The following is a 72,089-nucleotide window of genomic DNA, read 5'->3' as shown; positions in this document are numbered from 1 at the left end:
TCAAGATCAAAACTTTTCTAGTGATAATCAAGAACGCGTAATGAGATGAGATTAGAAGATCTTAAGAATAATAACTTGAAAGATCAAACCTCAATACTAGATTGAAGTATAGTTGAATGAATGAATGCCCTTTGATTTTTCAGAATAGATTTGCCTAAAGACAATGAGAGTAGAATGAAGTGCAGACAATCAGCTCACGTTTCTCTACAATCTTGCAATACGATGTGCTCTTCTCTTGTTGTGTGTCTTAGCTTTTTTTGTTTAGGGTTTAGATATTCAGTATATATAGTGTCTTACCCTTAGAATTGATCTCAACCCTTGGATCAAAGTAATAGCTCGCGAGTCCTTTTAATAAAAATCTGATTTTTAAACTTTCCCGCGACTTTAGGCAACCGAAGTGGGGTTTAGGCTCCTGAAGTGACAAGTTCAGGCACCTGAGGTCCTCAGTTCAGGCGACCGAAGTGCCTCTGCTAGGTTTTGCGTTTCCCATTAATTTTTCAGGCTACCGAACTTAATCTTCAGGTAACTGAAGAAATTCTTCAGGCAACTGAAGTTGAGTTCAGGCTACCGAAGTGCCCTTTTTCTCAATTTTTCCTTTCTAACTTAAAAACCTGCTTTGCTTTATTTCTTGGCTCTTTTATAAAAACTTTTTCCAAGATTTTAACAACATTTCTAAGTCCATGAATGTCCCCGAAAGATATATATATATATATATATATATATATATGAATGTCCCCTAAAGATATATATATATATATGTATATATATATATATATATATATATATATATATATATGAAATGCATGAATCCTAAAGTCTTTCTAAGTTATGTTGAGCCTCAAATTAAATAATATGACAATGTAGGTACATGAGTTCTAAATACCCATTTCCTAGATGTTCTTGAATTTTGCTGCTTGCATCTTGATTCTCGTACTCTTTGAGTTCCATGGATCTTGCTAAGATTTGTTAGCTTTACTTGAAGGCTTCCATGGCTCATTATGCTTCCATGCATGCTTAATATAGTTCTTGTAGTTCCTGTTCACAAACTCCATGCACAAATCAAATACCAAGTGATTTGTCATTATCAAAAAACGGATTGGACTCATAGAGTCAATAATCTCCCGCTTTTTTATGATGACAAATGCACAAGCAAAAATATATTATGGGCTACACCTAACAAGGCTCCCCCTCAATTAATGCATCAAATAATTAATGAATGACAATATCCTTATGTTCATACACAGAGTGTTTAGCCTAAATTCAAATGAATTATGAAATATGCTCATAATAAATATGCTCATGATGTTTCAACCATGACATCAACCAATTGTTTTTCCCCCTTTAGTTCCATTGTATTATTTTTGCTTCCAAATTTTCTTCCCCTTTTGACATCAACAAAAAGGTGTAAACAAATAAAAACATGAGTAGTCGCACCCTTATATTCTCCTCCCCTTAGAGATCTTGAGGTTTTTAATGTGTCCAATTGTTGATACCAAATGTTGATTAATGTAATACCAAGTGATTATATTGTAAATGATGTTGCTCCCTTTGAATTATATCATCTAACATGATTCTAAGCAACCTCTTGACTATGAATGAGACCTAATTCATGCCTAATTTGGATAAACCTATCCTCCGCAGGTGGTTTTGTGAATATATCTGCCCATTGTTCATCCATGCATACAAACTCTAATGTTACATCCCCTTTTTGCACATGGTCACAAAGAAAGTGATGTCGTGTTTATATGTGCTTAGTTCGTGAATGTAATATGAGATTCTTTGAGATATTTATTGCACTCGTATTATCGCATCTTGTAAGGATTGTTTCATAATTTAATCCAAAATCCTTTAGTTGTTGCTTCATGTAAAGTGTTTGAGCACAACAACTACCTGCCGCTATGTATTCAGCCTCAGCTATGGAAAGAACAACTGAATTTTGTTTCTTGGAAAACCAAGAGACGAAGGAGTGTCCTAAGAAATGACAAGTATCACTAGTGCTTTTCCTATCAACTTTGCTACCCGCAAAATCAGCATCTGAATAACTAAGAATCTCAAAGGATGTGGACTTAGGATACCATAACCCAATGTCCATGGCTCCTATCAGATATCTAAGTATCTGTTTAATAGCTAGCAAATGAGACTCTTTTGGAGTAGACTGAAATCTTGCACACAAACATATGCTAAACATTATATCTGGTCTACTGGAAGTCAGGTATAACAAGCTACCTATCATTCCACGATATAGCTTGACGTCTACACGTATACCTAGTTCATCTTTGTCTAATTTCAATGAAGAGCTCATAGGTGTACCTAGTATCTTTCCGTCTTCTATATTAAACTTTTTGAGTAAGTCTCTAATATACTTTGATTGATTTATGAATATTCCATGATTTTCTTGTTTGATCTGAAGTCCTAGAAAGAAGTTTAGTTCACCCATCATGCTCATCCCAAATTCATTTTGCATTGTATTGGCAAATTCATTACACAATTCTTTATCTGTAGCGCCAAATATGATGTCATCTACATATACTTGCACTAGGAGAATATCATCTTTCTTAGACTTTATGAATAGGGTTATATCTATCTTTCCTCTTATAAATCCATTTTCTAATAGAAAACTGCTAAGCCTTTCATACCAAGCTCTAGGAGCTTGCTTTAATCCGTACAAGGCTTTTGTCAGTCTATACACGTGATCTGGATTCTTATGGTTTTCAAAACCTGGGGGTTGTTCTACATACACTTCTTCATTTATATAGCCATTTAAAAATGCACTTTTGACGTCTATTTGATATAGTTTAAAATCCTTAAAGGCTGCATATGTTAAAAGCATTTGTATAGCTTCCATCCTAGCTATAGGGGCAAATGTTTCTTCAAAATCTATACCTTATTCTTGATTATATCCTTGAGTTACTAATCTAGCCTTATTTCTCACAACTACTCCATGTTCATCTTTCTTATTCTTATATATCCATTTGGTCCCTATGATTGACTTATCCTCTGGTCTGGGAACTAAAGTTCATACTTTGTTTCTTTCAAATTGATTTAATTCTTCTTGCATGGATAGCACCCAAGATTCATCCTCTATAGCTTCACTCACATTCTTAGCTTCTTCTTGAGATAGAAATGCAAAATGACTAACCATGTTCCTAAGAGAGGAGCGAGTGGCAATTCCACATAATTGGTTCACCTATTATTTGATCTATGAGATGATTCTTTATGTATTTCCATTATTTAGGTGGTTCATTAACTTCATTTGTAGTTTCATCAATTTCAATGGATGGTTCTTTAAGTTCATTTTTCTTTTTTGAATCATTTTCAATTGATAGTTCTTCTAGTTCCTCGTTTAATTCAACTTCATCTTCATCAATTATTTTGGAGAAGGGATTTGAATCATCGAACACTACATGAATAGATTCTATGACCATCAATGTTCATTTGTTATATACTCTATAGGCTTTACTATCTAAAGCATACCCTAGGAAGATGCCTTCATCTAATTTCACATCAAACTTTCCTAGATGCTCATTGTCTCTAAGCACAAAACACTTACAGCCAAAGACATGAAAATATAATATGTTTCTCTATGACCATTCTAGAATTCGTAAGGAGTCTTATTAAGTGATGGTCTAATCAGAACTCTATTTAGCACATAGCAGGCGGTATTCACTGCCTCGGCCCAGAAGTATTTAGGTAATTTATGTTCGTTAAGCATAATTCTAGCCATTTCTTGTATAGATCTATTCTTCCTTTCAACTACGCCATTTTATTGTGGTGTTCTAGGAGCTGAAAAATTATGGCAATTCCTAATGAATTACAATAGTCTTCCATGCCTTGATTTTTAAATTCTCTACCCCTATCACTTTGAATTTTAGTAATTGTGTATCCCTTTTCATTTTGGACTTTCTTGCACAGGTTTATAAATTTTTCACATGCTTCATCTTTATGACCTAAGAATAGTACCTATGTGTATCTTGAAAAATCATCAACTATGACAAAAGCGTATGATTTTCCTTCTAAACTCTGAATTGGGTTTGGTCCAAATTCAATAAATTTACAGATAATTTCAAATTTATCTTTCAAGTCCTTTTCTAACTCTTCAATTTTCAAATTTTTATCTTTTATGAAAGATGCATGGGATTCATTTTGGTGTTCAACTAGATTTGAAAGTTCTTTGACTTTGCTTCTCAACTCAAAAATTTTCTTTGTTTTCTTCTCAAGTATTTTAATAGTGTACAGTATTCTTATTTCAGTTCATCATATGAAATCATATCATTTTCATTTTCAGATTCACTAGAGTAGTATGAAGATGATGAACAAGATGATTGTACCTCAAGGTCATCATGTGCCATTAGACACAGATTGGCAACCTTGTTGTCACTGGATTCAAATTCTAAACCACTAGTGTTGTGTTTATCCCAGTCGACTTTCAACGCCTTCTTCTTTTTCTTTAAAGCTTTTATGAGCTTGGGGCACTCAGGCTTGATGTGTCCAACTTCTCGGTAGTTGTCGCATATTGGTGGATCCTCTTTTTTTTTCTTCATGCTTTGCTCTCCTCTTTCCGATTTAGAGTTTCGGAATTTTCTGTTGAACTTCTTGTTCTTCTTCAAGAACTTCCTGAACTTCTTTGTTAGCAAGGTCATGTCATCATCCATTTCGGAATCGCTTCCTTCACTAGAATAGCTTAATGATGCCTTAAGTGCAGTGACCTTCTTAGCTTTGCTTTGCTCGTTTTTCCTCTCGCTTATTGTTAGCTCATAGGTGATGAGTGATCCAATGAGTACGTCCAATGACATCTCCTTGAGATTTCTCCCTTCTGCTATTGTCGTAGCTTTCGCTTCCCACACTGGAGGTAATCCCTTGAGTATTTCCTGATCAACTCATAAATAGGGTAAGTTTTTCCAATAGCATTTAAAGAGTTAATGATGTGTGTGAATCTAGTGTACATGGATTGTATAGATTCATCAACCATCATTTTAAATGCTTCATATTCACTAGTCAGCATGTCAATCCTGCTATTCTCAAATTCCTTAGTGCCTTCATATGTAACTTCTAATTTTTCCATAATTTCTTTAGCTGAGTTACAAGCCATTAACCTATTAAATTCATTTACATCTAATGCACAGAAAAGTAAGTTCATGGCAATGGCATTGGTTTGAATTGACTTCCAATCCTCTTCAGTATATTCATCTTTAGTTTTAGGTACATTAATCTTATGAATTACTTTCATGGGAAAGTGATTTCCCTTAGTCACTATTACAGTAAGATATTATAATATTTTCAGATCAGATTTATAATGTTATAGTTATTTTGGAATCATGATGAAAACAGTAGGATATATATAGAAATAGTATATACAATATCAGACCCTGATGAAACAAGTTATGTTTAGTTAGCAAAGCACGGTACCGTTACTATTTTCATATCATAGTGCAACCACATATCTCAAATAGTATGTGTATTCCGTCAACCGTGCCTGTGGAGAGATTACAGTCTCCCCAGTATTTTGGGTTGACGAAGCCAATTTGATGAGATAGTTACCAGTTCCATGCCTAGGAGAGGACACAGTTTGGTTGGGTGAGGATTGGTAGAGTTACAGTTGACTTACTTGGTGGGCCAACCAGGATTAAGTCCCGCCTACAGGCCGCACAACCCTATTATGAGGGGTTAAATCATGACGTGCAGTTTTCCAGGGTAAACATCTTAGTTATATATTTGTATACAGATTTACAGAATATCAGAAATATAGTATGATACTAGAAGTATGAAAAAGTAGAAAACTCAGATATTACAGTTATACTATAAGCTATGATAAATGCAAGTTATACCGTATATTAAGTTATCAGCTTTTACAGTTCTAGATATTGTCATTATAATATTTATGAAACTAAGCTACCACACACTAGTAATAGCATATTTCCTGTTACTGAGCGTTGTCTCATCCTAGTAGTTTAACATTTTTCAGGTTGTTGAATCAGGTGTAATCCCGAGGGGGGGGGGATGAATTGGGTATTTAAAAAATCTTTGACACTTATTTACCGCTTAAACCCTTCTTATATATTTACCAATAAATTCTTGTTACTTAATTACTTAAGTGTAAGACTATCCAACCTGTAGACACCCTATTTTTGCCCTAACCAAATAGAACAAGGGGTTCCCTTTTATTATTTTATTATTTTTATTTTTATTATTATTATTTTTATTATCGTTATTATTACTTTCTTATAATTATTTTTATTATTTATTATTATTATTATTAATTTATTATAATTATTCTGGATTATTATTACTATTATTTTTATTTTTTTACCTTATTATTATTATTATTATTAGCATTAGTATCTTATTTTGGCTATTATTATTTTTATTATTTTTAGTAATGTTATCATTATTATTATTATTATTATTATTATTATTATTATTATTATTTATTACTTTTAATATTAGTATTATTACTTTATTAATATTATTATTATTATTATTTTACCAATAGGGTCTTAATTTTTATTTTTACTATAATTATTTATTATTATTTACTATTAGTAGTAGTATTATTATTATTATTATTATTACCTTATTGATACTAATATTATTATGATAATTATTATTATTATTATTTCCTTTTTCATCATTACCACAAGAATAAAAGCATAAAAAAAAAAGAGAAAAAGAAAATGAAAATCAAAGAAAGGAAGTTTTTTATTAGGGTTTTCAATTTTTTTTTTTTGATAAAAGGTGAGGGGCACGGAGCCAACGAAGAGGCAGCGCAAAACAGCCGAGGGGCAGCGCACAGCTAAAAATCTTTTTCTCCTTCTCCTTCTTCTTCTTCTTCTTCTTCTTCTGCTTCCCGAGCACAGAACTCTGGCCCACATTCTTCTCTCCCACGTTCTCCCATCTCTCTTGTCTCTCCCTATCTTGCGCCACTAGCCCCCACGATACTCAAGCCTCCATATAGCCACGGCCAACCCTGCCCCAGCCATCCTCACGGCCAGCCTCTCCCATACATCCGTCATCACACCACAGCACCTCCTTCTCCGGGGTTTTCTTGGCAGACTGCAACCTAGCGTCTGCGCCCTCCTCTGCCACTGTCGTAGCCGGCCAAGCCTACGGCAGCACCCCAGCAGACCCAAAGACCTCCTCCTCCAGATCACCCACACGGCAGCAGCCCCCCTCGTTGCCAACTCCTGATCTCCTCGGCCATCACAGCCCCGGACGCCCCTCTTCAACAGATCGCCGCCGTCGAAACGGCACCACCCTCCGCACACGGGCCGCAGCTCCCAGCTTCTCTGAATCTTTGGCGCCACCCCATCTCACTTGGTTTCCTCGGGCCTCACCATCAACATCACCACCCACTCGTCCCGTAAGCCTCCTTGCTCCCATACACACGCACACACATTCACGTGTCATTTTTATTTTTATTTTTATTTTGTGTTTCTTTTCTTTTTCTGTTTCTTTACTGGTTTTTATTCGTTCTAAATATCTAATTTTTTTTCTTTGTATATGCAGGTATGTTGGTTTTATGATTTTTATAGTTAGTTTAATATTAGTTTTTATGGTAAGTTTTGGTTGTATTATTTAGATAAATTAATTGCCTTTATTGTGGAATTTTTATAGTTGAGATTTATTTAGATATTTAAAGTTTAATTTCGTTTTATTCGTGGAATTATTAATATTATTATTGCATACGTAGTTAGAATAGGTATCGTAATTATTTACTTAAGGGTGTCTTTAATATCCATATGTTTAGGGCTATTTAGAGTTTTCATCATTAATGTATGTCCAGTTTTAATTATTTAGGGTTTTCTTTATTATATATGTTATGTATACTCATATTAATATTTTAGGATAGTTAGTATTAGTATTCTAATATTTTATCATGTTTACATATAAAGGTATTAATCATTATGGCAAGTTTAGAGTTTTGGTATACGTTTTGCTACTATATTTAGTATGATATTGTATGGAATATTATGGCATAATTATTATTTAGTTTCACTTATTAAGGCATTTTTTATAGATAGTATTACCTTGTATAGTATCTTGAGTGTTTTAATATATATATATATATATGGTATTTTATTGCCTATTTTGACAGTTATAATATTTTAAAAGATATGTTTATTATTATTATTATTATTATTATTATTATTATTATTATTATTATTATTATGTATTGTGATAATTTAATATTTTAACTTATTATCTTAATAATATATATTAAAACCTTCCATACTAGTACTTTCCTATAAAAATTTTATATAGAATTTAAAAATTTGGGAGTGTATTTTCTTAAATATTTTTTATTTTAATCCCTATGATTTTATTACGGGGGTATGAGCCTTCGGGTATCACGTACCCTAAGCTATGGGGGAATATATATATATATATATATATATATGTATATATTGTATTTATTTATTTATTTATTTATTATGTGTATTTATAAATTCATAAAAAGGAGTAATTTAAAGACTTATTAGATTAACTTAGGGATAATTTCAAATTAATTAGGTACCGTTCGTAAGAACGGGCGCGTAGGGGGTGCTTGTACCTTCCCCTCGAGTAACCGAACTCCCGAGCCTAACTCTGGTAACATAGACCCATTCTACCCCTAACGGGGTAGTAATCATATGTTCTAACCACACTAAAAGGTTAGTGGCGACTTCGACATTCAAATCTTTAATTGAAAATTTAAAATTCATTTTAATTTCACCGCCCGGGGCACACGCGCTCCCGGGACGTCGCGACACAACCTATGCACGCAATATACATAATTTAAATACAATGCTGAAAATAAAGAGTAAAGGGAAGAGAGAAGACAAACACAGTTTTATGAGGTTCAGCCGACTTGGCCTACGTCCTCGCCTTGAGCAACCACTCAAGGATTCACTAACTCCCTGCTCCTTAAATTGTAATGAAGCTTCCCTTACAATCCGCTGCTTACAAGAGATACAACTCTCTCTCCACACACCGGTACACACATCGAACCGTATATACAATAGAATCTGAAAAATAACACTCAAAACAATGTTTCTAACAAAAGCTTGTGAGTACAATTCAATTTCCTAGCACATTAACATATGATATAACTTGAAGCTCATGAATGTATGAAAACGATACAATTGTTTTATGTATGATATGCTTCAACACAAAAATCCCTATTTAACCAAAACTCCTAAGTAAAGATATATTAAAAATGTTTTAGAGTATACTAGGGTTCCTAGTTCACTTTGCAAAAATGCACAAATATATTTGAAGTGAACTTGTTAACAAAAAATTTCATCTTGAATATTAAATCAATCAAAATCAAATAGTTTTATTTCAAGTATTTAATCACAAACCGAGTATATTATTTTTCAGAAAATATCCCTCAATAAAAGTATAGTTATAAGTACCAAGGATATTTAATCAAGAGTTAATATAACTAAAATATAGTTCCTTTAGAAAACGCACGCTTGAATCAAACCTTTCAATCAACCACACAATTTAAATCAAGTAATGATCTTGTTTAGAATAACTATGTAAATGAATAGGTACTTTCAAGATCAACCTTTTAATCAAAATAGGTTTTTCAATAATAAGCTCAATGAATGATATATATGTATATTTATATACTCTTGAATCAAAAATCAATCAACCAAGTTAATTAAGCTCTCTCAAGTAATGATCTTTTCAAAAAATCAATTTTTATACGAATATGCACACTCAAGATCAAAACTTTTCTAATGATAATCAAGAACGCGTAATGAGATGAGATTAGAAGATCTTAAGAATAATAACTTGAAAGATCAAACCTTAATACTAGATCGAAGTACAGTTGAATGAATGAATGCCCTTTGATTTTTCAGAATAGATTTGCCTAAAGATGATGAGAGTAGAATGAAATGCAGACAATCAGCACAAGTTTCTCTACAATCTTTCAATACAATGTGTTCTTCTCTTATTGTGTGTCTTAGCTTTTTTTGTTTAGGGTTTAGATATTCAGTATATATAGTGTCTTATCCTTAGAATTGATCTCAGCCATTGGATCAAAGAAATAGCTCATAAGTCCTTTTAATAAAAATCTGATTTTAAACTTTCCTGCAACTTTAGGCAACCGAAGTGGGGTTCAGGCTCCTGAAGTGACAAGTTCAAGCGCCTGAGGTCCTTAGTTCAGGCGACCGAAGTTCCTCTGCTAGGTTCTATGTTTCCCATTAATTCTTCAGGCTACCAAACTTAATCTTCAGGCAACCAAAGAAATTCTTCAGGCGATTGAAGTTGAGTTCAGGCTACTAAAGTGCCCTTTTTCTTAATTTTTCCTTTCTAACTTAAAAATCTACTTTGCTTTCTTTCTTAGCTCTTTTATAAAAACTTTTTCCAAGATTTTAACAACATTTCTAAGACCATGAATGTCCCCTAAAGATATATATATATATATATATATATATATATATATATATATGAAATGCATGAATCCTAAAGTCTTTCTAAGTTATGTTGAGCCTCAAATTAAATCATATGACAATGTAGGTACATGAGTTCTAAATACCCATTCCCAAGATGTTCTTGAACTTTGCCGCTTGCATCTTGATTCTTGTATTCTTTGAGTTCGATGGATCTTGCCAAGATTTGTTAGCTTTACTCAAAGGCTTCCATGACTCGTTATGCTTTCGTGCATGCTTAATATAGTTCCTGTAGTTCCTATTTACAAACTCTATGCACAAATCAAATACCAAGTGATTTATCATTATCAAAAAAGGGATTGGACTCATAGAGTCAACACAGGTGATCCAGCGAGGCGAGCAGATCAGGCGCGCAGATAGAGAGATCTTTTGTACTGCCCTATTTTAAAGGGTAAGTGTGTTCAGGGGAATATATTTTTGGAGTAGATGAAACTTGGGTGTTGTTTATATATGTATATATGGTTTGGAAACACTGAATTTTGGTATTGTGAATATGGATATATGACTTTATGTTTTCCGCTATATAAGTGTGTTGATTTATGTACAAAGATGCCTTAGTGGCATCTGAGCCCTGAGATGTTATAGCAGGTATTACAGGGGTATCGGAGTAATTTATGTATAAAAAATGGTGTAATTTTTGGGTCGTTACAATACTCACATGAAGTTAACTAGCAGTACTACTCAGAGTTAATGTAGCCACATAAATTCAAGTATAAACAGGCGAAGTCTCGAGGTATGTGTAATGTGTATGACTCGTTACGCCCAGGATACCAGTGGACACCTACAGAACGGTCATTTTGACTCACCGTAACTGGTATACCCTAAAAAACACTCAAAAAGGACAGGTTCACTCATCATATGCGAGGAGGAGTGTCGCGATCAAACATCCCACATATTGCAAGGAACAAACACTTGATGTAGGGAGTAGACTAGTCTGAAAAGGATCCAGCCTATTTTGTGAGCTATTGGGTCCTTCACCCTAGCATCTTCTCACCTACTCGCCATATCCAACCAAGACCACCCTAGATCAACTTATTCACAAACCAAGCATGATTACATCTGAGGCATTAAGCGGTTGAAGAGTCTTCATATGTGGATAACATGTGTTGTGTCCCTGACTTTTTGTTGTACTTGTATTGAGTATGTATTAATCTTTAACTTCATTCATGTGCATTACTATTTCTTTTGAATTTTTTTTCTGCTCATTCTTCAGTTTCTTTCTTTTCTTCGTCAATTAGGACAATCATTACACTTATTTTATTGTCTTCATACCAGCAATGGGAATTAAGCTCGAATAAAAGTCCATGAAATAAGTTTTTCTCTAGGGGTAGTCCAACCTTCACATCTTGACTAGGTTACAAGACCTAGGTTTCTATCTCCCCACTTGATGTCACCTTATGGTTAGCAAGTCAAAAATAAAGACTAGTGTACAAAGAGTATCTAAGAAAAAAGGAAGGAAAGTTGAGTTTCATGAACTCTGAGCTGACGTCAAAAACTCAAAAGAATGATAAATGGCTTAACAATAACTCACAAGGTGTCATAGTCGTCATGGGCGCTCTCTCAGTGCTCACAAGGAACCCAAAGTGCTACAAGTCACGTGAACGTGTATTTTCAGTCGCATAAGATACCATGTAAATATAAGAGTTTATACAACTAGATTAACACGAATGAACTACTAGTCAACCTACATAGAGTTACAATTCCTAGATTAGTCATATAAAGAGAAACTACACATAAATAACCCACTATCTAGATTAAGTGTGTAACTCTAGGTTATATGCAAGTATGTAAAGGGTATCAGTCGGTGTTAATCATGGCCTAATCCTAGATATTCAAATTTTTTTTCAATGTAATTTATCATCCTCCCCAACTAAAGTGGAACATTGTTCTCAATGTAAAGGCATGGGGGAAATGGAAAAGATGTGCATGGGGGAAGTGGAGTGTACCTGGGTGGGGAAGTAAGGGGAAAGAAAAATTGAAACTAAGGACAAATGTACCTGAAAATTAAAAAAAAAAAAAAAAAAAGGTAAAACAAAATGAAAATAAAGAAAAGAAAAATGTCACAGTCTATCTGGTGGAGGCTCTAGAGGAATTTCATCTGGTGGGTGCAGGTCTATAAATTGAACCGGTGAGTATCCAAATTTGAGTCATCACAATGAATCTTTCTTGTTACCTGCAAAAAAGTTAGCCTTAAATAAATCAATACATTCTAAGGTACCAGACAAATCATATGCATGCTGCCTTCCTTGTTTTAATAAGAAAGGATCTTTATTTAGCATATTTTTCAGGAAATTCACTTCTTTAAGATTCGGTTTTTGAGGCAAAGTTGTCAGAGCAGTTACCTTTGGTTCTTCAGAAGCATCAACATTAAAATTTTTACCTGGTTCCTTTAAATGTTCACCATTCTGCTTACCCTCTTTATCGGGTGTACCCATCACCTTACCACTACTGGGATTTGCTTCGACATTGCACTCCTTGACATTTACTCCAGTAGGGAATGATGGTTCCACAACTGTCAATCTCTAAAGGTAAGTTACCATAGGTTGGGACTCTTTATTGGTCTCGGTCTCCACGTTAACCGAATTTTTCAATTCTAGGCTCGCTTCCTCTAATTTTTCTTTGACCTCATCTATCTCAATTGTAAATTCAAGTTTCAAGATAACTGTTGGTCTGTCGATGAGTATTTTAGGCTGGGAAACTTTTTTTCCACTTCTCGAAGTAATAATGGCCTTTGCTGTCTCAAAAGAAACATTATGTATTTGTTGTTATTGGTGCAGGTATTCTTGAGGATTAGACTGAGGTTCTACCAGAAATTTCCCTTCTTCTATGATATTCAACTGCGTGCTCATCTTATTAATGGTGTCCCACAATTCATGTAGAGCATGAGTATACTGATTGTTAGTTGTGATGTGAATCTACATGAATTGTTGAAACATATTCACCATGTAACGACCTGCTTAATAAACTGTTTTTTTTATTTTATACTATGATATTCTACATGCTCTGATACCATACTGGGGGTAAACCCAATTGTTAACCTAAGCAGCAAGAAGCAAAAATCACATAACATTCATAACCATACGTAAATATATACAATACCATGCAATACCAGAGTACTAACATGTTTCCCAAAATATACACATATCACTACTCCCAAAATATCCCCAACTATGCTGGGATATACAAAAATCCTCCACAATATTCACTTCACTGACAGGGCACTACTGAAGCCCCTCTATTTGTGAGCATGGTTTGCTCGCCTACCTGGATCACCTAAAAATGATACAACACTGGGATGAGCCAACGCTCAGTAAGACGAAATATGCTATTACTAGTGTGTGGCAAATGAGCTACAATATCATGAAAATATGTTTCATATAATCTTGTATAACTGAATATGTAAATACAGTATAAGTAATAAAATTCACCCCCTTTCCATGTTGCTTAACATAACAGTATTGTAGGTTACTATTCAAAATACTTCTATTATACATAATGTTCCCAGTTTCTGTAAATCTGTACATATGTAATAGTAACTGAAAACTTTCCTTGTGGATAACTGTGTGTAATGATTTAACCCCTCATGACAGGGTTGTACGGCCCGTAGGCAGGATTTTCCCTGGCTGGCCAACCACGAATAAATCATTATACTCCATTGGTCTGATCTACCCATCTCAACCTATATCTGATGGGGAGTCTGTCCACGTCAAGGGCCTAGGTGATCGACCTATTACCACGTATTATCTAAATAGGTGGTTGCACTCATAACATAACATAATATCTGTAGCAATGGTACCATGCTCTGTAACTGCATAGTCCAACAGGGTCTGATACTATATAATATATCTCTATATACAACTATCTGATTTACCATGATTCTGAAATAAATGTAATAATCATGATACTGCATAAACTGTACTGTAATTTATACGTCATAATCCTAAGAACTGTATAATCATATCACTGAAACTGCATAATCATTATACTGGAATTCGTATAATCATGGTACTAAAATTCATAAAATCATGATACTGAAATTCATTAAATCATGGTACTGAAAATCATAAAACATATCTCCGTGCTATATTCATATTCTCAAGCCACATCATACTTTAATACATAATTTTCATAATTAAATATACTGTATAATATTTTAGAAATACCTAACATATCATATTTCCCTTACCTGACTACTCGAAAGCCCTTATGGTATACTGGCCTAACACCCACAGGGCCTTCTACATAACACCCTGAAAACAACATTTTCCAGAACAAAATATCAATATTTCTTCACCTACATCATTTCCTATAATTGTTAGAAGGCCAAAAATGGGCTAAAAGGCCTTATCTTGAATTTGGGATGAATTCCAATTCGATCCCACCGATGATCCGTCTTAGCAAACTTGAAGAGAATTTCATCAGGAACGTCATGGTGGCTTTAGATTGTCAATCCGACGACTGGAGGGGCCTAAATAGAAGAGAGAAGAGCGAGAGTCCATGTAAGAGAGAGAGGAGAGAGAGAGAGAGAGAGAGAGAGGACTGAAAATGGGTTTAAAATCTAGTTTTTAGCTATTTATAGGGCCAGATTCGTCGATGAGACACGTCACTTCATCGACGAATCCTTCAGTAATTTCGTCAACGAATCCCTATTTTCGTCGATGAAATTCAAAGTGGCTTAAATCTGCCTCTCAGTATTTTCTCATCGACGAGCCCTTGTATTCTTTATGTGCTCGTCGACGAACACCTATATTTGTCAAAAAATTTCCTTATGCGCTCGTCGACGAACCCCTGTATTTATCCACAAATCCTGGCAATTCCTTAGAATTATTATTATCTCCAAAATGCGACGTCATTGATGAACACGGAGCGTTCGTCGACGAAGTTTACGGCCTCCTTTTGATTCATGTTTCCATTTTCTCTCCCTCTTTATCATTAAAATACTATTATTCTTCTATTCATTACACACCATCTACGTCATGCTATTGTGAGGAGATTTCTTTCCTAAAATAGGAGCTAAATTTGGTTGAAATAACAAAGGTGCGTAACTTTGAGAGACCTATTGTGGTTGATATTGCAACTGGTGTGGAGGGGCTGCATAAGAATGATGAACTTGCTGACACCATGAGGAAGATGGACCAGACTAATCATTCCTCTATGAGAGGTTCGGGTGATTTCTCCATCTATGATTATAAGTGTTCGAGAATGGCTGATTTTGGGATTTGTTGACCCAATTTACTGATTGTACCCGATCAGATCTACTATCCTGTCAAACTGGTAGTAAATGACAATCCTAAATTATGTGGTCTGAGTTCTCACAGATAGATCAATCCTCAGCTTTCACTTTTTCTAATTCCATAACCTTTAGTTTCTTAGAAAACGCAACAACAAGAGCCCATAGACTAGTTTCCTCTTCTACCTCGTACCTGCCTCCACCACTGATCGCTCTGAGAGGTTGTGCTGCCATTGGTGCCCATTCATGTCTTGTGTTCCATTATTGGGCACTCTCGGCTAAATAATCGAAGAATGATAAAGTCTCATCTGGTTCCTTGCTGAAAACTCCCCGTTGCACATTGTCTGGACAAATTGTTTACATTCAGGGGTTAAAGCAGTATAAAAATAATTCATTAACCTCCAAGATTCGAATCCATGATGTGGACATAAATTTATCAAGTCCTTGAATCTCTTCTAGCAAGCTTGGAATGTCTCATCACCTTTTTGCATGAATCGACTGATCTGTTCCAACAAAAATTGTGTTTTCTGTAACGTAAAAAATTTATGTAGAAATTCATTTTGCATATCACCAAACTAGAGATAAAATTAGGCCTAAGAGAATTAAACCAGGTCTTAGCCCTGTCTTTCAATTAAAAAGGAAATAGACGCAATCTAATTTCCTGATTAGTAGCGGTCTCATCTATGAATGTAACACATGCAAGCTCAAAATCAGTTAAATGTTGATATGGATTTTCACACTCAATCCCATAAAATTAAGGTATCACATATATCATTCCAGAATTAATGTTAAAGTTCTGTGTATTTTCAGGCAATATGATGCAAGATGGTTGTGTGATTCGTGTGGGCTGCAAATAATCCATAAGCGTGCGTGGTGGAGATGCGAACATACTTTCTTCAAAACTCAAAAAAAAAAAAATTTCTTTTTTTTTTTTCCTTTTTCATGAGAAAAATTAAAATGACGGGAAAAACATTAGTTTGAAACTAAAACTAACATACCTCGACAAAGGCATCAAAAACGTGACTCACTCGAAAAATGAGCAGATCGGAAGCTATCTTAAGTATAGGAGTTCAGTCGTGTAATAATTAGCCCAAGGGTCGGATCGTCTCCTTAGGGAATGCAGTTTAATTCCAAACTTAGTGTAATTCCAAAAGAAAATAAGAAAAGAAAGTTTTAATGAACATAGTTCAGATTCAGTTTCTTAGGATGTTTGAGATTTTGTGACGAAATTAAAACAACGTGAACTTTTAATTATGAATTTAAAATTAAAACATAAAATAAGAACCTAATACGCTTAGAATAACAAGAAATGAATGACAGTAATTAAATCTTGGTTAGACAATATATAAATCCTACGTATGAAATTCTGGACAAAAGCCTAAAGATCAAAACTTTATTAATTAACTAAAGCATTCAACCACAAAATTAAACACCAACTAAACCATTAAACTTAACCCGGTTAATTAACGTAAACAAAATTAAATTTAATCCTAGAATAAATTCAAACAAAAATAAATTAACCTAAACTTAAATAACGGATTAACAAAACTTATCGAACTTAATAAACTAAAACACAATATAAACTCAGAATTTAATTAAATGGAACTTAAAATAAATAGAACCAAACAAAATTTAAATCCTAAAGAAGAAACTTTTTTTTTAAGAGACCAAACCGAACTTTAACAATAAAAAATAACTCAACCTAAATTAATTCTAATAATAATATTAAGTAAGAAGAGAAAAAAAAAATTGAATCTAATAATAAGAACACAACAAAAATTCAAAAGTTCAAAAATTTAATTGAAATTTAATTTAAAATTAACAATGATCAACCAAATATTTAAATGCAAGAAAAAAAAAACTAGAGAACAAGAGGAGAAGGAAAAAGAATGGAAGAGAGAGAGAGAGAGAGAGAGAGGGAGAGGGGCTGGCCATGAGAGAGCTGCCTCATCCAACCCCAGCCGTGTCTTGTGCATGAACAAAAAACAAAAAGAAAAAAACACTACCCCAAAACTTATATCCTACTTCTCCCCCTTAACTTTTCAACCTTATTCTTTCTTTATTTTCTTGTCTCTTTCTTTCTTTCCTTTCTTCCTTCACCTAGCGTATCACCCACGCCCCTAAGAGGACCTGGCTACATGGCCGAGTCACATCACCTTTTATATTTTTTTTTCTTTTTTCAAAAGCACCCGGTCTGCCCTCCACTTTCATGTCCGATTTCCACCATAATTAAGCCAGTATCTATCAAAGGTAAACACATGAAAGTTGTAGAGTTCTTCCTCAGATTTCCCTAAAATTTTGAATCGTATCGATCAGAGCTTGGATGAGAATGTTACGCCCAAATTACGGAGTAATGCCAAAATAATTCATAAAAAACAGCGTATGGTAACTTCACGTCTAATTTCGACCTTGATGCAACTAGTATTTCTAAAAAAGAAAAACATGAAAATTTTAGAGCGTTTTCTTAGCTTTCTACAACATCTCGAATCATTTGAGTCTAAGGCTAGATGAAACAGTTACACACATATTACAAAGTACCATCGGTTTTTAGCTTCCAATAGTTGTCTTGCAATAAAAAATACCAAAAATTCATAAATGGGAGACAATGTTAAAATATTTAGAGTAATTAGGTATTTAATTAAAAATATAAACCTCAATGCATGAATTAAAATACCTAATTATGTTGTTTGAGTGCGTTATTAGATAGTAAACATTTTCTCCCCTTTTACATTCACCTGGATGCCTCCGACCACATTCAGGACAGATAGGAAAGGTCTGCCCACTCTAAAAAAACCATTGTGCCTCATCATCTATCCCTGACCTCCTCATACCGATCTCCTCTCTATGGGCCCCGGATGGAACCTGCTTGGAAACCCTGAGGCGTGGGGCTCTTCCTCGAACTTCGAGTTGCGGTGCCTTTTTGCATATGACTATTGATTACTGCAGCTCTATCCACAATCCATGCGAATGTTTGAGCCCGAAAATTGATAACCAGCACAAACAAATTCTGCCTCAGGCCTTCCTCAAACCTTACCTTCTTCCCCTCATCTGGTGCCAAATGTGGGGCAAATCGAGAAACCTCCATGAAACGGGCTGCATATTGTTGTACTGTCAATTTTGCCTTAGTCAGGTGTAGAAATTCTACTACCTTTGGTCTCTTAATGGTGGCAGGGAAGTACCGATCGAAAAACAATTCTTGAAAATGGATCCACGTCACTGTTATCAGATCTGGCCTCTATTCTTCAATCAACCTCACTGATCTCCTTAGCATTTTTCCTCCCCAATAAGCTTAAATGTCGTAAACAATACCTCTTGCTCGTCAGTACATAGGAAGACCCTCATCATATCCTCAATATCCTAAATCTAGTTCTAAGCCGCTAAAAGGTATGCTCCTCCAGAAAAATGAGAGAGGTCTCCTCTACGTAAACTGCTCGATCGTGTAGCTATGCTCCCCTGAGCTTCTGGTCATCTTATCCATCACCTGCTAGGTGATGCTGCACAATACTACATCAAAATCTCTACCCCCCATACTGCAAGCTCATGCTCCATCACCCCCAGCATTCGTACCACTGCTTCCTGGGTCTATCCTGAAATGACAATGAACATAATTTAATGACCCTATCTGCCATACAGATTTAATTTATTTCATCTAACTAAAATCTCATATTCACAACTAACTACCCTCCTTGATCTTAATTCAAAATTCAATCATGCAACGTAGACACCCAACCTGACAATAGTTTACTGTGACTTTCCTGAAATCGTCACCCCAGAAAAGATACAGAAACCACCACGGAAATCATGTACCAAGACCACAAAACAAAGCCTTAAATCGTTTTCCTATACTCTGGTATTGTTTCCACTGCAACCTAGAGTCTACAGAATCTAGCAACCTAGGCTCTGATACCAAACTATAACGACCCAAAAATTATAAATAGCAAACTGTAATGGCCCAAAAATTATACCATTTTTTTAAAAAAAATAAACTACAAAACATAACATTATGATACTCCCGAATTATCTGCTATAACCTCCCAAGCCCTAAGTGAGCACTAAAGAAAACCTGATTATATTACACACCATGCAACTGAAAAACAAAACTGTTTGTTCATATAAACAATACCAGAATTTAATAAATCTTACCAAACCATTCACACATAAATACACATCACCCCAGAATCATCTACTGAAAAATACTATCTCCTGTATACACTTACCAAACAAATAGGGTAGTGTACTCGCCCTCTCTATTTGCGAGCCTGATCCGCTCGCCTAATTGGATCTATTATATAACTAGGATGAGACAACACTCAATAAGAGAAAATATGCTATTACTAGTGTGTGTCATATGAGCTACAAAATTACTATACTGATAAATATCTGAAATTGTAAAAACTGATAGAACAACATACAGTAAAACTTGCATCTTTTTAATTCAAAATGCAACTGTAATGTCTAAGTTTTCTACTTTTTCATACTTCTAGTACTATAATATATCTGCCTATGTTTTGTAAATTTTTATACATAGATATGACTGTGATAATACCTTGGAAAACTGTACATCATGATTTAACCCCTCATGACAAGGTTGTGCGGAACGTAAGCAGCACTTAACATTGTTTGGCTTACTAGGATAAGTCAATCTATACTCCACCAATCCTCAGCCCGACCTTACTACAACCACTTCATGGCATGGTAGCTAGTATCTACATCATCAAACCATCCTCCTCAACCTAGAATTTTGGGGAGACGACAATCTCCAGGCACGGTAGATGGAAACCTCCTATATACTATCTGAGTTATGTGGTTGCACACTAATCTGGAATAGCAATGGTTCCGTGCATTGCTGATAACTGATCTAATTCATCAGGATCTAATACTGTACATACTATACGTGTGAAATTAGGAATAATATCCCAAGAGGGGGGTGAATTGGATTCCTTTTAATTTTAATAAACTTTTAAGCTTTCCTTATGACACCAAGAAAAAGACAATTATTAACTGATAATCACACTTGAAAATACTGAAATTTAAATTCACAAGTCAATCAATTAAACCAAAATAATTCGACCACTCAACCAAGAATATTAGTTCTTTTGTCAAATTTCCTGTTAATATTTTCCACCTTCTTTGAAAAATCTTTTCGTATGCACTTCTCTTGATCAAGATTTTAGCAGATTAGCCAATGTACTCCCTTTTGGGTTTCCGAAAACAGTTAATCAAAACATACTTTCTAAATATCAAAAGTCTTTGTTTCTTTCTCACTTTAGAACCTGCAACCTGCACTTTAAATCACACAACCACAATTTGTACAAAAAATAGAAAGTAAAGAAGAGAGAAAGACACAAGGTTTTTTACGAGGTTCGACTTCAACACAACCTACATTCTCGTCCTTGGAAAAATACCGAAGGGTTCCACTATAGCAATTTCGTCACCGGGTGGAACAACGCCTATTTACAATCACTCCTTGGCCAAGGATAGAGCCCATTTTCTCCAAACAATATACCCTTGTTTGGTCAACGATCCAATAGCCTGAAATCGTCCAAAATCTACAAGAAAGATAATAAGAAGTTGGTGTACAAGAGATGCTCACACAAAGAGCAGGTTAGTACAAATTGAAACTATGTACTTCAAAAGATAAATATCAAGAAAGAAATACACTTTTGAAGCTTAACAAGAATTTCAGCAAATTCCTTTTCTCCAGATGAGAAATCAGCAATCTATCTTCAGGAATTAATGAATATGAATATCAGAATCACAATACTTTCAGCTTGTAGCAGATTGATCAAGATGAGAATTTGAGAGCAAGAGAGCTTGAGAGATTTTCAATGCTTGGTGTAATTTTGATTTACAAAAACCATGTATTTATAGGATTGCAAAAAAGTTTCCTTGTTGCAAAAGTTTCCTTAGAGAGTTTCCAAAGTTGTTAGAAAATTTGGGGCTTAAACGGTTATATTTTAAAATATTAGATTTTAAAAAATATTCCCGTTGAATAGTGTTCAGATGTCTGAAGATTTGAATTCAGTCATCTGAAGTTCCTAAACCCCTTTAAAAATGTACTGAACACAGGGTCAGATGTTTGAAGAGAGGGTTCAGTCGTCTGAGGTGTAAGGTTTAGATGTCTGAAGTATCGAGTTTTGACGTCTGAACTGCTACTGTCTGTTTCTGTTTTGTCCTAGAAAATCTTTAGACGTCTGCACTTATTATTCAGACGTCTGAAGTAATTCTTCAAATGTCTAAGCATGAAGTTTAGCCATCTAAATTTACCACTTCAGACATCTGAATTTAAAAGTTCAGTCATTTGAACAGATAACAACATGTTTTAAAAAAAATATTATTTAAAAAAAAAAATAATTTTCTCTTATTATGATTCTTCCAAAACTTATTTCAATATTCTTAGATCCTCATAATCTCTTGGGAAAGCTTCAAAACATATTTCAAATGATGTTTAACTATTAAAATACTTACAATATGTTTCCTAAGACTTTGTATGCCAAACTTGATATCTTTCTCAATCTTTGCTTTTGAAGTTCTTTGCTTGAGCTGCAAATGTCTTAGTTTCTCTTTTGATTCATTTGTTAGATTATCTTCCTTGGTGACCCACACTTGATCCATACTTGATCTTCACTTTGTTCTATACTTGATCCTTATTTCCTAAAACACAAAAACTCAACATTTCCAAGTTAAATTGTCCTTTGTTTGTTATCACCAAAATCAATTGAAAAGACCTTAATAGACCAACAATCTCTCCCTTTTTGATGATGACAAACAAGGAGTAAAGATAAAGGTTTTATGTGAAATGAAGTACTCCCACTTACTATAAGCATTAATAAGCAAGCCATGTAAAATGAAGTACTCCCCCTTACTATAAGCATTAATAAGCAAGCCATAGAAAGGTCATCATATATCCATGTCAGTTTAAGTTCACATGTGTCCATATATGTTAAGTTAAGTTTAAGTCCATCCATTCATTTAATGTTTCCATATAAGTTCACATGAGTTCACATGTGAAAATTCAGTTATTCTTATTTATTTTATCTTTACTAAACACTTTCTCCCCCTTTGTCATTAGTCAAAAAGAGTAACAAGATTATAAAAAACCATCGAAAAGTCATTCTTATAACAAGATGTAATCAGTACAAAGAAGCAATATATAGAAGTTTCATATGTACCCTTACAAAAACATAAATGTAACACAAAAAGCTGCATTGCATTATGATTACAGACATCTGAGGTACATAAGTCTTGATACTTTATGACAAACAAAAGGTTTCATAGTGACCTAATCTAGTTAGTTTCTAACTCTCCTAATCTTCTTCTTCAGAGCCATCTCCTTGCTCTTCTTCTTCTTCTTCTTCTTCTCCTTCTTCTTGGGTTCCTTTTTCTTCAGTATTGGCTTCAACACCTTCTTCTTCAGAATCTCCTTTTTTTTTTTTCTGTAGAGTCATCATCATCATCTCCACTTTGAGGAGTGGAGCTAATATCCATGGGATCACTTCTCTTAGAATATTTTGCCTGATATTGTTCTATATGAGTGACCCGCTTATCAAGTGATGTGACTTTTTCTTTAATATTCCGAAGTCCAGTGCGTACCTCAGATGAAAAGTTGGAGAAATCCCTTTGAAAGGATAAGAACCATGAAGGTGTGTCTTCAGATGAACCAAGGTCCTGTGTAGAAGAAGATTGTGCTGCTTTTGATACTGGGGCTAAGGCTGAGGCTGCTACTGAGGCTGGTGTTGTATATTAAGTCCTTCCTATCTTCAAGTACCACCTTGAACTCCCCTTGTCATACCCCATTTGCTTTAGGGAAGTCTCATTGAAAAGATCACATCGAGTTTTTTTTATGAAGAATTCAGAACTATTGGTAATATGAAGATGATTAAAGAGAAGAGTAAGAATTCCTCCTTAAGGAAGAGCGACTCAAGAAGATTCCAGTTTGGTCCACATCCACCTAATGATCAAACTAGCTAAGTCTAGTTTCTTTCCTTTACAAAGACACCAGAGAACAAAACATTCGATATAGGAAAGATGATCAAAAGAACCTTGTTTAGGCAGGATATTGTTTGAAACAAATTTGTGTAAAATCTGGCCTCTTAAGCTTAATTGTTTGTGTAGTGGAGGATGACCAAAATAGATAGGTTCATTTTCCATGATCATTGGAAGAAAAGCTTCAAGAGTGAATCCTTGATCTAGGGTCCAAGATTGAGCAAACATAGGACAGTTAAAATGTCCTTGAGTAATTTTGAAAATGGGAGACAATATTTTAGAATTCAGAAAAATTTTCTTTCCTTTAACTTCTGAAGAAAAAATCCCATTTTCATATGTCATATTAGCACAAAAAATTTTGACAAGATGGGGAAAACAACCTTGGGGTTGTTAAGTGATGAAATCAAGCCAACCAATGTCATGAAATAATGAAAGGATATATGGAAACTTAGTATTGAAGAATGAAACATCCAGAATTTTACCTAAGATTGGTTCTACAGTACTTAGTGAAGTACAATAACAAATTCGAGCTCGAGGAGCAACCAACCACTTGTCAATATTTTGAGCATCTTTCCCCGATGAAGAACCCTTGTTGGTAGTTTGCTTGATTCTAGGCATGGAGATACGTGATTTTGGATGCCCTAGGTTTCGTGGGATGAATCTTTGAAGAGTAGAAGCTTTAGAATGAAGTGAGGATGAGAAAAGATGAAGAGGGAGGTGTTCGGATGAGTGAAGCAAGCAACTTCGGAAGTCTGAAATTAGGGTTTTGTCCATTAGTAATATATATACCCCGCGACTTCAGATGTCTGAAGATTTTAAAGCCCATAATTTGAAAGGTCAATAGGCTCCCAGACGTCTAAAGTCCCAGGTTCAATCATCTGAACCTATTTGCTATAGTGTTCAGACATCTGGGGTATGAAGTTCAGACATCTGAAGTGCAGAAGAGTGTTGAAATTTCATTTCTGACATACTTCTCTGCTATGAATTAGTCCAAGTTCTCTCCTAATATGTATAAATCTTTCTTCACTTAAGGGTTTTGTAAATATGTCAGCCCATTGATCACTTGTATTTATAAATTCAAGAATTATATCCTATTTTTGAACATGATCTCTCAAAAAATGATGTCTTATGTCTATATGTTTAGTTCTTGAGTGTGAGATTGGGTTTTTAGATATATTTATGGCACTTGTGTTGTCACACTTTATTGGCATTAATCTATATTCTAGATTGAAATCTTTTAATTGCTATTTCATGTATAAGATTTTTGCACAACAACTTCCCGCTGCCACATATTCAGCTTTGGCGGTTGATAAAGCTATAGAATTTTGTTTCTTTGAGAACCATGATACTAAGGATTGTCCTTGAAAGTGACATGTACCACTTGTACTTTTTCTATCAATTTTACATCTGGCATAATCAGCATCGGAGTAACTCATCATATTAAAATCAGTGTCCTTTGGATACCATAAACCTAGATCAAGTGATCCTACCAAGTACCTAAGAATTCTCTTAACGGCTGGTAGATGGGATTCCTTAGGTGCTGATTGAAATGTAGCACACATACACACACTAAACATAATATCGGGCCTACTAGTAGTTAAATATAGTAAACTACCAATAATTCCTCTATAGTGTGTTATGTCTACTTGCTTTCCTTTTTCATCTCTATCAAGGCTTGTAGTTGTACTCATAGGAGTTCCTATGGGTTTACTTTGATCCATATCAAACTTTTTTAGCATTTCCTTGATGTATTTAGTTTGATTTATAAATGTTCCATTCTTAGCTTGTTTAATTTGTAATCCTAGAAAATAATTTAGCTCCCCCATCATACTCATTTCAAATTCTTTTTGCATACATGTGGCAAAATCTTTGCATAGATCTTCATTTGTAGCTCCAAATATAATATCATCCACATATATTTGAACTATTAGCGTATCTTTGTTTTTAGATTTAATGAATAACATACTATCAACCAATCCTCTTGTAAATTCATTTTTAAGTAAAAATTTACTTAACCTCTCATACCAAGCTTTTGGAGCTTGTTTCAAACCATAAAGAGCTTTCGTTAATTTGAATACATGGTTTGGATTTTTAGAATTTTCAAAACCTGGAGGTTGTTTGATGTACACTTCTTCAATTATATATCCATTTAAGAATGCACTTTTTACATCCATTTGATATAACTTAAAATCCTTATGGGCTGCATAGGCTAGAAGCATCCTAATTGCTTCCATTCTTACCACAGGGGCAAATGTGTCATCGTAATCAATTCCTTCTTCTTAATTATATCCTTGTGCTACTAGCCTAACTTTATTTCTTATAACAACTCCATTTTCATCCTTTTTATTTCTGAACACCCATTTGGTTCCTATAATTGATTTATCTTTGGGTTTAGGTATAAGTTCCCCATACTTGACTTCTTTCAAATTGATTTAGTTCCTCCTGCATTGCTATAATCCAAGAATCATCATTTAAAACTTCTTCAATGTTTTTGGGTTCATCTTGGGATAAAAAGGCATAATGGTTGCAAATATTTTTTAGTGAGGCTCTAGTGGTTATTCCTTTTGATGTTTCACCAAGAATTTGTTCTTTTGGGTGATTTTTATCATATTTCCATTCTTTAGGAAGTTTCATATTTTCTATAAGGTTTTTATTTGGAGCATTATCATTATTTTCTTCTTTTATTTCAAGGTCTTCTTCTTTTTGTGAAGTATTTTCTTTTTCATCATTCTTATCTTTAATGTCTTGATTATTTGATTCATCAAAAGTTATGTGAATTGATTCCATAATAGTAGAAGTTCTTTAATTATAAATCCTATAAGCTTTACTATTTGTAGAGTAACCTAGAAAGATGCCTTCATCCGACTTTGCATCAAACTTTCCTAAATCATCTTTAGTATTAAGGATAAAACATTTACATCCGAATACATGTAAGTAGGAAATATTAGGTTTTCTACCTTTCCAAAGTTCGTATGGTGTTTTATCTATTTTTTATCTTATAGATACCCTATTTACAATATAACATGCTGCATTTACAGCTTCTGCCCAAAAGTATTTGGGTAGATTATTTTCATTAAACATTGTTCTTGCCATTTCTTGTAGAGTTCTATTTTTCCTTTCTACAACTCCATTTTGTTGTGGAGTTCTCGGTGCTGAAAAATTATGAGTCATTCCATGTTCATTATAGAATTTATCAATTTCTTTTTTTTTTTTTAACTCTCTACCTTGGTCACTTCTAAAGCTTGTTACATTATAGCCTTTCTCATTTTGTAATTTCTTGCATAAGGTTATTAATAGATTACAAGCTTCATCTTTGTTTGCTAAAAATATTACCTAAGTAAATCTTGAATAATCATCTACTATTACAAAAGCATATTATTTGCCTCCTAAGCTTAAGGTTCTAGTTGGACCAAATAAGTCTAGGTGCAAGAGTACTAGGATTCTTTTGGTGCATATGTATTTTTTATTTTTGAAGCTTGTTTTTACTTGCTTTCTCTTTTGGCATGCATCACACATCTTATCTTTTATAAATTTAGTATTTGGTAGTCCTTTTACAAGATTTTTCTTAGATAATTTGGATAGTAGATCCATGCTTGCATGTCCTAGTTTCCTATGCCATAACCAACTTACTTCATTCATAACTATCAAACAAGTTATATTTTGATTTGCTAATTTCTCAAGATTTATGCAATAGACGTTGTTTATTCTATGAGCTATAAACAGAGTTTCCTTGTTCTTAGGATTTTGGATAACACATTTTTCTTTCATAAAGATTATTTCGAACCCTTTGTCACTCAATTGACTAATACTTAAAAGATTATGTTTTAATCCTTCTACTAATAGCACATTATCTATAGTAAGTGAAGGTTTTTTACCAATTTTTTCGATGCCAATAATTTTACCTTTGGCATTGTCGCCGAAGGTGACATATCCCCCATCCTTTTGTTTTAATGTAGTGAACTTGGTCTTGGCACCGGTCATGTGCCTTGAGCACTCGTTGTCCAAGTACCATTTTTCCGTTATCGTTGTTGTCCTAAGGCAACCTACAGTAAGGGATACTATGTGTTAGTTTTTGGAACCCAAATTCTTTTGACTTTCTTTGTTTTGTTATTAGTTCCACTATTGGCTTTCCATTCTCCTTGAACATTGACATATTTTCTTTTTAATGGGCAATTAAACATCACATGACCTTTAGTCTTGCACATATAGTATATGGTGTGTTCATATTTGTTGTTTGATGAAAAGCTAGCATAGTATTTAACTTCCTTAACAAAGTATCCCATGTATAGCTTTTTATTCCTTTTATTTGCTTTACCATTGTAGCCTTTTCCTTCTTTGTTCCCATGAAGCCTTTGCTGTCCTATCATCTTTTCAAAGTTTTCTTTACCTTTGGTAAAGTTATAGATAGTTTTTTCTTTATCCTCAACTACCTTTTTGAATTCATTTATTTCTAGATCCTTTTTATTCAACCTATCTTTATGTGTTTTATCTAACTCTTGTTTTGCTATATTTTTTTCTTTTTCCAACTTCTTAATATGAGATTTTTTTTTTCTTCTTCAATAGCTTTGAATGATTCAAATTGCTTTACAAGTTCTTTATTTTGATCTTTCAAAGTTATATTTCTCTTAGAAACTTTTATGAATCTTTTATGTAGTGAGAATAATTCAGTTTGTAATTCCTTATAAGAAGGCAAACTGTCACACGACTCATCACAAGACTTATTTTGAGATTCGGTTGAAGAGTAGTAAGAATTTTCCTCTTCGTCATTCGCCATGAAACACATATTTGCCATCTCTTGTCCACTTGTTTCATTTTCTGTTTCGTTGGAGCTAGACTCATCCCAAGTAGCCTTCATAGCTTCCTTATTTTTCTTCTTGTCCTTCTTAAGCAATGGACAGTCCAGTTTGATATGCCCTGGTTTCTTGCAATGATAGCATATAGGTGGTTCATTCTTGCCTTTATTTTCTTTCCTACTTGTCTCTCCTTTATCAGGTTTCTTTTTATTAAACTTTCTAGGAAATCTTTTATTTCTTCTGTAGAATTTTCCTAGTCTCTTAGTAATTAATGCTAATTCATCTTGATCTAAGTCAATTGCTTCACTTTCTTCTTCACTAATGCTGTGACTAGATGCTTTTAGTGCTATGGATCTTTTATGCTTTGGTTCAGGATTCCTTTCTTTTAAGGCCATTTCATAGGTGAGAAGTGAGCCTATTAGTTCATCTAAAGAGGTAGTCTTAAGGTTTCTACCTTCCATGATAGCGGTAGCCTTTGGTTCCCATATGGAGGGAAGGCCTCTTAGAATTTTTCTGATCCTTTCATACGTAGTATAGGTTTTTCCTAAGGCGCTTAAGGAGTTTATTATGTGGGTAAATCTGGTGTACATGCTTGATATCGTTTCATCAGAATTCATCTTAAATGCTTCATATTCGCTTGTTTACATGTCTATCCTATTGTCTCTAATATCAACTGTTCCTTCATAAGTTACTTCTAATTTGTCCCAAATTTCCTTAGATATTTTGCAAACCATGACTCTGTGAAATTCATTAGCATCTAGTGCATAGTATAACACATTTATAGCACTTGCATTTATTTGAAGCATTTTATAGTCTAAGTCGGTCATATCTTCCTTTTCTTTTGGAATTTTTTTTCCATCAACTATCTTAGTCAGAATAAGGTTTCCATCCATAACAACTTCCCATGATTTCCAATCCATGTGTTGGAGATATATTTCCATTCTCTTTTTCCAAAAGGTATAGTTGTGTCCACAAAAGATTGGTGAACGGGTTGAGGATTGGCCTTCACCGAAGGGTGCTACTCCAATGTTTGCCATTAGATCTTTTTATAGTTTCTTATTAGGAATTTCTATATATAGGTTATGATACCAATTAAAATTAGGAATAGCTTTTTAAAAAGGGGGGGTGAATTAAATTGTTTTTAATTTTAATAAACTTTTAAGCTTTGCTTATGACACCAAGAAAAAGACAATTAACTGATAATCACACTTGAAAATACTGAAATTTAAATTCACAAGTCAATCAATTAAACCAAAATAATTCAACCACTCAACCAAGAATATTAGTTCTTTTGTCCAATTTCCTGTAAATGTTTTCCACATTCTTTGAAAAATCTCTTCGTATGCACTTCTCTTGATCAAGATTTCCACAGATTAACCAACATACTCCCTTTTGGGTTTCCGCAAATGGTTAATCAAAATGTACTTTCTAAATATCAAGAGTCTTTGTTTTTTTCTCACTTTAGAACCTGCAACCTGCACTTTAAATCACACAACCACAATTTGTGCAGAAAATAGAAAGTAAAGAAGAGAGAAAGACACAAGGTTTTTTACGAGGTTCGGCTTCAACACAGCCTATGTCCTCCCCCTTGGCAAAATGCCGAAGGGTTCCACTATAGCAGTTCCGTTACCGGGTGGAACAATGCCTGTTTACAATCACTCATTGGCCAAGGCTAGAGCCCGCCTTCTCCAAACAATATACCCTTGTTTGGTCAATGTTCCAACAACTTGGAATCGTCCAAAATATACAAGAAAGATAATAAGAAGTTGGTGTACAAGAGTTGCTCACACAAAGAGCAGGTTAGTACAAATTGAAACTATGTACTTCAAAAGATAAATATCAAGAAAGAAATACACTTTTGAAGCTTAACAAGAATTTCCCCAAATTCCTTTTCCCCAGATGAGAAATCAACAATCTATCTTTAGGAATTGATGAATAAGAATATCAGAATCATAATACTTTCAGCTTGCAACAGATTGATCAAGATGAGACTTTGAGAGCAAGAGAGCTTGAGAGATTTTCAATGCTTGGTGTAATTTTGATTTACAAAAACCATGTATTTGTAGGCTTTCAAACAAGTTTCCTTGTTACAAAAGTTTCCTTAGAGAGTTTCCCAAATTGTTAGAAATTTGGTGCTCAAACGGCTATGTTTTAAAATATTAGATTTTAAAAAAATTTCCTGTTGAACAATGTTCAGATGTCTGAAGATTCGAGTTCAGTCATTTGAAGTTTCGGAAACCTCTTTAAAAATGTACTGGACACAGGATCAGATGCCTGAAGAGAGGGTTTAGACATCTGAGGTGTAAGGTTCAGATGTCTGAAGTATCAAGTTCATACGTCTCTACTGCTTGTTTCTGTTTTGTCCTAGAAAATCTTCAGACGTCTGCACTTGTTCTTCAGACGTCTAAAGTAATTCTTCAAATGTTTGAACATGAAGTTCAGCCATCTGAAGTTACCACTTCAAACATCTGAACTTAAAAGTTCAGTCATCTGAACAGTTGTTTGTTTTAAAAAAATTTTCATTTAAAAGAAAAATAATTTGCTCTTATTGTGATTCTTCCAAAACTTGTTTGAATATTCTTAGATCCTCATAATCTCTTGGACAAGCTTCAAAACATATTGTAAATGATATTTAACTTTTAAAATACTTACAATATGTTTCCTAAGACTTTGTATGCCAAACTTGATATCTTTCTCAATCTTTGCTTTTGAAGTTCTTTGCTTGAGCTGCAAATGTCTTAGCTTCTCTTTGGATTCATTTGTTAGATTATCTTCCTTGGTGACCCACACTTGATCCATACTTGAATTAAACAGCGAGAAATGGAAATCCTACGTTAACAACTGAACAAGAATTGAAACACACGTTGAACTTCTGAACAAAAATTTAAGACGCTAATTTTCCTACGTACATTAAAACATGCAATTCTGAGAATGCAACCAATCACAAATTTAAATAACAACTCATTTAAGTGCAATCAAGAACTTAAATAGGAATCCTAGTCTTCAAGAACAAAACCATAAACGGAACACAAAAAAATGGACTTTAATAAAACTTAAACTAAACCGAACTCAACAAAATTTAAATTTTAAAGAAGATAATTAATATATATCCTAGAGAAAGTATTTTTATTATTATTTTTTGTATTTATTCTACTTTTTTTTTTCAAGAAATAAAAACGAACATAATCAAACCAAAAACTAATTCAAGAAAAAAAAAAAACAAATGTAATCTAATGATAATACTAAATAAGAAAAAGAAAGAATTTAAATTGACTTAAACAATAGCATCTCAATATAAAATCAAAAGTTGAACTTCAATTGAAATTAAAAAAAAACAATTAACTATATTTAAAGAAAGAATAAAAGAGAAAGTGAAAAAATAAAGAGATAGAGAGAAAGAGATTAGCCGCAGAGCAGCAGTTGTGGAGGATCAGCAATGGTGGCTGGCTGTGGAGTAGCAGCTATAGGTCTCTGTTGCTGCAGCAACTCAAGGAGAAGAAAGAGAGCAGGCAACAGGAGGCATGAACAGGGGAGCTTGGGATCTCCTCGGATGGTTGTGGCAGCAGTAATGGAATAACACACAGTAGCAGGGGCTCCTCTAGTGCATTCGGAACACAACAAGCACAATAGCAAGAGCACCTCGAGTTGGTGTAAATCCAACACAGTAGTTGGTTGTTGTGCTCATGGGCTAGCAACAGAAGAAAAAGGAAGAAAAAGAAGAAAGACAGCAACAACTGGTTCGAGTTGCAACAGGGAGGCAAGGAGAAAGGAAAGGAAAGATGGTTCACCTATTATTTGATCAATGGGGTGATCCTTTATGAACTTCCATTCTTTAGGTAGTTCATTAACTTCATTTTCTAATTCATTGTTTTCAACAGATGGTTCCTTAATTTCATTTCTCTTATCTGGATCACTTTCAGTTGACATTTTTTCAAATTCCTTATTAATATAAATTTCATCCTCATCAATATTTTGAGCAAATGGATTGGATTCATCGAATACAACGTGAATGGATTCTACAACTATTCATGTTTGTTTATTATATATCCTGTAGGCTTTACTATTTAAGGCATATCCTAGAAAAATACCTTCATCTGATTTCACATCAAGCTTTCCTTAGTGTCCATTGTCTCTAAGCACAAAGCATTTGTAGCCAAAGACATCAAAATACGAGATGTTTGGTCTATGGCCATTTCACAATTCGTAAGGAGTCTTATTTAGAGACGGTCTAATCAAAATTCTATTTAGAATATCGCAGCGAGTATTCACTGCCTCAGTCCAGAAGTGCTTAGGTATCTTATGTTCCTTAAGCATAGTTCTGACCATTTCTTGTATAGACCTATTCTTTCTTTCAACTACGCCATTTTGTTGATTCTAGGAGCTGAAAAGTTATGGGATATTTCTAATGAATTACAATATTCTTCCATATCTTGATTTTTAAATTCTCTACCCCTATCACTCCAAATAATTTTTGATTGTATATCCTTTTTCATTTTCAATTTTCTTGCATAGTTTAATGAATTGTTCATACGCTTCATCTTTGTGACCTAAAAATAGCACCCATGTATATCTAAAATAATCGTTAACTATAACTAATGCATATGATTTTCCTCTTAAACTCTAAATTGGGTTTGGACCAAATAAATCTAAGTGTGACATTTGAAGTGGCCTAGTAGTAGAGATTACTTTCTTCTTCTTAAAACTAGATCTTACTTGTTTTCCTAGTTGACATGCATCACAAATTTTATCTTTCATGAATTTTGTCTTAGGCAATCTCTTAACTAAGTCTTCCTTAACTAGTTTAGATATTAAGTCCATGTTTGCGTGTCCTAGTCTCCTATGCCAAATCCAACTAATCTCATTCATAACCGAAAACAAACTACGCATTGAGAAGCAAGATTGTCAAAGCTGGTGGTATATACATTTTCATGACGCTCAACAGTGAATAGAATTTTGTTATCAGTTTTATGTTTAACAATGCACTTGACATGTTCAAAAGACACTTTATAACCCTTATCGCACAATTGGCTTTTACTTAATAAGTTATGTTTTAAACCATCAACCAGTAAAACATCATCTATAATAAGTGATGAATCATTACCAACTTTACCTACACCTGTGATCCTTCCTTTTGCATTATCCATAAAAGTGACAAATCCTCCATCCTTTGGAGTGTTGGATGTGAATTTAGCTTTATCCCCAATCATATATGTGGGCATCTGCTGTCCATATACCATCTATCTTTCGTAGTGGACAGTCTCAAGCACATCTGCAAGACATAATCAGATAACTACTTTTGGCACCCAGATTTTCTTGGATCTACAGAGGTTAGTGCTTGACTCTCCTTTAACTCTCCATCCCTTATTCATCTTTACATCTCTGTTCTTAAAAGGACAATCAAATTTTATATGACCCATCCTTTTACATTTAAAGCATGTGGTATATTTATAAGAATCTTTTGATGGAACATAAGTCTTTGTTTCTTTTACAAAATAACCTATGTAAAGATATTTTTGTTTCAAATTTTCTTTTCCATTAAAAGAAAGTCATTCTTTATCTAGGGAATTTCTTTAAGCTCCAAGGAGTTTTTCAAAATTAGTTTGACCTTTTGTAAATTTACAAATAATCTTAGATTTATCTTTTAAATTCTTTTCTAACTCCTCAATTTTCAAATCCTTGTCTCTCATTAAGGATGCATGAGATTCATTTTGACTTTCTACTAACTTTGAAAGTTCCTTTAATTTTAACTTCAAAAAAAAAATTTATTCATTTTCTCAAGCATTTAAGACTATACAAATATTCTTGTTGCAGTTCCATCATAAGAGAGCATGCTGTTTTCATTTTCTGAATCGCTGGAATAATAAGATGAAGTAGAACAAAAGGTTTGTACCTTATAGTCTTTGTGAGCCATTAGACACAGATTTGCAATCTCGTCATTACTGGATTCAGATTCTTAACTACTGGTACTGTAAGTATACCAACCAACCTTTAGTGCCTTCTTCTTCTTCTTAGACGCTTTCTTCAGCTGGGGGTAGTCTAGCTTGATATGCCCGACTTCTTTACAGTTATAGAACATAGGAAGATCCTCTTTTTGCTTCTTTCTACTTGTCTCTCCCTTTTCTATTTTTGAGCCCTTGATTTATCTGGTGTCTTTCTTATTCTTTCTCATGAACTTTCCAAATTTCTTAGTGAGAAAGGCCATGTTATCATCCAATTCTGAATCACTTCCTTCACTGGAGCTGTTAGATAATGCCATAAGTGCTATAACTTTCCTTGCTTTATTTTTCTCATTCTTCCTCTCATTTATCACTAGCTCATAAGTGATGAGTGATTCGATCAGTTCATCAACCGACATCTCCTTCAGATTCCTTCCCTCAACTATTGCAGTAGCCTTAGCTTCCCAAACTGGTGGTAGTCCCCTAAGTATTTTCCTGATCAACTCATAAATAGGGTAAGATTTACCAAGTGTATTAAAAGAATTCGTGATGTGTGTGAATCTAGTGTACATGGATTGAATAGATTCACCAGCAGTCATTTTAAATGCCTCATATTCACTAGTAAGCATGTCTATCCTACTATCTTTTACTTCTTAGTGTCTTCATGTGTAATTTCTAATTTTTCCCAAATCTCTTTAGCAGTGTTATAGGCCATCACCCTATTAAACTCATTTACATCTAGTGCACAGGATAGAAGGTTCATTGCATTGGCATTTATTTGAACAGATTTCCTATCATCTTCTATATATTCATCTTCAGTCTTAGGTACGTTTACGTTACCAACTACTTTCATAGAAATGGTTTCCCTAGAAACTATTTTCTATACTTTCCAATCTACATTTAAAAGATATATACTCATTCTTCTTTTCCAGCAAGTATAATTTACACCGCAAAAAAAAGGTGGTCTAGTGGACGAGTGTCCCTCACTGAATGTGGTTATACTGGTGTGTGTTATGTGATCTTTATACAACAATAACAGTTAAGTTTATGTAAATCTGTTCTGATACCAAATGTGAATTATGATGTTATCTCAAGAGGGAGTGAATTGGGTATTTCAAAAATATTTAAGTTTATTTTACCACTTAATCCCTATTTCAATATTTAACAAAATAATTGCACGGACTTGAAATTAATTCAAATTTTTATCTCAATAAATTCAATTATACCCCATTAATTATCAAGTGCATGCAATATTAATCAACATAAAAACATGCAAAAGCTGATAATGAAATACAAGCGAAAATTTAAAAGTTAAGGGAAGAGAGAAGGCAAACGAGATTTTACGAGGTTCAGCCAACCTGGCCTACATACTCGCCTTGAGCAACCCACTCAAGGGTTCCACTAAATCCCTGCTCCTTTAGCCAGGATAAAGCTTCCCTTACAATCCACTACTTACAAGAGGCATAGTTTCCTCCTACTCCGCTGCTTACAAGAGGCACAACTTCCTCCTCACCTGATTCACAACCCGAACTATGATTACAATATAGAATTATAATTCTGCAAAACTCAATATTGCTTCTAACCAAGCTAGTGAGTACAAATGAAATTCTAACACATATTCATATGATAAAACTTGAAGGTCAGTATGTATGTAATAATGATGTCATTATATAAATGATATGCTTCACAAATCAATCCTTTAAATCGATATCTCCAAAAAATGATTTTATAAATAAATGCTTTCGAGAAACATATGGTTTGATTTTAGAATACTTTGTGCAAGATTATAAAATAAAATCCTTTCAAAAATAATCTTGAATAATGCACAAATCTATATTCTTGTGATAAATAATCATTAAAATTGAATCTTTGAATAAATATATGACTTTGAATACTGCAAAGATTTAAACACTATGTTTCAAAAATAATATCCCTCAAGAATATGTATTTATAACTTCTTAGTATTTGCAATCAAATAATTCTTACACTAACGAAATAAGAAATCTTTGAATGATGATATATTTAAAACTTTCTTCAAGATTTTAGTTGTAAACAAAAACTTTTCTCAAGTAGTGATCTTTCACAAAAGTATATATAAATAATAACTCAAGATAAATCTCTCAAAGAGAATATTCAAGAATAAGTTTGTGAGATGAAAAAGTCTTTGAGAATAAGCAAGCAATTAGTTTGATCACCAAACCTTAATACCCAAGTTGTTTGCACAATATTTGCTAGAACTCCTTTTGAAAATCAACATAGCCCAAGCTTAGATATGTAGTAAATCCTTTGAAATCATAGGTAAGAGCTTAGCAATGAGTTCAATGATTTCTAGAGTTGTGTATACGTTCAAGGCTCCCAATTATATGCCAACAGTGAGGCACTAGGGTTTATAGGTTATTTATATAAGTAATCTCAACCTGAAGATAAATCTTGACCGTTGGATCAATTTGATCAAGTGAATAACCCACGTTTTTTCTCGCTAAAGTTTAGATTTTTAATTTTATCGTAGGTTCACACGACTAAGCATTCGGGTTTACATGTTTGATGTTCCTTAAAGCACTAAAAAATATAATCTGGACACAAGGTTAGACGACTGAACTGAAATTTCAAATGTCTGAAGGTGTACATTTTTCGTGTTTTGTGTTTCAGCAATTAAATCTTCAGATGACTGAAATAATTCTTTAGTTTTCTGAGGAAATTGAAGTCTGAAGGAAAACTTTGGTTGTATGAGGTTGTATCTTCAGACTTCTGAGGGTACTCCTCAATCGTCTAAGCAGATCAACTTCAAAATTTTCAGTTTAGTTTTCAAAATCATTTGATCTCTCTTGTTTTAATTTCTCATAAAACATTTTCCGGGATTCAAAATAAGTTCTCTAAGTCCATGTTTAACCCTAGAAGGTTTTCACGAGATGCATGTGTAGGGTATATTTTGAGCTTCTAGTTATATCATATAAAATATGCACATACATCAATTCTAAATACTCATTCCCATGACGATCTTGAACTTGACGCTTGCATCTTCATTCTTATACTCTTTTAGTTCCATAGATTGTGTCATATATATATGCTTTAATCCTCATGGATTTCATGACTTCATCACTTTTCGTGCATCCTAAGTAATGTTTCTGCTCACATTCTAAATGCACAGATCAAATACCAAGTGATTTTTCATTATCAAAACAGGATTAGACTCATAGAGTCAACAATTCTCAACTCGAAATATCTTAGTGTCTTCTTTCTGGATATAGGGTAATTACAATGTCTATTTTAAAATTTATGCATTTTGCTCTTGTGCTTGTCATTATCAAAAAAAGGAGATTGTTGATTTTTTGAGTCTGAACCCGTTTTGATAATGACAAAACACAATTATCTCATCTGTGCGTTGAGCTTTTTTAGCAGGATCATTATTTAGCACGGACGGATGATACAAATGCTATGGGAGCAATGAAAAACTTGAAACACATACGACCTGACATATTCCATGAAATTAAAAGAGCAAAAAGATGAAGATACCTAAGATTTTCAGTTGTAATGTGTGTTTAGTCCCACTTGTATTTACATATTTCATAAGATATAATTGGGAGCTCAAATGTTACTATAGATTGACCATAAGACCTCCAAGTAACATGAAAAACCTTTTTAATAAAATGCCTAACTTATATAAATGTTTTAAAATGGTTTTGAAGTTAAACGAAGGCAAAAACTAATTTTTACAATGGGGTTAGTTGACCGGCCAGCCGACCAGACAGTATAAATGAGCATTGTTCTCAATCCATAACTTCTTATCCTAACAAGTGTTCAACATGAATGTTGTGGTATTTTCCCTTATATTTCTGTTGATGCTAGGAATGTCCAATTTGGAATCAAACAGAAAAAGTTATGGCCAAAACATTAAAAGGTGTACATAGCATAAAAATTCCTTTCATGTTTCTTACATCACATTGATGGGCATTTTTCTTAATCCATAACTTCTTATCTTAAAATATGTTCAACATAAAGATTGTGGTATTTTCTCTTAGCTTTCTGTTGATACTAAGAACATCTAATTTTGAGTTCTCTATTAAATGTTCAAAAAAGTAAAGGTCACTTGCGCAAAACGACGATTCAACGCGGATACGCGTGAAATTTTCTTGCTTAAATTGATCCAGCGGCTAGAACTTAACCTAAGGCCGAGAATACCTTTATATATGATTAAATTTTCTTGATTAAATTTGGAGTTTTTACCTACCTTTTGAGAGTTTTGAACAGATTTCCAAACTTTTGCAGACTTTGCCTACACTCTATCAAGTTCAAACATCTTTTGGGCATTCTCTCAGCTTCACAAAGGGCATTCACGCACACATCTTGCTAGCACGTTTGATATTGAGGTTTGGTATACAAGGTTTTATATTTGGGCATTTAATCTTCATTGTAAAAGTTTTTCTTTTCTCATATTTTTATTTAATATTTTATTGAGAGAGCAAGAACCTTAAGTTTCATATTTTTGTTTGAAAAATCTCGTGGGAAAAGTTCATTCTAGGACTTTAAAATCTTTGAAGCATTCTTGATAGTATTTTTATTCAAAGATTTAATATTATTTTTATTCATGCCAAATTTATTTGAGAAAACCTTAGATCTCCAACACGTATTATTTGAAAAATAAATTTTTGGAGATATTTGCATTAGGTGTAGATCTTTGAGAAAACTCATCATACATATTTTTATATACGAAGATCACACATTTGATTGTTATTAAAATCATCACATACATTCATTAAGCTTCAAGTTATATCCTATGAATGTGTTTTAAGAATTTTATTGTACTCATTAGCTTATTCAGAAGCCTAAGTGTTCAAGAATTCTATCAATCTATTGTACTAACGGTTCAGGTTGTGAATCGGGGTGGAGGAAGTTGTGCCTCTTGTAAGCAGCAGAGTAGAAGAAAGATGTGCCTCTTGTAAATAGCGGAGTAGGAGGAAGATACGCCTCTTGTAAGCAATGGTTTGTAATAGGAAGCTCCATCCAGGTTTAAGGAGTAGATTAGTGGAATCCTTGGGTGTTTTGCCCAAGGCGAGGATGTAGGCCGAGTTTCTCCGAACATCGCTAAAAATTTGGTGCGTGCGCTCTCTCTCTATCCCTCTTTATATTTTTGCACTTATATTCATATTATATCTGCTGTGCATGTTTTAAATATTGGTATATATTAATATTTAAAATACGTGAGAATAGTTGGGTAATACTGAATTAATTGAGATGTCCATTGAATAAATTAATTAAGTTGTATAATACTGAAATCGGTGCATATTCAAGTTTGTGCTTGTATATTTGGGTTTTCAATTAAGGATTGAAGTACCAAAATATGTTTAGTCCTTTCAGGATACACCGAATTGGAAGAAATATGAATCGCAGCTTGACTATTGCAATATATCAAAGCCGGATGATGAAATGTAACTTCACAAACAGTAGCTATCATAGCCCTATATTCTGATTCAGCTGAAGATCTAGAAATAGTATGTTGTTTCTTGGACTTCCAACTAATCAAATTATCACCTAGAAAAATAGCAAAACTAGTAATGGTCCTCCTAGTATCTGGACAAGCTACCCAATCTGAATCTGTACAAACTTTCAACTGAAAACTATCTGAAACGCCAGAGAAAAACAAACCCAATCCCACTGTACCTTTTGTTGACCGCATTGGTCACCCCCGGTTTTGATAGTGACAAATACTCTTGTATTTAATGAATATCTAGTTCATGTGCAGGTCTATAGTAGTAGATACATTGACGGCACAAAGAGAAAGTAAAGTTGAAGACCAAATCTCTTTTTGAAATGCATTTCATATCTATTTGGTCTGTAATAGTAATTAGGACATTTGGTTTGTAATAAGCACACACATCACATGTATGATCTATTTTGTAAGCTCAAACCAGATGCAAATTAAAAGTGACCTTAGAAAGACTTTAGGGTTTTTCCTTCGGTCGATCGACACCGGACTATTTTGGTGTCTTCAAAATTGTACCTCAAGTGACCCTAGGACACACACACTTTCACATATACCTGTTAGGCACTTCAATAGGGCTTGTATACTTCAAGACGAGACCGAAATGCACACGTGGTGCACTTTCGATCGACCGAACCAGGCAATTCATTCTGTCCGGGTCGACCGAACCAGGCCTGGGTCAACAGTTGATCAAGGCCCTGGTTGACCGAGCCAGGTAGTTCAAAAAGTCCCAGTCGACCAAAACCCTCTTTGGTCAACATTTTGACCATCTGGTTGACCGAGCCAATTTTGTACTCTAACTACTTGGTCAACCGAGGGTCCTCAGGAGAAATCCTAGCTGTCTAGTCGACTGAACCAGCCTATTCAAAATGGCCTGGTCGACCGAACCTCAGAAAATTGAGAAATCGCCCTCTCCTGGTTAACCAAGCCCTCAGTTCAAAAGTCCCCTGGTCAACCGAACCATATGAGACTTGGTCAACTAAAACATTTCTGGTCGACCGGACCTCTCGGGTTCTCTTGATTTTTACCGCGGGTTAAATATTTTTAAACAGGGTTAATATGCTTTAAACATCATTAAACTTTCTTAATAATACCCAATAGGTCCCCAACGGTCATATTTTCTCCTATGCCTATATATATGAGATCATTTGAGAAAATTAGTAACGATTAGCCACTTTGATTAAGGGAGAATTTTCTGAAAATCCAAAAGCCTACATCATTTGTAAGTGGATTGAGTGTGTGTTTGGAAAGGTTTGCTCTCCTTTTTCTATTTGCTTGGCACAATTTTATTTGAGAGCAAAACCTAAGGATTCTTAGATCGGACATTGTTAATAAGTCTATCTTAAGAAGACTTTGTTAGATCTTCTAAGCTTGCACCTTCATTGCAAGATCTTGAGAAGACTGTATTTGTTTTTGGTTACAAAAACTTTTTAAACACTTCCAAATATCTATTGTGCTTTTATCTTACAAAGTATTTGAAGAGATATTTGTTTTTGTGATTGTGATCTTTGTTGCCATATTCTTTCACTCATATATTATTTGCTTAATACAAAGATTACACATCTTTTGCAAACCAAGCATATACATCATTTAATACTTACATGCTTAAGATATCTTGCTAATTGATATACTTGAGACTTGACATCTTTGTGTGAACTTATTTGCTAAATATCTTGTGATACAAAGATTGCTTGTTTGTCACTCTCACGTACGCATTACACTGATAGAAAATACTTTTGAGAGTTAAACCATTTAGACCACATTGAGCTTACATATTGAATCATATTTGTGGTATATGTTATTGCCCGAATTCGGGTACATATCTGTTTTACACGAAAGAACAATCACTGTACCATTTGATTAAATACACATTTGTTTTATTTCCAAGCACGAGCCTGAAGAGGGAGACTAGCCCTGGAATAGTCCTAGATTGGCTTAGACCCATAAATTGACTTAACCTTTGAATAGAAAAAGTAATATCTAACCTTATTATAGTCAAGTATATCAACTTTCCAACTAACCGTATGCATTGAGAGGGATCTTCTAGTTCATCATCATCACTAGAATAGAGAGCCAAATTCTGAATCATTGGTGTATTAGCTGTGTTAGCCTAATAAGGCTTTCACCTCTTGTTTTGATGATAACAAATGAAGAAAAGGTTAATGACATTATGTGTTCAAGTAATGATGTTTTCAGGAATCTGAAAAAGCCAAACTTAACAAAGCTTCAAAAAATCACTATCAAGCTTAAAGGTGTATGGTGTGTCAAGAAGTGATCAAACCGGGAAGCACGAAGACATCTGAAGATGAAATGAACCTAAAGCTTCAAGATGATCATGAAGTTTCAAAGAACAAGAAATGATTCATATTGTTAGGAAATCTTCATGTAAGTACTTCAAAGTTAAAAATGTCATTGTGAATGAAATGAAGCTCATTAAGGGATAAATATGGACTTAGAGACTTTATTTTAATACCCTGGAAAATGTTTTTCATAAGTAAGAAAGCAAAGAAACTAAATATCTTTGAAAAATAAAGAAGGAAAGTGTTTTTATACTGTCCAGGTGACTGAAGATAAATCCTCAGGCAACCAAAGATTTTATTGAAGTAAATAAACAAGACAGTGTACCTTTAGGCGCCTAACCCTGTGTCTTCAGGCTCCTAAACGTACCTCGGGCTACTGAGGTTGAACTTCAGGCAACCGAAGTACGGCAATGGGCAGATTTTTTAAACTTATCTTTTTCAAATCTAATTGACTTGCGCCCTAATATTTTTGAAAACTTTGGGGGCATTCCAAGTAAACTTGGGGAGCACAAATGAAAGTGTTTTTGAGGCCAATATATACATGGTTTATGAGAAACAAATAAACTAAGCATTGAAAATTCTTTCAAGATATCTTTCACTCAAAGCCTCTTACTATTTGTTTTAAAAGCTTTGAATTGCCGTGAAAATTCTGAGAAATCTCTAACATTTTGCAACTTTTCTAAAGAATTTGATTCAAGTTCTTGATCCACATTAAGGAGAAGTAATCCAGTGATATTTACATAGAGCTTCTTACTTCATTCTTTTGATATTTTGAATTTGAAGTATATTAGTTTCTAAAGTGTACTGATCAGCTCTTTGTGTGAGCATTATTTGTACGCATCTATTTGAATCATTTCTTATAGATTGATGATTCCAAGGGTTGTTTGGATCGTTGGCTAAGCAAGAGGATATTGCTTAGAGAGGCGGGCTCTAACCTATGTAAGGAGTGACCAGACGAGGGGATATCGTTTGAAGAAGGCGGGCTCTAGCCTTACCCAAGGAGTGTTGTAAAGGTTTGTTCTGCACATTAAAGGAACAGGCTTAGTGAATCCTTAGGTGGTTTGCCAAAGGCGAGGACGTAGGTTGCGTATAAGCCGAACCTCGTAAAAATTCCCGTCTCACTCTCTCTTCCCCTTATTCTTTATTTTCAGTACATATTTAAATTGCGTGGATGGTTTAAATTGGAAATTATATATGCTACGTATATTTGGAAATCAAGTACACTTGAAGTCTGATTTTGATTTGAGTTGCAGAAACCGAAAGGGAATACGTTGGTTAAATCATATTTTGTGGAAACCATACGGGAGTACGTTACTTGGTTAAACATACCAAGGATAAATTAATTAAGAGTTTATCTGAATTCTAAATATTTCGAAAGAGTGATTGGATTTTATATTGCATATCATATTAAAGAAGCAAATTCATTTATACAAGGCTTGGTTCAAATTTGGATAATATAAACGAACAACCATCTTGAGTTTTTATATTATATAAGTGTTGTGTATTGGCTTGGTTGTTTGTTTTCTAATTATAGTTGATTGGTTTGGTTGAATGATTGGATGTATGTATGGTTAAGGATTAAATAAAGAAACTAAGTTCTTGAGTGCTGAACAAATTAAACAAACAAATCACGAATTGATTAAAAGAAATAAAAGAAGTTTAAGAATTCTAAAAAAGGAATTAAAAGAAATTTTTTTTAAAAGTCCAATTCACCCATCCCCCCCCCACCCCGGCTTGGGAAGCTATTCCTAATTTCAATTGGTATCAGAGCGGGGTTATAGCAACTCTTAACTAGAAGCTATTAAAAGATCTAAATGACTAACTTAGGCGTAGCTCCCTTTGGAGAGGGACAATCTTCAATTAGGCCACCAATCTTTTGTGGTTTGAACTATACTTTCTGGAAAAAGAGAATGCAAATTTATCTCCAAACTATGAATTGGAAAGCATGAGAGGTTGTCATGGAAGGTAGGCAAATTCCCACTAAGATAGTTGATGGAAAACAAGTCCCTAAGAAGAAAATTGATATAACAGACTTAGACTATAAGATGCTGCAAGTAAATTCTAGTGCCATGAATGCTCTATATTGTGCTTTAGATGCCAATGAATTTAATAGAATAATGGCTTGCAAATCAGTTAAAGAGATATGGGACAAGCTAGAAGTAACATATGAAGGCACTATAGATGTTAGGGATAATATGATTGGTATGCTCACAAGTGAATATGAAGCCTTTAAGATGAACTTGGAAGAATCCATACCTAAATGCACTAGGAAAAACCTACACTACTTATGAAATGTGATAAGGAAAATTCTTAGAGGGCTACCAATCGTATAGGAACCAAAAGCCACTTCCAGAACCGAATGAAGAAATTTGAAAAACACTTCCTTAGATGAACTTATAGGTTCTCTCCTTACATATGAAATGACAATGAATGAAAAGAATGGAAAAACCAAAGCCCAAGAATCAGTAGCCTTTAAAACCTTAAAATAAAACTCAAGTAGTGAAATGTATGAAGATGAAGTAGCCTTCATATCTAAAAAGTTAGCAAGAATACTAAGAAGAAGAAATCAAAAGTTTGAATCAGATGAATCAGAAGAAGAAGTTAGCAAGAAATCAAAGAATAGAACTCCTACGTGCTACAATTGTAATAAAGTTGGACACATAAAACCAGAATGCCCACTATTAAAGAAAGAGTCTAAAAAGAAAAACAAAAAAGCCATGAAAGCCACTACTTGGGATAGTTCAAGTAGTTCAGAAAATGAAATAAGTGACCAAGAGGTTGCCTACACGTGCTTTATGGCTTGGGACAATGAAGAAAGCTCCTCAACTAAATCTTCAAATAATTCTTGTAGTGATGAATCAAGTGATGAGGGTATGTCATCTTATGATGAACTTCAAAATGAACTATTCAAAGTACATAAGATGCTAGTCAAAGCAAATAAACAAAACACCTCATTAAAGAATAAGAATGAAAGTTTAATGAAAGAATTAGAATCCCTAAAGAATGCTGAAAGAGATAAAGACTCAAAACTCAAGCAAATAGAACATAAGTATGAATCAGCAATGAAAGAATAGAATCCAATAATCTTGCTAAAAAAGAAAACAACTTGAAAATCAAGAAACTAGAAAGCAAGAATGAACAAATGATAGAAGACCTTCGATCCTTATCCTCTACGGTATATGAGAAAGATATGTATATCTCTGAATTAGAGGATAGAATTAGAAAATTATCTCTAGAATTATAGAAATCATTAAAGAAGATTTATAACAAGAAAGACATAGAGTTAAAAGATCTCAAGAATCAAATCGAAGATAAGGATTAAATTATTTACAACTTTACAAAAGGGAAAGAAAACCTTGATAAGATGATTGGCTCACAAAGAATGTCATTGAACAAAGAAGGCATTGGGTTCAATGGAGTTAAAAATAAAAGGAAAAAGAATATGTATATGGGATATTTCTCAAAAGAATCCAAAGACTATGCTACCACATCTAACAAAGCCTACACGAATACAATTTTCTATCAATGTAAGAAAAAGGGGCATATCAAGTTTGAATTTCCATTTAAGAAAAAGGGTGTGAAGACTAAATAGGTGTGGAAAATAAAAGAAGCAACCCTTGACAAATTAAAAGGAACCAAGAGGATATGGATACCAAAAATAAAATAGAGAGAGAGAATGATCCATAAAGGTTGGATGATTAAATGAAACAAAAAGGAAACTCTAAAAGCTTATAACATAAGTGCTGATAAAAGATAGGTATACAACAATAAAAAGAGAAACTTGAACCATTATACAATAAGGGAAATAAGTTAGAAAGGTTCAAAACAAAGAAATAAGGAAAATTTAGAAGTTGAAGCACTTTGGTTGACTGAGCAGACGACCTCAGGCTCCTACATGTACCTCAGGCGCCTGAACTCCAAACCTCAGGCAACCGAATAGCTACTGCTTGTTGAAATTTCGCCTAGAAAACTCTTCAGGCACCTGTACTTATTCTTCAGGTGCCTGAAGTCACGGAGTCCTTATATTTTAAATGTACGAAACCCTATTTCTTCTAAACTCTAGGCTCTTGAACTAAGACCTATCACTCACCCGAAGTTCCAAACATCAAACCCCCTTCAATCTCCAGTACTAAAACATTAGATTCCAAGCTTCTAAACTCAATCATACGTGTTCTAGGGTTTGAAAGAAACCATCTTTAGCTCAAAGAAACCTCACAATGCCTCGAACTAAGCAAACGGCTAATCGTGGCTCATCTTCTGGTAAAGATGATCCTAATATCGATTGATGGCTGGTTTCCTCTCATGCAAAGCATGTTTATCGAACCCGTCTCCAATCCATAGATCCCATATTCGGTAAGGTCCTTGATGTTCAATTTTTCAACTCAGAATTTCCAGATATTCTACCGTTGTTTCAAACCATAGGATGGAAAAACTTCATTGTTTATCAAGCTAAAGGACTTTTCCCAAATCTTGTCAAAATATTTTATGCAAATTTAGTTCAAGAAGAGAATAGCTTAACAACTGAAGTCAAGTGTAGGAAAATAATTCTTACTCCTCCTAAAGTCAAGGGTACAAAAATAATTCTTACTCCTCAATCATTGGCTTCCATTCTTCAAATTACTCCGGAAGAGTTTGAATGTCCTACATTTGCACAATCTTGGATTCTTCAACAAGAGTTTACACCAGAAGAGTTTTTGCCACTAATTATGGAAAATGAACCTATCTACTTTGGACATCCACCACTTTATAAGCAGCCAAATTTGAAAGCCCAAATCCTTCAGAAGATCATCACAAATAATATTTTGCCACAAGCTGGATTTTATGATCATGTCTCGTATATCAATTGTTTTGTGTTGTGGTGTCTATTAAAAGGGAATAAGCTTGATTTGGCTAGTCTCATTATGAAGTGGATATGGGCAAAGATGGATGCAAAATGAGTAACTCTTCCATACGGGGGAGTGCTTACTATGATCTTTGCAAATTAGAATATCACATCTTCATTAAACTTTTTCATAAAAAGGACCAGATATGAAATCTTCACCTCAACCACTCTCAAACAAATGGGATATGAGAAACAAAATAATGAGTGGTTCTTAAAAGGAGGGAGACAACGGAGGGCGGCTGCTGCACCTCCTCCTTCACCTCAAGATCAGCCAGAAGGTTCAGCCTCTGAAGCTCCCTTATGGTTCACACCATTCTACAATGAATTCACCTCCTTTAGCTGAGATATGCGCGAGGGTCTTAAAACTGTACAGGATAATTATTCCTCATTAGATCAGCGTCTTATGCGCATTGAACAAACTCGGGGTAGTTCCTCACACAGTGATCCTATGGACACTAGCTCCATACCCCGTAGTGATGATTCATCAGCTAAAGAATTTGAAGAAGAGAAAGAAGGAGATGAAGAAGAAGAAGAAGAAGAAGAAGAAGAAGAAGAAGAAGAGGAAGCTAGTAATAACGAGGAAGAGGAAGACGAAGAAGAAAAAGAAGAAGGCTCTCAGCAATCTAAAGAAAAAGGAATTCCCGAAGATAGTGACGCTGACCTAATACATAGAATTTGATGGTGTTTTTGCTACTTAGTATGCTACACATGCTTAAATTCTGAATGTACTTTGCTTTTTGTGGATGTAAAAAGGGGAAGTGTGTGTAAGCAAAAACTATAAGTCTCTATATGTTTGTTTCTAGCTCTGAAACTCTGAACTTTTGCAATGCTTTGCTATTAGCTCGATGTATTATAAGTTCTAATGTTAATGATAATTCTAAAAACTTTGCATCTTCTGACCTTATGAATTACAAGAACTTATTGAGTATGCTTATTAACAAGGGGAGTGTTATGATTTATCACTTGGTTCTCTAGATATAGTTCTTTGCTCTTTGAATTAAAATAATGTACCCCTTTTGTATGATGTCAAAGGGGGAGAGATGTTTTAGAGAGAGCAAAAGTATGAATTGAATATTTGAGCTGAGTGGAATATTAAGCTGAATAGAATATTTGAGCTGAATTGAATATGCACACATTATATGTTGACCATATACTATGCTGAATGTTCAAGTAAAAATGCAATATGAAAATTGACTATATAAATAAACTATGCAAATGCAAATATTGGGCACGCAATATTACTTGAATCTATGCTTATTCTAAGGGGGAGCATTTTACAAGTTTTTATAAATTTTTGCCCCTTATTTGTCATCATCAAAAAGGGGGAGACTGTTAACCTAATAAGGCTTTCACCTCTTGTTTTGATGATAACAAATGAAGAAAAGGTTAATGACATTATGTGTTCAAGTAATGATGTTTTCAGGAATCTGAAAAAGCCAAACTCCACAAAGCTTCGAAAGATCACTTTCAAGCTTAAAGGTGTATGGTGTGTCAAGAAGTGATCAAACTGGGAAGCATGAAGACATCTGAAGATTAAATGAACCTAAAGCTTCAAGATGATTATGAAGTTTCAAAGAACAAGAAATGATTCATATTGTTAGGAAATCTTCATGTAAGTACTTCAAAGTTAAAAATGTCATTGTGAATGAAATGAAGCTCATTAAGGGATAAATATGGACTTAGAGACTTTATTTTAATACCCTGGAAAATGTTTTTCAAAAGTAAGAAAGCAAAGAAACTAAATATCTTTGAAAAAGAAAGAAAGAAAGTGTTTTTAAACTGTCCATGCGACTAAGGATAAATCCTCAGGCAACTGAAGATTTTATTAAAGCAAATAAACAAGACAGTGTACCTTCAGACGCTTGACCCTGTGTCTTCAGGCACCTGAATGTACCTCAGGCTACTGAGGTTGCACTTCAGGCAACCGAAGTACGGCAACGGGCAAATTTTTTAAACTTCTCTTTTTCAAATCTAATTGACTTGTGCCCTAATATTTTTGGAAACTTTGGGGACACTCCAAGTAAACTTGGGGAGCACGAATGAAAGTGTTTTTGAGGCCTATATATACATGGTTTATAAGAAACAATTAAACCAAGCATTGAAAATTCTTTCAAGATATCTTTCACTCAAAGCTTCTTGCTATTTGTTTTAAAAGCTCTGAATTGCTGCGAAAATTCTGAGAAATCTCTGAGATTTTACAACTTCTTTGAAGAATTTGATTTAAGTTCTTAATCTTCATCAAAGAGAAGTAATCCAGTGATATTTACATAGAGCTTCTTACTTTATTCTTTTGATATTTTTAATTTGAAGTATACTAGTTTCTAAAGTGTACTAATAAGCACTTTGTGTGGGCATTATTTGTACGCATCTATTTGAATTATTTCTTGTAGATTGATGATTCCAAGGGTTGTTTGGATCGTTGGCTAAGCAAGAGGATATTGCTTAAAGAGGCGGGCTCTAGCCTATGTAAGGAGTGACCGGACGAGGGGATATCGTTTGGAGAAGGTGGGCTCTAGCCTTACCCAAGGAGTGTTGTAAAGGTTTGTTCCGCCTGTTAAAGGAATAGGTTTAGTGAATCCTTTGGTGGTTTGCCAAAGGCGAGGACGTAGGCTAGGTATAAGCCGAACCTCGTAAAAATCCCCGTCTCACTCTGTCTTTCCCTTATTATTTATTTTTAGTACATATTTAAATTGTGTGGATGGTTTAAATTGGAAATCATATATGCTACATAAATTTAGAAATCAAGTAAACTTGAAGTCTGATTTTGATTTGGGTTGCAGAAACTGAAAGGGAGTACGTTGGTTAAACCATATTTTGTAGAGACCACACGGGAGTACGTTACTTGGTTAAACATGCCAAAGATAAATTAATTAAGAGTTTATCTGAATTCTAAATATTTAGAAAGAGTGATTGGATTTTATATTGCACATCATATTAAAGAAGCAAATTCATTTATACAAGGCTTGGTTCAAATTTGGCTAATATAAACAAACAACCATCTTGAGTTTTTATATTATATAAGAGCTGTGTATTGGCTTGGTTGTTAGTTTTCTAATTATAGTTGATTGGTTTGGTTGAATGATTGGATGTTTGTATGGTTAAGGATTAAATAAAGAAACTAAGTTCTTGAGTGCTTAACAAATTAAATGAACAAATCACGAATTGGTTAAAAGAAATAAAAGAAGTTTAAGAATTCTGAAAAAGGAATTAAAAGAAAATTTTTTTTAAAAGTCCAATTCACCCCACCCCCCCCCCCCCCCTCTTGGGAAGCTATTCCTAATTTTAAGCTGGTTTACAGCCAAGCAAGCCACAACCCTCAATAATTTCTAGTGAATACTTCCTTTGACACAAATGAATCCCTTTAGAAGACCTAGCAGCTTTGAGTCCCAATAAATATTTCGAAGGACCTTAAACTTTCAACTTGAAATGAGTATTCAAATAAGTCTTCAAAAAATCCATACATTAATATCATTGCTAGCAATTAAAATATCGTCAACATATACTAAAATCATGATGATAAATACTCCTTCAACCTTAGAGAAAAGGGAATAATCTGATTTTGATTAAGTAAAACCAGCAGCTGTCAAAGTAGTAGAAAATTTAGCAAACCATTGTCGTAAGGCTTGTTTTAAACCATACAATGACTTTCTAAGCTTACAAACCATATTAGTCTCCCCCTTACTGTCAAAACGAAGTGACAATGCCATATAAACCTCTTCATGAAGGTCACCATGCAGAAAAGCATTATTCACATCCATTTGAATAATTTTCCAGTTCCTCATAGCAGCAATGGAAAGAAAAATTCAAACTGTTGTAAGTTTGGCTACAAGCTATTAGCTTTACCGTGATCCCAAGAGGAGGGTGAATTGGTATTTTTAAAATTTAATCCCTAGGTAAGTATTCTAGCACAAGTATGTTCACAACCCTATGGTCAATCTAGTGCAAGCAATGTAAATATACTAGAATTTAAATAAAGAAATTTAATGCACGTCATATGCACTAGAAAGCAGTAAAGTGAGAATGACACACAAAGATGTTATCGAGGTTCGGCCAATTGCCTACATCCCCGCCTTGGCTAACAAGCACAAGGATTACCACAATAACTTGATCTCTTAAACGTGTGGAGCGGCACCTATACAAACCAGGTCAATTCAAGGGGCTAACCTCAACCGTTACAACAATCCTTACCGGACTAGATTACCGCCCCCTCAGGCCATGCCTGGAATCACTCAGATTTACAATCAAATGGTACAGAAAAAAGTGCTTTCAAGTAAAACAGATATGTACCCAAATGCGTTCAATCACATACACCACAAATGATTTAGTACGTAAGCTCAGTGTGGTCTAAATAGTTTATCTCTCAAATGTATTTTCTATCAGTCTAATGAGTATGTGAGAGTGTCAACAATCAATCTTTGTCTTTCAAGATGTTCTCAATCAAGGTGCTCAAATAAAGATATCACTCAAGTATCAAATATTCCAAAGAGCAGAATATGTTAATCACGCAAATAGTGTGTATGCTTGGTTTGCAAAAGATATGCAATTTTTGTATTTAGCAAATGATGTATACTTGAATAAATATTGTAACAAAGATTAATATCACAAACACAAATATCTCTTCACAAATATGTCAATGTAAATCCTACAAGATATTTGAGTAAGTTTTGAAAAAGTTTTGCAACCCAAAATTGAAACAAACTTCCTAAGTTATTGCAACGAAAATGCAACACTCGGAAGTTCAATACAAGTCTTCTTAGGATAGGCTTATGAGCAAAGCCCACTAAGAACACTAAGGTTTAGCTCTCGTAAAAATTGATTCAATCTCACAACAATGAGAGAGCAAGCCTCCTTCCACAAACACTCAACACACTTACAGAGGATATAGCAACTTGAAGAAGGTGAGTTTAAGTGAATTGAGTGAGAGTATGAGCAATAGGAATAGAAGAGAGTATTTTTACTTAAGAGAAAATTTTGATTCTGTTTTGCTAATCAGCTTGCTAATTTTTCCAAATGAAGGGGTGTTTATAGACACCCCAGGAATTTTTACCGTTAGGGACAAGGCTGGTATTATTAGAAAAGTTTAATGATGTATTAGCCATTTTAACCCTATTTAAAATAATAACCATGGTAAAAAATTCACAATAACCCGAGAGACCCAGTTGACCAAAACACTTTTGGTCGACCGAACTTCATATGGCTCGGTCAACTGGGCCATATTTGAACTTTAGGGTCGGTTGATCGGGAGAGGCGATTTTCCCAGCTAGCACGATTCGGTCGACCAGAGATATTTGAACTGGGTGATTCGGTCAACCAGACCGTTGGGCCTTCTCCCTAGGACCCTCAGTCGACCAAAGCTTTGAAGTTCATTTTGTGCTCGATCGATCAGGCGGTCAAAAAGTTGACTCCTAAGAGATTCAGTCAACTGAGGTCAAATGAACTATAATCATTTGGTCAACTAGGCTGTGGTTAACCGGTTAACACAAACCGGATTCAGTCGACCGAGGCAGAATGAATTGCATGGGCCAATTGACCGAAAGTGCACAAAGTGTGCATTTCGGGCCTATTTTGATTCACAAGCACCCTATTCAAGTGCCTAACATATATAAGTACAAAGGTGAGTATCCTAGGGTCTCTTTCAGGTCCTTTTTGAAGACAGCGAAAAAATTTGATGTCGGTAAGGTCTTTCTAAGATTATTTTCATTTTGAGCTTACGTATTTGACCATGCATGTGATGTTTGTGTGCTTATTACATACCAAAGACCCTAACTAAATATTACAGACCAATTACATAGGAGAAACATATATTATAATCATAAATATAAATTGGTCTTCAAGCTTCGTTTTCTTTATGTGCATCTTGATCTTGACGATATAAGTTCCTACACAAAGCCTCAAACACCCATTAAACACAATGAGTATTTGTCATTCATAAAAACTGAGCATGACCTATAAGGTCAACATTCTCCCCCTTTTTGATGATGACAAATAGGATCAGCAAAAATAATGGGTTAAGCCTAAGAAGGCTCCCCCTTTCAATATGCATCCAATTTATTTTACCCAAGTCATTTTTCCCATTATTTTTGCCCCTTTCCATCTCCCCCTTTTGGAAACAGCAAAAAGGGTCATATGAATTAACACCCTAGGCAATGGGTAAGTATTACAGTTATACATGAAGAATTTTGGAAAGATTTAGAAAAATTTCAGCAGAGTGCCGTTTGTAAATTGAACTTTCCAAAATGAATCCTGTATAATTGTAACCTATTTGAGTTTAAATATTTCCTAACAATTTATCCACAACTACTCAAAAAATTCAATAATGTTCAACAAGCAAATAAAATTTCAATATGATCATGAAGTGGACAAGAAGTTGTGCTTCACAAATAATAATCATTATTCATTGCAGTTAATATTATCATGCTATAGATAAAATGCATGTGCACACTATCAATAAGCAACTTTCACAAAGTCTAAAGCAAGAAGGCAAGTCAACAATAATATTAGTTGCTAAGACTTGGAAAGTTCTCATCAGAGAGCTCCCCCTAAATTTATGCAAGTTATGAAACATTTAAGCCTAAGAAGCTTCTCTACTATGTATTAACCCTAATTCACGTCTAGTTTGTATGAACCTATCCTTAGGAAGTGGTTTAGTCAATATATCTGCCTACTGTTCATTTGTGCATAAAAACTCAAGAGCCACATCTTCTTTTTGCACATGATCATGAAGAAAGAGGTGTATAATCTCAATGTGTTTAGTTCGTGAATGTGAGATAGGATTTTTAGAGATGTTGATTGCACTAGTATTATCACATTTAATCGGTATCATATCATAATGCAATCCATAATCCATAAGTTGTTGTTACATATAAAGAGTTTGGGCACAACAACTTCTAGCCGCAATATATTCAGTTTCGGCTGTGGATAAGGCAACTGAGTTTTGTTTCTTGGAGAACAAGAAACAAGAGATTGTCCTAAGTAATGACAAGTGCTACTAGTGCTTTTTCTATCATCCTTACTACCTGCAAAGTTAGCATCAGTGTACCTCACAATCTCCAAGGTAGTGTGCTTAGGGTACCACAAGCCTAACTCTATAGTCCCAACTAAATACCTAAGGATTCATTTGACAGCTTTTAAGTGAGATTCCTTAGGGGTAGCCTGAAACCTAGCATGCATACACACATTAAACATAATATCAAGCCTACTAGCAGTGAAATATAGGAGACTCCCAATCATGCCACGATACAATTTTACGTCAACAAGAATTCGTTGCTTATCTTTATCAAGCTTAATGGAAGAGTTCATAGGTGTACCAAGAATTTTGCAATCTTCCATATTAAATTTCTTTAGCAAGTCCCTGATATATTTAGATTGGCATATGAAAGTTCCATGTTTGGTTTGTTTGATTTGCAGCCCTAAGAAGAAACTAAGTTCACCTATCATGCTCATTTCAAATTCACTTTGCATGCACTTGGCAAACTCATTACACAACTCATCATTCGTTGCTCCAAAAATGATATTGTCCACATAAATTTGAATGACTCACTTGAAAAATGAGCAGCTCAAAAGCTATCCCAAGTATAGGAGTTCTGTTGTGTAATATTAAGCCCAAGGGCTAGATCGTCTCCTCAGGGAATGCGTTTAATCTCAGATTTTACGTTCTTCCAATCAAAATTAAAAAGGTACTGAACTTAGTTCAGATTCAGGATTTTGAGATTGTTGAGATTCTTTTTGACCAATTAAAACAACATGCAATTTAAATCCTAAAACTAACACGCACTGAATTAACGAGCAAAAATGGAAACCCTAGTCTACTCGAGGAAACACCGGGCACATTAACTAAAAATGGGAACTTTAAACATGGAATTAAAACACGTAGGAAAGGAAACTCAACTAAACACACATGCACACAATAAAAACCAAATCTTTAACATGAACCAAAAATTACGAATCAACATCACAATTTAAGATACGCAAACGGTAACGGAACACAATAAAAATGAAAACTTTAAAAGGGTAACTAATTTAATTTCTAAGACAAAGACAAATAGATAAATAAATAAACACCATAGCAAAAATGAAGACCTAACTAAACATTCCTATAAAAATTCTTACTTTAATAAAGATCCCAAAAGTAATCAAGTCTAAAAGAAACTTTAACAATTTAAAAATACTATCCAAGCAAATAACAATAATAATAATAACAATAATAATAAAACAAAAGAAAAACTGAAAGAAAATAAAAGAGAAGAAAAGAAATTAAATAAAAAGATTTTCTAGAGAAAAAGAGAGAGAGAGAGAGAGAGAGAGAGAGAGGTGGCCACGGTAGGGGATGATGGTTGTATCCGGGTGGTTGTCCGGAAGGAGTTGCCACAAGCTGAAGGAGGGCTCGAGTGGCTGGTTTTCTGCTGCAGAGGTGGTGCTCTCGAGTCCTGCTGGAGTGGCCGAGGAGGTTGCAGTGGCTGGCTGGCTGTGTGTGGCCAAAGGAGAAGGTTGAGAGAGAAATAGAGATAGAGAAAGAACTGCAGGAAGGAGAGAACAAGAGAGAATTCAGGGACTGCCGCTGCTGTGTGTGACCGAAGGGACTACTGCTGCTGCTGGTATGCTGTGAAGATCCGTGGATGCTGCAGCTATGGAGAAACAGGGGAAAGAGGAAGCAAAGAGAGAGATCACTAAGGAGAGAGGGAAAGAAAAACAGATAGAAAGAAAGAAAGAGAAACTAAAAAATATGGCAAAGAGATAGGTAAAGGGAGAGATACAAGAAGAAGAAGAAGAAGAAGAAGAAGTATAAAAAGAAGAAGAAGAGAAGGAGAATGGTGGTGCGTAGGGCACACCCAGAATAGGGGAAAAAAGAAAGAATAAATAGAGGAGGAGGCTTGCCCTAAGATCCGTGTGAGAGACTTGACCTGGTTTGACCCAACCCAATTGGAGCTGACTCGGCAACTTGACCCAACCCGAATTGTTATATTTTTTTTTTCATTTTTTTCATTCTCTGTTCATCGCAAATATGACTCTTCTGGAGCCTGTTTCTTGCAAAACTCAAAACATAAAAGTTGTAGATAATTATTTTCTATTTCTCCAAAAATTTGAATCGTCTCAATCGGAGCTTGGAAGGAAAAGTTATGCACAAAATACGAACAGGTGTTGGTTTTGGTTTCCGATATTTTTCTTGCAACAAAAAATTACCAAAACTTCATAAATAGTGCAATAAAGTTCAAGAATGATGATTTTGGCACTTTATTAAAATATTGGACAATTTTGGACATTTAATTAAAAATATAAACCGTAAAGCCCGGGTTAAGATGCCCAATTACGCAGTTTTGACGCATAATCATTGAACAAGCAACATATCATCATTTTTGGATTTGATGAAAAGTGTAGTGTCAATTTTGCCACAGGTAAACCCATTTTCCAGTAGAAAACCACTAAACCTCTCATACCAAGCTCTAGGAGCTTGTTTCAATCCATACAAGGCTTTAGATAACTAGTAAACATGATCGGGATATTTATGATTTTCAAAACTTGGTGGTTGTTCTACGTATACCTCTTCATTAATGTAGCCATTTAGAAAAATGCTTTTAACATACATTTGAAACAATTTAAAATTTTTAAAAGCGGCAAAGGTAAGTAGCATACGAATGGCTTCTAACCTAGCAACATGAGCATATGTTTCATCAAAGTCAATCCCTTCCTCTTGGTTATACCCTTGGGCAATTAGTCTAACTTTATTCCTAGTTATTACCCCATTCTCATCTTTCTTATTTCTATATACCCATTTAGTTGCACTAGTATTATCACACTTTGCTTCTTTCAAATTGGTGAAGTTCTTCCTGCATGGACATCACCCAAGACTCATCCTCTATGGTTTCTTTAATATTTTTAGGTTCTTCTTAGGATAAGAAAGCAGAATGATTCACTAGATTTCTCAGGAAAGATCTTGTGGCTATACCACGGGACAACTCACCTATGATTTGATCTATAAAATGATTTCTAACGAATTTCCAATCTCTAGGCAACTCCTGATTTTCATTTTCATTATCTTCAAATGATTTTTCATTTACTTTTTGATTTTCACTTCCATTGTTTTTAGTAGACATTTTCCCTAAGCATTTTCTAATATCAATATCATCTTTATCATTTTTATTAGAGAATGGATTAGATTCATCAAACACAACATGGATAGATTCAATGACAGTTAATGTTCTTTTATTGAAAACCCTATATGCTTCACTATTAAGTGCATACCCTAGGAAAATACCTTCACCAAATTTAGAGTCAAATTTTCCTAGATGTTCATTATCTCTAAGCACAAAGAATTTACAACCAAACACATGAAAATAAGAAATATTAGGCTTATGGTTGTTCCACAATTCATAAGGGATTTTATTAATTGACGGTCTAATCAACACACTATTCATAACATAACATGTAGTATTAATGGCCTCAGCCCAAAAATATTTAGGTAAGTTATGTTCATTTAGCATAGTTCTACCCATTTCTTACAGTGACCTATTCTTTCTTTATACTACATCATTTTGTTGAGGTGTTCTAGGTGTAGAGAAACTATATGATATGCCCTCTAAATCACGATATTTTTCTATGCTTACATTTTTGAATTCCGTGCCTCTATCACTTCTTATGTGAGTTATTTTATATCCCTTTTTATTCTGGATTCTCCTACAAAGTTTGGTGACTTGTTCACATGATTCATTTTTATGTGTAAGAAGCAACACCCATGTGAATCTAGAAAAGTCATTCACAATTACAAAGGCATAAGATTTACCACCAAGACTTTGCATAGAATTAAGTCCAAACAAATCTAAGTGAAGCATCTCTAAAGGTCTAGTAGTAGATATGAATTTTTTTTTTCTTAAAACTAGATTTTGTTTGCTTACCCATTTGAAATGTATCACAGATTTTATCCTTTACAAAAGACATCTTAGGCAAGCATTTGACTAATTCTTTTCTAACAAGTTTTGACAATAAATCCATTCTTGTGTGTCCTAACCGCATATGTCATAACCAACTAGCTTCATTTATAGTAGAAAAATATGTTACTTGTTGTGAAGCTAAATTATCAAGAGAAATAGTATACACATTTTCATAACGGTTTGCATTAAAAAGCACTTTGTGATCTAATTTATCTTCTACTATGCATTTATCATTCTCAAAAAATACTTTATATCCTATGTCACACAACTGACTTATGCTAAGTAAATTATGCTTCAACCAATCAACCAACAAAACATTGTCAATAGTAAGAGAGGAATCCTTACAAACCTTACCTATCCCGATGATGCGTCCTTTGGCATTGTTGCCAAATGTCACAAAGCCTCCATCCTTGGGAACAAGTGAAGTGAATTTTCCTTTTGTCGCCAATCATGTGCCGTGAGCACCCGCTATCCAAGTACCACTGGTCCTTCGAGGAGGACGATCTTTGGTATACCTGTAAAATAAGCTAAGTTACTGATGCGGGTCCCCAAATTTTGTTGGGTCCATGGGGGTTAGTAGCAAGACCTCCCTTAACTACCCATACTTTCCTAATTCTAGCATGCTTATTCCTAAGTGGACAATCAAATTGAATGTGACCAACCTATTTACATTTAAAACATCTTAATCTACACTTAGGCTCTTTAGGAGGGACATGAGATTTTGACTCACGTGTAAAGTATCCTAAGTAAAGATTAGATCGTCTAACATTTTCAACACTATTAAAACCAACACCCTCTTTACTTAAGGAGTCTCTTTGGGCACCAAGTAATATTTCAAAAATATTTTTGCCCTTAGAGAATTTAAAAACAATTTTGGAGCTATCCTCCAATTTCCTCTCAAGTTTAACAATAGTAGCATCTATTTGTTTTAAAATAGAAGCATGAGCGGTTTTTGCCTTATTAAACAACTTTGACCAATTTTCACATTTCTTTTTATTTTCTTTGGTCATTTTTCCTAGCAATTTAGAAACCTGAATATATTCAAATTGTAACTCTCTAAATGTAGGCATGTAATCATAATCACAATCATCAGATTAACAGTATGAAGATAATGAACTAGAAGACAATTCCTCATCCTCGTGTACCATCAAGCACATATTAGCGATCTTCGAGTCACTGTGATCTAATTATGAGTCGCTGCTACTAAGTTTGTCCCATGAAGTCTTGACCTTCATGGCTTTCTTCTTTTTCTTTAGCCTCCTTTTTTAGTAGTGGGCAGTCAGGTTTGATGTGCCTCACCTTGTTGCAGTTATAACACATAGGAGCATTTGATTTTTCTTTTCTTTTACTGGACTCTCCCTTCTCATTAGTAGACTCTCTATATTTTTTATAGGGCTTCTTGTTCTTCCTGAAAAATCTATTAAATTTTCTAGTTAGCATGGCCATTTCATTATCAGTGTCAAACTCACTGCACTCAATAGATGTGTTATTAGATGCTTTCAGTGTAGTCACTTTCTTAGCCCTATTATACTCATTAAGTCTTTCATTTATGAACAATTCATATGTGATCAGGGAACCTATCAATTCATCTTAGGTCATGGCCTTAAGGTCTCTACCCTCAACAATGGTCATAGCCTTGGCTTCCCAAATAGGAGGTAAGCCTCTAAGGATCTTCCTAATCATCTCATATGTGGGATAGATCTTTCCTAATGCATGTAGTGAGTTTATGATGTGTGTGAATCTGGTGTACATGCTCTAAAGGACTCACTTACATTCATCCTAAATGCCTCATACTCACTGGTCAACATATCTATCCTACTGTCCCTCACGTCTCTAATACCCTCATATGTGACTTCTAACTTATCCCATATTTCTTTTGCAGTAAAACATACCATAATCCTGTTAAACTCATTTACATCAAGACTATAGTATAAAATATTCATGGCAGTGACATTAAGACTAATAACTTTCATATCATCGTCATCATATTCATCCTCAATCTAAGGAACCCTAGCTGCACCCTCAGTTTTCATAGGAACATAGTTTCCTTTAAAGACAATCCTCCACACCTTCCAATCAGTATTCTGAAGGTAGATGCACATCCTTTATTTCCAAAATGTGTAATTAACACCACTGAAAACAGGAGGTCGTGTGGAAGATGGTCCCTCAGGAAAAGGGGTCATAGAGCTATGAGTCGTATGTGATTTTTTGTAAAATAACAACTAGTTTATGCTATGTGGCTTTGATACCAATTGTTAGCTTTACCGTGATCCCAAGAGCAGCGTGAATTGGTATTTTTAAAATTTAATCCCTAGGAAAGTATTCTAACACCAGTATGTTCATAACCCTATGGTCAAACTAGTGCAAGCAATGTAAATATACTAGAATTTAAATAAAGCAATTTAATCCACACCACATGCACCAGAAAGCAGTAAAGTGAGAGTGACACACAGAGATGTTATCAAGGTTAGACCAATTTCCTATGTCCCCGCCTTAGCTAACAAGCACCATGATTACCACTATAACTTGCTCACTTAAATGGGTGGAGTGGCACCTATACAAACTAGGTCAATTCAAAGGGCTGACCTCAACCGTTACAACAATCCTTACCGTACTAGATTACCGGCCCCTCAAGCCACGCCTGGAATCACTCAGATTTACAATCAAATGGTACAAATGAAACTACTTTCAAGTAAAACAGATATGTACCCAAATGCGTTCAATCACATACACCACAAATGATTTAATATATAAGCTCAGTGTGGTCTAAATAGTTTAACTCTCAAATGTATTTTCTATCAGTCTAATGAGTAGGGGAGAGTGTCAACAATCAATCTTTGTCTTTCAAGATGTTCTCAATCAGGGTGCTCAAACAAAGATATCACTAAAGTATCAAATATTCCAAAGAGCAGAATATGTCAATCACACAAATAGTGTATATGCTTGGTTTGCAAAAGATATGCAATCTTTGTATTTAGCAAACGATGTATACTTGAAAAAATCTTGCAACAAAGATTAGTATCACAAACACAAATATCTCTTCACAAATATGTCAATGTAAATCCTACAAGATATTTAAGTAAGTTTTGAAAAAGTTTTGCAACCCAAAATAGATACAAACTTCCAAAGTTATCGCAACGAAAATGCAACACTCGAAAGTTCAATACAAGTTTTATTAGGATAGGCTTATGAGCAAAGCCCCCTAAGAACACTTAGGTTTTTCTCTTATAAAAATCAATTCAATCTCACAACAATGAGAGAGCAAACCTCCTTCCACAAACACTCAACACACTTATAGAGGATTTGGAAACTTCAAGAAGGTGAGTTTGAGTGAATTGAGTGAGAATATGAGCAATAGGAATAGAAGAGAGTATTTTTGCTTAGGAGAAAATTTTTTATTTTGTTTTGCTAATGAGCTTGCTAATTTTCCCAAATGAAGGGGTACTTATAGACACCCCAAGAATTTTTACCGTTAGGGACAACGCTGGGATTATTATAAAGGTTTAATGATTTATTAGCCATTTTAACCCTATTTTAAAATATTAACCATGGTAAAAAATTCACAGCAACCTAAGAGACTCGGTCGACCAAAACACTTTTGATCGACCAAAGTTCATATGCTTCGGTCGACCAGACCATATTTGAACTTCAAGATCGGTTGATCGGGAGAGGCGATTTTCCCAACTAGCACGGTTTAGTCAACCATGGATATTTGAATTAGGTGATTCAGTCGACCAAACCATTGGGACTTCTCCCGAGAACCCTCAGTTGACCATATCGTTGGAGTTCATTTTGTGCTAAGTCGACCAGGTAGTAAAAAAGTTGATTCCTAGGAGGTTTGGTCGACCGAGGTCAAATGAACTATAATTGTTCGGTTGACTGGGCTGTGGTCAACCAATTAACCCAGACCCGATTTGGTCAACTGGGGCAGAATGAACTGCATGGGCCAGTCGACCGAAAGTGCACAAAGTGAGCATTTCAGTCCTATTTTGTTTCACAAACACCATATTCAAGTGCTTAACATATACAAGTGCTAAGGTGAGTGTCCTAGGGTCTCTTTCAGGTCCTGTTTTAAGACACCAAAAAAATTTGGTGTAGGTAATCCCTAAGGTCTTTCTAAGGTTATTTTCATTTTATGCTTACATATTTGACCATGCATGTGATGTGTGTGTGCTTATTACAAACCAAAGACCCTAACTAACTATTACATACCAATTATGTAGGAGAAACATATAATACAATCATAAATATAAATTGGCCTTCAAGCTTCATTTACTTTACGTGCATCTTGATCTTGACGATTTAATTTCCTGCACAAAGCCTCAAGCACCCATTAGATACAATAAGTATTTGTCATTAATCAAAACTGGGTGTGACTTATAAGGTCAACAAGGAATAAAGGTCTCATGATAATCAAACCCCTCTGATTAAATGTACCCTTTAGAAACCAGGCGAGCCTTACATCTCTCAACACTACCATCTAAATTTAACTTCAGTTTATAAACCCATTTGCAGTTGACAGGATGTTTTCCAGCAGGCAAAGAAAGTAAGTCCAATGTATGACTTTGTTCCAAGGCTAAAATTTCCTCTTGCATAGTAATCCTCCATTTAGGACAAGAAATAGTATGAGAAAAAGTCTTTGACTTAAAAAAGAATAGAAGTGGTTAAAACAAAATGTTTATAAGAATCAGATAATTTGTCATAAAAAAGATAAGAATTGAGAGGATAAGAAATATTATGAAAAGAAAGCTCAGCATCCTGTGAAGAAGAGGAACCAGGGAAATGTAACATGGCCTACTGATATTGATAAGACTCAAGATATGTAGGAGGATGTCTAACACGAGCTGATCTTCTAGGAGGACAGTGCTAGCTTTACCGTGATCTCAAAAGGGCAGGGGGTGAATTGGTATTTTTAAAATTTAATCCCTAGGTAAATATTCTAACACCAGTATATTCACAGCCCTATGGTCAATCTAGTGTAGGTAATGTAAAAGTATACTAGAAATTAAATGAAGCAATTTAATCAAACACACATGCACCAGAAAGCAGTAAAGTAAAGGTGACACACAGAAATGTTTTCGAGGTTTGGCCAATTGCCTACGTCCCCACCTTGGCTAACAAGCACAAGGATTACCACTATAATTGCTTACTTAAATGGGTGGAGCAGCACCTAAACAAATCAGGTCAATTAGCACAAGGCTGACCTCAACCTTAACACCAATCCTTACCGGGCTGGATTACTGCGCCCTCAGGCCACGCCTGAAAACACTCAGATTTCACAATCAAATAATATTGGCACAGTCATTGTGCTTTCGTGTAAAGCAGATATGTACCCAAATGCACTCAGTCACATACACCACAAAATGAATTAATATGTATGCTCAGTGTGGTCTAATATTTCAACTCTTAAAATATATTTGCTATCAATGTAATGAATGCGTGAGAGTGTCAACAAACAATCTTTGTATCACGAGATGTTCAACCAACGTGTTCACACAAAGATATCAAGCAAGTCTAATGTATATCAATCAGCAGGATATCTCAATCACGTAGATGTCAAATAATGTATATGCTTGGTTTGCAAAAGATGCTTAATCTTTGTATTCAGCAAAATGATATATAAGTCAATGAATACTGTAACAAATATTAATTTCACATAAACAAATATCTTTTCTATAATATATCAAAATGAATCAACCAAGACATTTGAGAATGTTTTTAAAAAATTTTTTGCAACCCAAAAGCAAATACAAACTTCCTAAGTTATTGCAACAAAAATGCAATACTTGGAAGTTCAATACAAGTCTTCTTAGGCGAGATTTATTAGCAACGCCCCTAAGAACACTTAGGTTTAGCTCTCATAAAAATCAAATCAATCAACCAAGGATGGGAGAGTAAACCTATTTAAAACAAACACTCAATCAACTTGTAGAGGATTTAAACAATCGAAGAGGGTAAATGTGAGTGATTGGAGTAAGAAAATCAGTGGTAGAAAATTTTGACTTGAGAGAGAATTTTTAATTTCGTTTGCTAATCTTCTTACTAATTTTCCCAAATGAAGGGGTATATATAGACACCTCATGAATTATAATTGTTAGGGACAAGGTTGGGATTATTAGAAGAGTTTAATGACATTTAGTAATTTTAACCCTGTTAAAAAATAGTTAACCACGGTAAAAATGCAGGCCAACCTAAGAGCATTGGTCGACCAGAACACTTTCGGTCGACCCAAGTTCATATGGTTAGGTCGACCAGGCCAAAAATGAACTGCCTAGGTTGGTCGACCGGAAAGGTATGTCCCAGGAAATTTTTCCAAATTAGCGAGGTTCGGTTGACCAAAACTAGAATGAACTAGACTGGTTGGTCGACCAGACCATTGGACTCCCACAAATGGGAACTCGGTCAACTAGGTTGGTGCAATACAAATTTCACTCAGTCGACGAGGAAGTCAAACTGTTGACTTCAAAGAGGTTTGGTCGATCGGGGTCAAATGAGCTTCAGAAGCTCGGTCAACTGAACAATGGTCAACCGGTTGACCCAGATCGGGTTCGGTCGACCAGGGGAAAAATGACCTGTACAAGTCGGTCGATCGAAGGTGCACATATTGTGGTATTCGGTTTTGTTTCATTACACAATCACCCTATTTAAGTGCCTAACACATACAAGTGCAATGGTAAGTGTCCTAAGGTCTTTTCTAGGTCCTATTTCAATTATATTTTAGTCTGAACTTATCTATTAGACCATGCATGTGGGGTGTGTGATTATTATAAGAAAAAGTCCTAATTACTATTAAAGACCAATTACATGAATGAATTATATATTACAACATAAAATGATTTGGGTCTCGACTCTTCACTTTTTCTATGTGCATCTTGATTTTGACAATTTAGGTTCCTGCATATACTCTCAAACACCCATTAGATATAATGAGTATTTGTCATAATCAAAATCGGGCGTGACCTAAAAAGTCAACATTCTCCCCTTTTGTGATGATGACAAATACAATTGGTAAAAATATGGGAATAAGCATGAGAAGGCTCCCCCTATCAATATGAATCCAATTTATTTTAACCAAATTAAATTACTTTACCCAATTATTTTTGCCCCTCTCCACCTCCCCCTTTTGGCAACAGCAAAAAGGGCTATAAGAGTTAAAACTCTAGGCAATGGGTAAGTGTTACATCTATACTTTAAAAATTTTGGAAAGATTTTGAAAAATTTCGGCAGAGTGTCGTTTATAAATCGGACTTTCCAAAATAAATTCTATATAAATTGTAATCTATTTGAGTTTATATATCCTTACAGTTTATCCACAACTACTCAAACAGTTCAGTATGATCCAACAATCAAATATAAATTTCAATAACATCATAAAGTGGACAAAAAGAGTTGTACATCACAAGTAAAAAGCAATATTCATTACATCCAATATGATCATGCTATAGATATAAGACATGTGCACACAAGCAATAATCAACATTCACAGAGTCTAAGGCAAGAATACAAATCAACAATGATATTGGTTGCTAAGACTTGTTAAATTTCACTTGAGAGCTCCCCTTAAATTTACGCAAATTATGAATCATCTAAGAAGCTTCTCTACTGTGCATTAAATTCACATCTAATTTGTATGAACCTATCCTCAGGAAGCGGTTTAGTGAATATATCTGCTTACTGTTCATTAGTGCATACAAACTCAAGAGCCACATCTCCTTTTTGCCCATGATCACGAAGGAAATGATGTCTAATCTCAATGTGTTTAGTTCGTGAATGTGAGATAGGATTTTTAGAGATGTTAATTGCTCTACTATTATCACATTTAATTGGTATTGTATCATAGTGCAATCCAAAATCCACAAGTTGTTGTTTCATATAATGAGTTTGGGCACAACAACTTCTAGCCACAATATATTCAGCTTCGGCAGTGGATAAGGAAACTAAGTTTTGTTTCTTGGAGAACCAAGAAACAAGAGATTGTCTTAAATAATGACAAGTTTCGCTAGCACTTTTTTTGTCAACCTTACTACCAGCAAAGTCAGCATCAGTATAACTAACAATCTCAAAGGTAGTATGCTTAGGGTACCACGAGCCTAACTCTATAGTCCCAACTAGATAGCTAAGGATTCGTTTAACAGCTTTTAGATGAGATTCCTTAGGGGAAGCCTGAAACCTAGCACACATACACACACTAAACTTAATGTCAAGCCTACTAGCAGTGAGATATAGGAGACTTCCAATCATGCCGCGATACAATTTTACATCAACAGTAATTCCTTACTCATCTTTATCAAGCTTAATGGAAGAATTCATAGGTGTACTGACCGGTGCAAACTGCAAATGCACAGTATCGTAGTTTTATAATATAATGATGTATAGAGTATCATCCTCAGGGATTGATGTCTTAATTTTAATAAGTACCGAAATTTTACTAACCTTGATTTTATTTAGAAAAATTAACAATTTTAGACTGCAAAATTTAAACAAAGCTACTTTAAATAAATTATTCAGGAGAATTTAAAACTGGATACCGCGTGTCAAATTGATGATGGTGAAAACTTCTAGGAAACCGATTTCACCGAGTTTCTCACTATGCTTTACTCATTTAGCTAATTTAATTTCGTTTTCTCTTTTTGTTAGCAAATCGCCAATTTTTCCAAAAGCCTCTTTCAATAGTCAATCAAAACCTATTCTTGTTTATTATTTAACATAAGAGTATGCAAATTAATAATGCAAGAACGCAGTAAGACCCTCGATTTTTAATGCTACGTAGGTTCATACAAGTCTTTCGATCTCTATATTTACCTACGCTGAATTATCCAAGATCTATCCTATAATCCCCCCTCTCGGTAGCAAATCACAAGACTAAAATCATTTAATTAATGGCCAGTTAATTAAAAGCATTAGGCACAGAATAGTTCAAACAAACATTAATGAAAACTACTTCAGATTAGCATTAAAGAGCAAGCATAGTTCGAAATTGGCTACATCGTTTTCCTAGAATTCAAAAATTTAGTTCATTCCGAAAATTAAATCCAACATAATAGATTTCACTATATTTTCTTCAATTTGAAGCATATGGAAAAGATCAACACTCGCCGCACCACCGTCGCGCGTCACGAACACCCTGAACACCGCCGTTGTTCACCTCCTTCCGATTCTGAAAAGTTATTATTTTTGCGTGCTTCCAACTCTCCTTTGCTGGCTGTGTGTGTATCTTCACAGCACCCCCAAAATAAAACCACAAGAAAGCTCCCAAAAAATAATTTTTCCAAGAAACTCGATGTGGTTTGGCCTCCCTTGTGCGTCTCCAAAAAAAAAAAAAAAAAATTCTCTTCTTCTCCTATGGTGTGGCCTCTCCCCCTTCAGCCCCCCAGCACACGCTGCTTTCTCCTCCTCTCTTCTTGCACACGGCTCCCTCCACAAGGAAACCCTCCTTTGACTTTTCCTTTTTCAATCATTTCCTTTTGCTTTTCTTTCCTTTCTTTTTTTTTTTTTTCCATTCTTTTGTCTTTCCATTCTATGTAACCAGCGCACACTGCCCTTATGAGATGACCCGGCTGCATGGCTGGGTCACATCTCATTTTTTGACTTTTTTATTTTCTTTTTTTTTTCAAAGGTACATGAACTGCCTTCCTCCTTCAAGCCCACTTTTGACCCTCTTACAGCTCGTAAATCTCAAAGATTAAAACAAAAAAGATGTAGAGCTCTGTTTTATATTTTCCTAGAATTTTGAATCGTCTCGATCGGAGCTTGTATGTGAAAGTTACGCCAAGATTACGAAGAATTATCAAAATAAGCCATAAAACATCGTATGCTAACTTCACATCTAATTTCGGCCTTGATGCTGCCAGTATTTTGCAAAACACAAAACATGAAAATTGTATATTGTTTTCTTATCTTTCTATAGCATCTTGAATCATCTGAATCAGAGGTTAGATGAGAGAGTTACGCATAGATTACAAAGTACCATCGGTTTTTTAGCTTCCAACAGTTGCTCTGCAATAAAAAACACCAAAATTTCATACATTACTCAATAAAACCCAAATTTTATAAATAGAACACAATGTTAGAATATTGAGAGTAATTAGGCATTTAAATACAAAATATCATTTGCAATGCATGAATTAAAGCACCTAATTACGCAATTTAAGCGCGTAATCATGTACCAAGAATTTTACAATTTTCCATATTAAATTTCTTTAGCAAGTCCCTGATATATTTAGATTGGCGTATGAAAGTTTCATGATTAGCTTGTTTAATTTGTAGCTCTAAAAAGAAACTAAGTTCACCCATCATGCTCATTTCAAATTCATTTTGCATGCATTTAGCGAACTCATTACACAACTCATCATTCGTTGCTCTAAAAATGATATCGTCCACATAAATTTGAACAAGAAGCATATCATCATTTTTGGATTTGATGAAGAGTGTAGTTTCAATCTTTCCAAACCCATTTTCTAATAGAAAACCACTAAGCCTCTCTTACCAAGCTTTAGGAGCTTGTTTTAATCCATACAAGGTCTTAGGCAACCGGTAAACATGATCTGAATATTTATAATTTTCAAAACCAGGTGGTTGTTCTACATATACTTCTTCATTAATATAACCATTTAGAAAAGCGCTTTTAACATCCATTTGAAACAATTTAAAATTTTTATAGACGGCAAAAGCAAGTAGCATGCGAATGGCTTCTAATTTAGCAACAGGAGCATATGTTTCATCAAAGTCAATCCCTTCCTACTGGTTATACCCTTGGGCAACTAGTCTAGCCTTATTCGTAGTTACTACCCCATTCTCATCTTTCTTATTTCTATATACCCATTTAGTTCCAATAATTGTATGATCATTAGGCCTAGGAACTAGAGTCCATACCTTGCTTCTTTCAAATTGATTAAGTTCTTCTTGCATGGACATCACCCAAGACTCATCCTCTATGGCTTCTTTAATATTTTTAGATTCTTCTTGGGATAAGAAAGCATAATGACTCACTAGATTTTTTAAGGAGGATATTGTGGCTACACCACAGGATGGTTCACCTATGATTTGATCTATAGGATGATTTCTAATGAAATTTCAATCTCTAGGCAACCCCTGATTTTCGTTATCTTCAAGTGATTTTTCATTTTCTTTTGGGTTTTCACTTGCATTGTGTTCAATAGATAATTTTTCTAAGCATTTTTTAATATCAATATCATCTTCATCATCTTTCTTAGAAAATGGATTAAATTCATCAAACACAACATGAATAGATTCAATGACAGTTAGTGTTCTTTTATTGAAAACCCTATATGATTTACAATTAAGTGCATAACCTAGGAAGATATCTTCATCAGATTTAGAGTCAAATTTTCCTAAGTGTTCATTATCCCTAAGCACAAAGCATTTACAACCAAACACATGAAAGTAGGAAATATTAGGTTTATGGTTGTTCCACAATTCATAAGGGGTTTTATTTATTGACGGTCTAATCAACACCCTATTCATAACATAACACGCAGCATTAATTGCCTCGGCTCAAAAATATTTAGGTAAGTTATGTTCATTTAGCATAGTTCTAGCCATTTCTTGCAGTGACATATTCTTTCTTTCTACCACACCATTTTGTTGAGGTGTCCTAGGTGTAGAAAAGTTATGTGATATGCCCTCTAAGTCATAATATTTTTCTATGCTCTCATTTTTGAATTCAGTGTCTCTATCACTTCCTATATGAGTTATCTTATATCCTTTTTCATTCTAAATTCTCCTACAAAGTTTGGTGAAATGTTCACATGATTCATTTTTATGCGCAAGAAACAACACCCATGTGAATCTAGAAAAATCATCCACAATTATAAAAGCATAAGATTTACCACCAAGACTTTGCACAAAATTAGGTCTAAACAAATCTAAGTGAAGCATCTCAAGTGGCCTAGTAGTAGATATGAATTTATTTTTCTTGAAATTAGATTTGGTTTGTTTACCCATTTGATATGCATCACAAATTTTATCCTTCACAAAAGACATCATAGGCAAGCCTTTAACTAATTATTTTCTAACAAGTTTAGACAATAAATCCATGCTAGAATCTCCTAAGTGCTTATGCCATAACCAACTAACTTCATTTACAGTAGAAAAACATGTCACTTGTTGTGAAGTTAAGTTATCAAGAGAAGTAGTGTAAACATTTTCATAACAATCAGCAGTAGAAAGCACTTTGTGATCTGATTTATTTTTTTCTATCCATTTGTCATTTTCAAAAGATACTTTATATCCTATGTCACACAACTGACTTATGCTAAGTAGATTATGTTTCAGCTCATCAACCAATAAAACATTATCAATAGTAAGAGAGGAATCCTTACCAACCTTACCTACCCCGATGATGCGTCCTTTTGGATTGTCGCCAAATATCACATAGCATCCATCCTTGGGAACAATTAAAGTAAATTTTCTCTTGTCGCCGGTCATGTGTCGTGAGCATCCACTATCCAGGTACCACTGGTCCTTGGAGGAGGACGATCTTAGGCAAACCTGAAAAATAACTAATGTTGGTCCCTAAATTTTATTGGGTCCACGGGGGTTAGTAGCCGGATCTCCCTTAACTGCCCATACTTTCCTAATTCTAGCATGCTTATTCTTAAGTGGACAATCAAATTGAACATAACCAATTTGTTTACATTTAAAACATCTTACTCTACACTTAGGATCTTTAGAAGGGATATGAGACTTTGACTCACGTGTAAAATGTCCTAAGTAAAGATCAAGTCTTCTAATATTTTCAACACTATTAAAACCAAGACCCTCTTTACTTAAGGAGTTTCTTTGGGCACCAAGTAGTCTTTCAAAATTTTGTTTGCCCTCGGTGAATTTAAAAATGATTTTGGTGCTATCCTCCAATTTCCTCTCAAGTTTAAGAATAGTAGCATCCTTTTCTTTTAAAATGGAAGCATGAGAGATTTTTGCTATTAAACAATTTTGACCAATTTTCACATTTCTTTTCCAAATCATTCTTTTCTTTGGTCATTTTTCCTAATAGTTTAGATACAAGAATATATTCAAATTGCAACTCTCTAAATGTAGGCATACCATTAGAATCACAATCATCAGATGAATAATATGAAGACAATAAGCTAGAAGAAGATGCCCCATCCTCGTGTGCCATCAAGCACAAATTAGCGACCTCTGAGTCACTGTGGTTTGATTCTAAGTCGTTGCTAAGTTTGTCCCATGATGTCCTAGCCTTCATGACTTTCTTCTTTTTCATAGCCCCCTTTTTCAGTAATGGGCAATCTAGTTTTATGTGCCCGATCTTGTTGCAGTTATAGCACGTAGGAGCATTTGATTTTTATTTTCTTTTACTGGACTCTCGCTTCTCAATAATAGACTCTCTATATTTTTTATACGACTTCCTATTCTTTCTGAAGAATCTGCTGAATTTTCTGGTTAGCTTGGTTATTTCGTCATCAGTGTCAGATTCATTGCACTCACTAGATGTGTTAGTGGAAGCTTTTAAGGTAGTCACTTTCTTAGCCCTATTATGCTCATTAAGTCTCTCATTTTATGGCTAATTCAAAAGTGACCAGGGAACCCATCAATTCATCGAGGATCATGGCCTTAAGGTCTCTACCCTCAGCAATGGTCGTAACCTTGGCTTCCTAAATAGGAGGTAAGCCTCTAAGGATCTTCCTAATTATCTCATATGTGGGATAGGTCTTTCCTAATACAAAAAGTGAGATTATGATATGTGTGAATCTAGTGTGCATGCTCTAAATGGACTCACCTACATTCATCCTAAATGCCCCACACTCACTGGTCAACATATCTATCCTACTGTCCTTCACATCTCTAGTACCCTCATATGTGACCTCTAACTTATCTCATACATCTTTTGCAGTAGAACATGTCATAATTCTGTTAAATTCATTTACATCAAGACTATAGTACAAAATATTCATAGCAGTGGCATTTATACTAACAACTAACATATCATCATCATCATACTCATCCTCAGTCTTAGGCACCCTAGCTGCACCCTCAGTTTTCATAGGGACATGGTTTCCCTTAGAGACAATCCTCCACAGCTTCTAATCAGTATTCTGAAGGTAGATGTGCATCCTTTGTTTCCAAAAGGTGTAATTAA

Source organism: Malania oleifera, chromosome 2 (genome assembly GCF_029873635.1).
Source record: "Malania oleifera isolate guangnan ecotype guangnan chromosome 2, ASM2987363v1, whole genome shotgun sequence".
Lineage (NCBI taxonomy): Eukaryota > Viridiplantae > Streptophyta > Magnoliopsida > Santalales > Ximeniaceae > Malania > Malania oleifera.
The sequence above is the reverse complement of the archived record's forward strand: the minus strand, read 5'-3'. Positions refer to the sequence as shown.